General features: G+C 38.1%; 5 protein-coding genes, 2 long non-coding RNA genes and 1 pseudogene across 15 annotated transcripts in view; 5 read left to right on the forward strand and 3 right to left on the reverse strand.

Moving 5' to 3' along the window:
* LOC125218667 (ABC transporter C family member 5-like) overlaps positions 1–6976 on the forward strand; it is an 8180-nt gene extending 1204 nt beyond the window's left edge. For 2 of the 4 annotated variants that reach the window (XM_048120388.1, XM_048120396.1), the window contains exons 3-13: positions 1–1456; positions 1574–1894; positions 1981–2067; positions 2370–3056; positions 3137–3301; positions 3677–3971; positions 4364–4578; positions 5037–5342; positions 5487–5550; positions 5664–5903; positions 6380–6976. The exon at positions 1–1456 is cut by the window's left edge and continues 699 nt beyond it. In XM_048120388.1, coding sequence (XP_047976345.1) covers positions 1–1456; positions 1574–1894; positions 1981–2067; positions 2370–3056; positions 3137–3301; positions 3677–3971; positions 4364–4578; positions 5037–5342; positions 5487–5550; positions 5664–5903; positions 6380–6492 — 3949 coding nt within the window. In that variant the 3' untranslated portion in view covers positions 6493–6976. Of the gene's footprint in view, positions 1457–1573; positions 1895–1980; positions 2068–2369; positions 3057–3136; positions 3302–3676; positions 3972–4363; positions 4579–5036; positions 5343–5486; positions 5551–5663; positions 5904–6379 lie in introns of those variants that run through there. The other 2 variants (XR_007176001.1, XR_007176002.1) reach the window with 2 other exon arrangements.
* Positions 6977–13825: 6849 nt separating this feature from the next.
* LOC125197255 lies at positions 13826–32905 on the forward strand (annotated as a pseudogene).
* On the forward strand, positions 24962–26498 carry LOC125201209. Its single transcript, XR_007172853.1, has 2 exons — positions 24962–25028; positions 26281–26498. It is a non-coding gene; the product is annotated as an uncharacterized LOC125201209 (long non-coding RNA).
* LOC125201211 lies at positions 28948–30379 on the reverse strand. The gene is made up of 2 exons (XR_007172854.1): positions 29251–30379; positions 28948–29153 (listed from the first exon to the last, which is right to left on the reverse strand). It is a non-coding gene; the product is annotated as an uncharacterized LOC125201211 (long non-coding RNA).
* A 1378-nt stretch (positions 32906–34283) lies between the features above and the next one.
* LOC125201208 (subtilisin-like protease SBT1.2) lies at positions 34284–37161 on the forward strand. Its single transcript, XM_048099227.1, has one exon. It carries the CDS (start codon positions 34492–34494, stop codon positions 36796–36798), a length of 2307 nt encoding a protein of 768 aa, XP_047955184.1. The 5' UTR covers positions 34284–34491; the 3' UTR covers positions 36799–37161.
* A 1154-nt stretch (positions 37162–38315) lies between these two features.
* On the reverse strand, positions 38316–40731 carry LOC125205570 (auxin-responsive protein IAA11-like). Of its 2 annotated transcripts, none has more exons than XM_048104611.1 (5): positions 40442–40731; positions 39676–39980; positions 39078–39213; positions 38918–38979; positions 38316–38817 (listed from the first exon to the last, which is right to left on the reverse strand). In XM_048104611.1, exons 1-5 carry the CDS (start codon positions 40663–40665, stop codon positions 38768–38770), a joined length of 777 nt encoding a protein of 258 aa, XP_047960568.1. In that variant the 5' UTR covers positions 40666–40731; the 3' UTR covers positions 38316–38767. The 2 variants fall into 2 exon arrangements, with proteins under 2 accessions (XP_047960568.1, XP_047960560.1); XM_048104603.1 differs by having other exon boundaries at positions 39676–39983.
* Positions 40732–54840: 14109 nt separating this feature from the next.
* On the reverse strand, positions 54841–57090 carry LOC125205351 (mitochondrial import receptor subunit TOM9-2). Of its 3 annotated transcripts, none has more exons than XM_048104245.1 (2): positions 56749–57090; positions 54841–55136 (listed from the first exon to the last, which is right to left on the reverse strand). In XM_048104245.1, the coding sequence occupies exons 1-2, from the start codon at positions 57000–57002 to the stop codon at positions 55133–55135; spliced, it is 258 nt and encodes an 85-aa protein (XP_047960202.1). In that variant the 5' UTR covers positions 57003–57090; the 3' UTR covers positions 54841–55132. The 3 variants fall into 3 exon arrangements, with proteins under 3 accessions (XP_047960202.1, XP_047960185.1, XP_047960195.1); XM_048104228.1 differs by lacking the exon at positions 54841–55136 and adding an exon at positions 55372–55408; XM_048104238.1 differs by lacking the exon at positions 54841–55136 and adding an exon at positions 55802–55947.
* A 1788-nt stretch (positions 57091–58878) lies between these two features.
* Positions 58879–62412, forward strand: LOC125210076 (pantoate--beta-alanine ligase). Of its 3 annotated transcripts, XM_048109658.1 has the most exons (5): positions 58880–59027; positions 60415–61013; positions 61244–61357; positions 61772–61903; positions 62128–62412. In XM_048109658.1, the coding sequence occupies exons 2-5, from the start codon at positions 60435–60437 to the stop codon at positions 62242–62244; spliced, it is 942 nt and encodes a 313-aa protein (XP_047965615.1). In that variant the 5' UTR covers positions 58880–59027; positions 60415–60434; the 3' UTR covers positions 62245–62412. The 3 variants fall into 3 exon arrangements, with proteins under 3 accessions (XP_047965627.1, XP_047965615.1, XP_047965622.1); XM_048109670.1 differs by lacking the exon at positions 61772–61903 and having other exon boundaries at positions 58879–59027; XM_048109665.1 differs by lacking the exon at positions 58880–59027 and having other exon boundaries at positions 60397–61013.
* The last annotated feature ends 8289 nt before the right edge of the window (positions 62413–70701 follow it).

The following is a 70701-nucleotide window of genomic DNA, read 5'->3' on the forward strand; positions in this document are numbered from 1 at the left end:
TGTTGCTGCTGGGGGTGCTACTGGTATCCAAATCAGTAGTAACTCTGGTCTTCAAGAGCCATTGCTGCTCGAAGAAGAAGCAGGGTGTCTTAAGGTTACTCCTTACAGTGAAGCTGGGCTTTTCAGTTTGATCTCACTTTCATGGCTGGACCCACTTCTTTCAATTGGTGCAAAGAGGCCACTGGAGCTGAAGGATATCCCGTTGCTTGCACCAAAAGACCGTTCCAAGGCCAATTACAAGATATTGAACTCAAGTTGGGAGAAACTGAAAGCAGAGAATCCCCGGAAACCGCCTTCTCTAGCTTGGGCTATTCTCAAGTCTTTCTGGAAAGAAGCTTGGCGCAATGGAATATTTGCTGGGCTGAACACTTTGGTGTCTTATGTCGGACCATATATGATTAGTTACTTTGTGGACTACCTATGTGGAAAGCAGAGTTACCCAAATGAGGGTTATGTTCTTGCTGGAATTTTATTTGCTGCAAAGTTGGTGGAGACTATTACAACCCGACAGTGGTATCTTGGGGTTGATATTATGGGTATGCATGTTAGATCAGCCCTCACAGCAATGGTATACCGGAAAGGCCTAAGACTTTCTAGCTCAGCTAGGCAAAATCACACCAGTGGAGAGATCGTCAATTACATGGCTGTGGATGTTCAGAGAGTAGGGGATTTTGCTTGGTATCTGCATGACATATGGATGCTTCCTCTCCAGATTATCCTTGCTCTTGCAATTCTGTACAAGAATGTTGGAATTGCTTCACTTGCCACTCTCATTGCCACTGTTGTATCCATTATTGCAACTGTTCCAGTGGCAAGGATTCAGGAAAGCTATCAAGACAAGTTGATGGCAGCCAAGGACGATAGGATGAGAAAGACTTCAGAATGCCTCAGGAACATGAGGATTTTGAAATCGCAGGCTTGGGAGGATAGGTACCGTTTGATTCTAGAAGAAATGCGGACAGTGGAATTCAAGTATCTGCAGAAAGCCCTTTACTCTCAGGCTTTCATCACTTTTATATTCTGGAGCTCCCCTATATTTGTGTCAGCTATTACATTTGGGACGTGCATTTTGTTAGGAGGTCAGCTCACAGCTGGCAGTGTTCTTTCTGCTCTGGCTACTTTCCGGATCCTGCAAGAACCACTTAGAAATTTTCCTGACTTGGTATCTATGTTGGCACAGACTAAAGTCTCCCTAGATCGGATCTCTGGATTCTTGCAGGAGGAAGAGCTTCCTGAAGATGCAATCACTACTTTGCCAAGAGGCATTTCAAATGTGGCCATCGAAATAAAAAATGGGGACTTTTGTTGGGATCAGTCTTCGCCTACCTCTACCCTTTCCAATATACATATCAAGGTAGAGAAGGGAATGCGTGTTGCTGTTTGTGGTGTGGTTGGTTCAGGGAAGTCGAGCTTCCTTTCTTGCATCCTTGGTGAGATTCCAAAAATCTCTGGTGAAGTAAGTCTGATATTTTGGCTGCTACCTTCCTTTCCCTTGTGCCTATCCTTCATTCTTATTGTTCTAGTCAAGAAACTTGGTTAAATCTGACATCTCATCTCTGGCTTTATATGTTAGGTTCGAATTTGCGGATCTGCAGCCTATGTCTCTCAGTCTGCTTGGATTCAATCAGGCAACATAGAAGAAAATATCCTCTTCGGAAGTCCCATGGACAAGGCAAAGTACAAGAGTGTTATTCATGCATGTTCGTTGAAGAAAGACCTGGAGTTATTTTCGCATGGTGATCAAACCATTATTGGTGATAGAGGGATAAATCTTAGTGGTGGTCAGAAGCAACGTGTGCAACTTGCTAGGGCACTGTATCAAGATGCTGATATTTATTTGCTTGATGATCCCTTCAGTGCTGTTGATGCACATACAGGCTCAGAATTATTTAAGGTTTGGAAACCATTTCCTTATTTTATTTGCATTTTGCAGACCTAGAAATTTTTTATCTGGCTGACAATACTTTTCTGGAACTGCAGGAATATATACTCACGGCCCTAGCTGCAAAAACTGTTGTTTTTGTCACCCATCAAGTCGAGTTTTTGCCTGCCGCTGACTTGATTTTGGTATCGCCTTCATTGCATTTGATTTCGTTGTCATTTGCAGTAGAGTTAATTTGTGAAAATTATTAAGTTATGCACTAGCTGGACTCCAGATTTTGTGGTTGATTTTGTTATTGCTTTCCACATAGATCATACTCTGAATTTGAGAGATTTCTGCAAACAAATTTTAGAGCTAGTGCACATGCTGCAATCCCATTTTCATAAACTAGGAGTACAAGATAAATGATTCAGAGGAATTAAAGATAGTTGTTATCCTTTCATATTACCTTTTTCTGTTTTTTCAGCTCTTCTACCATAATGTGCAGGTTATGAAAGAAGGTCAGATTATTCAAGCTGGAATTTATGATGAACTCTTGCAAGCAGGGACGGATTTTAATACATTGGTAGAGGCTCATCATGAAGCAATTGAGGCGATGGATTTTTGCAACCTTGTTTCTGAAGAATCTGATGAAAATGATAATCTTAAGTCTCTTGTCACAGTTGAAATGCCCAATTCAGCTAGTATTACTGGCTTGGCAAAGGAAGTCCAAGAAGGTGTATCCTCATCAGAACAGAAAGCAATTAAAGAGAAAAAGAAAGCTAAACGTTCAAGGAAAAAGCAGCTCGTCCAGGATGAGGAGCGGGAGCGGGGAAGAGTCAGCATGAAAGTGTATTTGTCATATATGACAGCTGCATATAAGGGTTTATTGATTCCATTGATTATTCTTGCCCAAACAATGTTTCAGGTCCTTCAAATAGCTAGTAGTTGGTGGATGGCTTGGGCAAATCCACAGACTGTAGGGGATGAGCCCAAAACCGGTAGCATGATGCTTATTGGTGTTTATATGGCACTTGCCTTTGGAAGCTCATGGTTCATATTTATCAGGGCTGTTCTTGTTGCTACATTTGGTCTTGCAGCTGCACAAAAATTATTTCTGAAAATGCTCAGAACAGTATTTCGGGCACCAATGTCTTTCTTTGACTCTACTCCTTCTGGACGAATACTGAATCGTGTAAGCCAATGCCTTTCTGTTTTTACATTCAAAATCCTTAACATTAATTCACCTCTTATGGTGCTGCCTGTGATTACCAGGTGTCGATTGATCAAAGTGTTGTTGATCTCGATATTCCATTCAGACTTGGTGGCTTTGCTGCGACAACCATTCAACTTCTTGGTATTATTGGTGTAATGACACAAGTAACCTGGGTAGTTTTGCTTCTTGTTATCCCAATGGCAATTGCTTGCGTGTGGATGCAGGTATGTAATTATTCCAATAAATTCTTCCCTCTATGCAAGTTGGTGGTTCAGTTAATCTAAACCTAAGCAAATGCATCTACATGATAATTGGATGATTTTTATGTAAGGAGGTCCATAAATGTACCCAAAATGTATTAGCCTAAACAGCCATATAAGGCATGATCGGCATGTTTGTAATTTATTGTTTCTTATTTATTGAACCCATCCCGATTAACTAAATGTATAAGATTTATCTTTTGTCTCGTGTTGCTGTTTTTTTCCGAATAACTTCAATGACAAGCATTTTGAATCTCATTGTAGCATGCATTTGTTCAATTCTGTTATAGTGTTAATGTGTTAAACTTAATATGAAGTCTGTTTCTTTCACAAATGCAGAAGTACTACATGGCTTCATCCAGAGAACTTGTCCGCATAGTTAGTATCCAGAAGTCTCCAATAATTCATCTTTTTGCTGAATCTATTGCTGGAGCTGCTACAATCAGAGGGTTTGGGCAAGAAAAGAGATTCATGAAGAGGAATCTATATCTTCTTGATTGCTTTGCTCGTCCATTCTTTTGCAGTGTTGCAGCTATTGAATGGCTTTGTTTGCGCATGGAATTGTTGTCCACATTTGTGTTTGCCTTTTGTGTAGTCTTGCTTGTTAGCTTACCAGCTGGAAGTATAGATCCAAGTAAGTAAATGATGTAAATCACTCTTCTTTGTGTTGATTATTTCTGGTCTGTAGCTTATAGTTTAACTTTTAACTTTTACCTCAACTTGGATAAGTGTACCCTTTTTGTCATTTGTACACATTGGACAAAAGGGACGATGGCTTCTGTCTAAGTATATGTTAAACTATGCTAATTGCACAACACTTCAGATATGATTGAAGTTATATCATTTGTAAGCATTACACGAAAGGATTGGTGGTTTCTATCTACATAACAGATATATTAATCTATTTGTGAAACACTTACTCATTCATATATGAGCTGCTAATTGCATTCTTTGAGAAAAGAATGGATAAGATGGTGGACAATATGTCACTTTGTTATATTCTAATTTTAAAATCTTCCTCCTCAGGTATGGCCGGCCTTGCAGTGACATATGGCCTCAATATGAATAATCGCTTATCCCGATGGATACTCAGCTTTTGCAAGCTTGAAAACAAAATTATATCAATAGAAAGGATTCATCAATACTGTCATATACCTAACGAAGCACCTTCAGTTATTGAAGACTCACGACCCCCATCTTCATGGCCTGAAAATGGCACAATTCAACTAATTGATTTAAGGGTATTCCATTTTTTTTATTTGTTTACTTTCCAATTTATTTATTTTTACATGTCAAGTTCAAAGTTTAAACATACATATAACTGTATCCTTCTTATTGTATAGTACATTAAATTTTTAATTGAAATTTCTTATTGACGACTGGTACACCAAAATTTATCGGAAAGTATTTCAATCAAAGTGGGTCAAACAGCAATATGAGGTTAATCTGTTGTTCAAACAGCCTAATCACTTTGCACATAATGTTGCATTCTAGATGGCCAGCTTGGACGTCAATGATCGCATGCTATCCATCTCATAATATCATCTATGACAAGCATGTAGATCATTTATCCCTTGTACATGGTAGACAGAAAACTTGATGAATTATAAACAATAAAGAGAATTATTATCTCTAGTGTGAGAGAGAGTTGGGGGAGATGGATTTGAAGATTACTTACTGACTATCATGTTTTCTACAGATTCGTTACAAGGAGAGTCTTCCTGTCGTGCTCCATGGTGTCTCCTGCATATTTCCAGGTGGAAAGAAAATTGGAATTGTTGGGCGTACTGGAAGTGGTAAATCTACCATGATCCAGGCTCTGTTTAGGTTGATAGAGCCAGAAGGGGGTAGAATAATTATAGATAATATTGACATTTCAACAATCGGTCTTCATGACCTCAGGAACAGGCTGAGCATCATTCCCCAGGACCCAACATTATTTGAAGGAACTATCAGAGACAATCTAGACCCACTTGCGGAGCATCCAGATCAAGATATTTGGCAGGTAGATACTTTTTCGCCTTTCTCCATGCCGTCAATATACAGTCTGACCATTTGGACTCAAATGCAGAATGTTAAAGAGCTACGGATTTCTTAAGATAATACAAAACCATTCATGATTTTCATTCAATGCATCAAATTGCTGCAGGCACTTGATAAATCACAGCTAGGGGATGTTGTTCGTCAAAAAGAGCAAAAGCTTGACACGCCTGGTAAGCAACTATCCTAGTATTTAACTTGAATCAGGCTTCTTAAGTGGAAAATGAGCCCAATCGATGGAATTTTGAGCAACAAAGAAGTGATCTGTTGTATGTGATGTTCACAGTTCTAGAAAATGGAGACAACTGGAGTGTGGGCCAGCGACAGCTGGTATCACTCGGTAGAGCTTTACTCAAACAGGCGAGAATTCTGGTGCTTGATGAGGCAACAGCCTCAGTTGACTCTGCAACAGATAACCTAATCCAAAAGATAATAAGATCAGAATTTAAAGACTGCACTGTTTGTACAATTGCTCATCGTATCCCAACTGTAATTGACAGCGACATGGTTTTGGTCCTCAGTGATGGTGCGCTTCTATACCCTTGCAGTTCTTCACTTATACTAAAGTTGTCTATAAAAATGGTTGGAAAATTGAAAAGTAAAAGAAACTTTAGCTAAAGTATATTAATGTGTTGGTGTAAACCCCATCTTTCTGCACTTGCGATGATTGTGGAGTGCAATTCACATTTTTACTAGCTTCACATTTCCCTTTCATGCAGTTTCTCCAAGTTCTCTTCCTAGGTTATTCCCTTTCATCTCGTCTGTTACTCATGACACTAGGCACATGCATCTGCCAAGTTTCATTCTTGTTTTCACCTTCAAGACCATTTTATCTTCTTGTGCATTGTGATCTAGACCAACAGTTTGATGTTCTGTGTGTGATCTCATATTTGGCCTACTAACCTTGCAATTCGCCATAGTTAATCCTATACCTACAATAGAGTTGCAAGCACTAATGGAGCTACACTAATCCCTGTGGATATTTATACATATGTTTTGCAGGTCGGGTTGCAGAGTATGACACTCCAGCACGACTGTTAGAGGACAAATCGTCCATGTTCCTTAAGCTGGTGTCAGAATACTCATCACGGTCCAGTGGTGTTCCAGATTTCTGATACTAGTCATCCGCTCGATGTCCTGTCTATGAACATGCATTCTCCACTCCACGTGCTTTCTTTCACTCTCAGCTGCTACTGATGATCCAGCAGGCTGAAGAGCCGGTGGCAGGTGGCCTACCATCTGGCGAGTTTAGAAACGAATTGTAGTCGGACTCCAACGAGAACCGCAGCATTGTTGTTTCGGGACGCAGAAGGGGGTGGGTGGGGGTAAGTACCGCATTCGGAGGTTTTGGTAGGCTAAGGTGAATAGTGATGACCAAGTAAAAGAAGAGAGCATGATGACCAAGTAAAAGAAGAGAGCAGCTGCATATTTGTACTTAGCTAGAGCTAGTTTTTTTTTTTCTCCTTGTTGTTGAAGTGAAGGAACATTTGTGTAGGTGTAAGGAAGAAAATTGTGGTCATCTTATTTCATTATTGTGTCCTTGTTGATTGAATTAAGGTTACCCCACGAATGTGTATTTATGAATTTGATTGTGTGGTAGGAATAGGATCACGTGGATAGTTTATTTTATTTCCTTTTTTTTTATGATCCATTTTTATTTCCAATGTGGAACACTTTTTAAATCCAAACACTAAAAAACACTAAAAAGTTTAATTAAATTGACACACTGGAATAGTAGCTACTTTCGTCCTTTAATAACAGAAATTATTTCTGTTTTGGTTCATTCCTTAAAAGTAGAAATTTCTAATATTTTTATTCTAGGAAGTGAACTTCAACACCATCTACTAACATTATTGATTTATTTTCACTAATGTTTCTCTTCATCTCTCACTTTATTAATTCTTCTCTCTTTTTATCAATTGTGTATTAAAATTCGTGTCGTTTCAAAAAGTTCTATTTTTTTAGGAACGGAGGTAGTGTTAATTATCAGTAGTATGATATCAAATAGCACATGTATGTCGTCTTTTTGTTACAATAAATAATTTTGTTTTAAATTATTTTTTGTTTAGTTTTTCTTAAACACTTTTTATGCTTTATATACTCAAAGCTAATTATTTCATTTTAAGAATAATCTTTGATAGTATTGTACTTTCTTAATCTTTGATAGTATTGTACTTAGAAGTTAGAATACATAAATATTTCATTGAAAGGTTATTTTTTAGTGTTTATAGATAAAATATAAAAAGAGTTGTAAAAAAGAAAAGAAAGAGAGATAGTAAATCTGCAAGAATTAGTAGTATAAGTTTTCGTAGTGTTGTGACAGCCTCCTACAATAGTTAAATATATATGTATATAGTTAATAAAGTAGAGAGAGAAAATAAAATTAATACTCCATTCATTTCATAAAAGATGTTATACTTATAAGATGATACGAGATTTTAGAAGATTTTATTTTGTGTATTAGGTGAAAAGTGAAAATATAATATTTATATTAAATGGCGAGTTCTGAGGTGTTTTGAATAATCATTTGAATATAAGGGATATAAATATTTTGGTTTTTATCATTAGGCGAGTTTTGGGAGGTTAATTATATTATGTGGACATTAAATATTTCAAATTTTTAGGTATAAACTAATTAATTGAGTCGTTTAGCAAACTGATATTAATCACTTGCTATTAGTTGCCTCTAATAATAAGATTGTGTAGCTCCATTTTCATTTTATATATTGATCTCCTTGGATTAACTTTCAAACGTTAATATGTACCTTAAATTTTTTAATAACTGATCTATATCTAGGGGAATGTTATATTATAACTCAATACTTAATTGCTAACTATAAATAAATAATATTTAGATATTTAAATCAAGGGTCTAGATCATAAGCCCCGAAATATAAATACGGTAAACAAAAAATGTCAATATGAGTATTAATGTCAATTTAGAACAAATTAGTTGTAATTAACTTTTGAAAATATCTCATAACTTTAAAACGCATATAACTTTCTCGATTTAAATTCTTTTTTCGCACAACATATATCAAATTAAAGATAATTTCATAAGAATTCTAACGAGATCATGCTTGCATATATTCCGATATCAAAATTTGAAAAAAATTCAGAAATTTTCATAAATTTCGTTAACAACTTTATATCAATACACTGCACATAATATGTCAACAAAAATATATTCCAAAGTAAGTGGATGTAGAATATTTTTTGTCTATAATTTTATAAAATTATTTCACAAAATCAAATAAGTATTTAAAAAATAAAATGGGTCATGCATCTCACGGCGGGTGTGATACTAGTTATATCTAAAATGTAAGATATGAAAGAAAATGGTTGTAAGCGTTTTTTAAACGCTATTCTCACTAAATAATGGCGTTTTTAAATAATCAATGACACAATCATATTGAATATTTATTTCCGTAGATGAAAGTTATAAAAGGGGAAGTATCAATAGTATATTTCAAACTACCTTTTTCTGCCGTGAGTTTGTAGCTTTTTCATCAATTGTTGTTGCACAAAAAAAATGATGTAATCAACACATTATTTTGTTAAAGAACATCCATGGTATATCAGTCCTACTCTTTCTATGTTTAATTATCTTATAAGGGTTAGTTTATTAGGATTTCTTCTTTGCATGCACCATAGAGATGTTGTGTAAATGTTGTAAATACTAAAAACATGATACACAGTGAGAGAATGTCGTCAATTTTATAAAGTTTTGATGTATTGTGTTGGAGGATGTAGGGCAGTCAACCGTAGAGATTTATTTTGATGTTTCCTGTTTAAATTATTTATGTAGAAGATACGTAGAAATCTGAAGGGAAGATAAGGTGTTGGTGGCATCATTGTTGTCGGCAAATCTTTCTGGCAATTATCGTGCAGGTGTTGGGTTCTTCTATATTGACTTTCACTATAGGTTTGTTATTTTATGGTGATCCATTATGTATTTATAATTTTTTTTTTTGTATTAATGTATTAATGATAAGTCTAATAGTTCATTTTTATGCTCTACCTAATTTTGTATAGTTTGTATCGGAGTAAGTCAAAATATGATATGAAATTTTTGTCTGATAGTATTTTAATTTTAATTATTTTTTTTACTCATATTTATTTTATTTCTATAACATAATTTATTAATTACTCCCTCCGTCCACGAATAGGAGTCTCATTTCTATCCGGCACGAGTTTTAAGAAATGTAAAGAAAAGTGGGTGGAAGAAAGTTAGTAGAATAAGGGTCTCACTTTTATATATTAGTTATAAATGATATTGTGAGTGGAATGAGTTGATGGAATGTGGGGTCTCTTTATCATTTATGGTAATTATGAACCGGGACTCCTATTCATGGAAGGACCAAAATAGAAAAACGGGACTCCAATTCAGGGCCGGAGGGAGTATTCATTAACAATTTTGCGTTGCTTTTGTTGATTTCCTAATATATAACTTTTTACACATATATCCTATATTTTGTTCAGAAAAAAAATAAATTGTTGAAAATAGTTATGTTATTTAAGTATAAGAAAATATAAGACATCATAATTATAAAAGTAATATTTAAAAAAGTATATAATGGTGTAATCATGATAATTGTAGTGACTAAGATTTAAGTATAACTTTAGAAAATTTGTACTACTATTTATAAATTCATTATAGTGATAAAAGATTTATAAGTGTACTACTACGACATTTGTAGAATATTTTGAATTTGAGTAAAATTAATATTTAACTGCAAATTAATATTTTTAGTATATAATGTTTTATGCTTTTAGATTTCGCATGATTATATATGTATCATTTCGAAATTTATTTCACAGTGTAAATTAAGTATGAAAAAAATTGAATAGATCGTGCAACACACGGTTATAATACTAGTTATTTGATAAAGCTAATTTCATGCATCGGTCATATGGTGAAAAGCGTTATAATTTACTTGGTCTAACACGTTTCCTAAGCCAGGTGTGTGGAAAAAAATCGCTAGATCGAGGAAATGCTGAAGGAGATGGTCTAGCAAAGGAATAAAGTGAAGTGAACAGAATTCAAAAGAAAAGAAGGCGTGACGGAGGGAGTCAGTAGCTGAGGGCAACAAAGTTTGTTTATACCTCGCTGGGCCCCACTCCAACGCCTATATATAGAAGAGCTTGCAACGCACATCATATCACTTTTTCACTCCCTTTTAGCTCACACACATAGCACACACTTGGGAATGGGAGATCTGGGGTAGTTCGGGGTTACGAAGGGTTCATTTCTTTAGAAGTTCTCAGTTGCAACACCGTCCGCGTGTGGACGAAGATACAATCTCTTTTAATTTCAGTTGTTTTGCACTTTTGCGGTCGAACTTCATTTTCGGGAGTCGACTTGGCTATTGATGATACTCGTTATCTTTTCGCTTTTGTTGATTTGCGTTTAGTTGTGATATTTTGAGTTGATTTACGTAGATCTCGCTGCTGAGAGTTTATTTTAACAAGTATTATGTCGATCTCTGTTTTATTTTGATGTTGTGGTACTCGATCTGGGAATTCGGTGATAGATCTGTGGTTTATTGACTGATTGGAGGTTGTTGTTCAAATCTGAAGTGATGAAGTGTTTCTGTTGGTTGGAGTTTGTGTCGGACGCTTGGATCCGGAGTGGATTTAGCGTCTGAGGTTGGATCCGAAGTGAGAAAAGGAAGTTGTTAGATGGATTTGAGTTTTCTGCTTGTTTCCTGTTTTACTTATTCTAGCATCTATAGATCCGTTTAGTTCTTCGTTGTTATGCATCAATTTGATTTAGATTTAGTTTGCTCTGCTCTGATTTCGTTCATGTTGATTTTCTTATGAGTTTTTACGCAATTTGGTTGAAGAAGATGATGTCGCTGTTAGTTAGTACTCGAGTTAGTTATTCTGCCAGCTTTTCGTCCGTACTCTGCTTTTTCAGTCATGGTCCCCACAGTCAGTTTATTTCCTAGGTCTAGGTAATTAGAGTAGTTTTCTTAGATTTGGTGATTGAGCAGTTAATTTTCTTGCAACGTTCTCTTGTTATTTCGCCTAGGTCTAGCTATTAGCGTAGGAGTTTTAAGATTCCCAAGTCAAGTTTAATTTGTTTTCCTCAACCCAAGAAAAATGCGTGGCAGCAGCCAACACCAAAAACAAGTCCAAATCCTTGAACATGATTATTACGCATCCTTCTCTGTGGGATCGATCCCTACTTCCCTATACTAGGTTTAGTAAAGTGGTTGAGGGTTTTTTGAAAGAAGTGCTTTGTGTGTCCGACGACCAGGATTTCCTACGACCAACGAGTTCCTAGACCGCGTGATCTAGTGGATTTGCTGGACCGAGGGAACCTGTTTATTTCCTTCTGTGCGCACCGTGAACACACCTAACACAAAAAGTTACTTTCATTATTATAAGAGAGAACTTTTTCTGAAAATAAAAATGTGACATCTTTAATTAGATAAACTAAAAAGGAAAGCGAGTCCATAGCCTTTGTCCTAGTGATAAGGAACTTAGACATTATTGTATGAGGTGCCGAGTTCAAGCCCTCTTGATATCAGTTATAATTTCTCCTTCATATGGGAGTTTATTTGTAATTTTACCTATTTATAGGAATTTAGTTTTAAAAAAAAAAAACTCCCACGTGTTTTTATATGACGATAAAGAAAATAATAAAATGATAAATTTTATTTCCATTTCATTAATTGTTTGATATGTTGTCTCTTTCTTAGAAATCACCTAGGACTTAGATTTCGAGATCTGGGTCATTGTACATTGATTATGATTTTGAAATTGAGAGATCACAACAATTTAATGCTTACAACAATTGTTGGCCTAATAAGGAAAATAATGTAAATTTATGGATATTACTAAAATTTATTACAGTTTGCTAAAAGTATAATAGCAGGTCAGCAGCTTTGACTTTGAATTATAGTTTTAAAATGCCATGTTTTTTTGAAAGATTAGTATATTTTCATAGGAATAGGATATCAAATATAAATGATTTTAGAACTATATATCAACATGAAAACCGCACGTAATTGTAATTAAAGTAGTATAATGCTCCCTTCATTCCATAGTAATAGAGTCATTTTGTCATTTTGGTACGTTCCATAGTAATAGAGTCATTTCCCTTTTTAATAAAAGTCAACACATTTTTCCACACCTACTTAATTCTCTCTTACTGTTTTCTCTCTTCATCTCTCTACCTTTTTCATTTTCCACTTTAGAGCATCTCCAATAGCGGCTAGCCCACCGGCTAGCCGATTCGCGTCGCTAGCCGGTCGGCTAGCCGAACTATTGGAATCGGCCAGCGCAAAATCGGCGAGAGAATAGGCAAGCGCACGCCGATTTGCGAGCGCTGGCCGATGCGATCGCCGATGCGCTGGCCGCCATTGTGGCGTGCCGATCGGCGAGCGATCGGCCAGCGCTATTTTTTAATATTTTTTTTTATAATTTTTGAAAAACTATATAAACGCGATTCTAGACGACGGGCTAGGCCCAGTACAAAATTAAGACCTAAAACAAAAACATGTCATAGCGTCCGGCCCCCGGCCTCACCGCACCCCCGGACCGCCATGGCAAGGGGGCGTCGCCCCCCTTGACCCCCTGACTCGCTGACCGGGCAGCGAGACCCCCGTTCGGCTAGCGGCAAACTATAACGAATTCAAGGCATACTAACATTTTTTAATGTGTTTTTTAATAAATTAGTGAGGAGTAGAGTGGGGCGGTGGCTCGTGTGTGGAAGCCCGGATTTTTTTTATTATGTAATTTTTTTGATTCTTAGTTAATGTACTTTTTTTTATTTAAATAAAATTAACGAATTTTTCTTGTATATGTGTCGTAAATTTAATTCTGTATTTTGTGTTTAATTCCGTAAATGTAGATGTTTTTTGAATTATTTTTATTGCGGCTAGCCTGTGGCTGGCCTTAGGCTAGCCTATTTGAGTAAAATGATGATGTGGCGGGTAGAATTTTAGTGCTGATGACGTGGCAGGGAGAGAGAGTGGCTAGCCTGTGGCTAGCCTAAAGCCATTGGAGATGCTCTTATTCTCCATACTTAATTCAACTAACACAATTTTTCTTAATCTCCATACCGAAAAAAATGCATCCATTTCTATGGAACGGAGGAATTATGGAGTATAACTTATAACTGCTTTTTTCCTTTCTGATACTCAATCTTTTCTCTAACTTTTTGTGCTTACGTTCTTATTAAAAGTCATAGACTGTGATCAAATAGATTTTTTCCTTTCATCTTTTTTCCTTTTGGCTTCGTGATATTTCGCAGCTGATTCAGTTTTACTCGTCGATTGCTCAATTGTTTCACATCTTTTTATTCATTCTGGTTAGTTTGATTAATTTCTTCTGACTTCTTTTTTTTTCGATTATTGTTGGTGTACAAGTTTGCATCATCAATCTCAATTATTGCATTATTTCTATAGCTGCTTGCAAGTAAAGTTGCGCGTTGATCCGATGGAGAAGAAGCACGAAAAAATTCATCATTCGCGGCTTTGTTTGTTAGTCGCGTTGTCAGCATTCTTTTGGTTATGCCTGTTGTACTTTGATTTTATGGCGACTGGTAATGGTCGTGCTGAATCATTTTACACGCTGCCTGTTGATTCAAGTCCTTCTCCCGTTATCACAAATAACGCGATTATTCACACGCCTCAACAGGAGAAGCCGATGTATTCCTTTGTGAGGACATTGAGGACTGTTGAGAATAAGAGCGATCCGTGTGGGGGGAGGTATATTTACATCCATGACCTTCCTCCGAGGTTCAACGAGGATATGCTCAAGGAATATCGTAGCCTTAGCCTGTGGACCGACATGTGCAAGTTCACCACAAATGCCGGTCTAGGTCCTCCACTGGGGAACGTTGGGGGAGTTTTCTCGAGAACAGGCTGGTACGCGACTAATCAGTTTGCGTTAGACGTGATATTCAACAATCGGATGAAGCAATACGAATGCTTGACCAGTGACTCTTCTCTTGCTGCTGCTATTTTCGTGCCCTTCTACCCTGGATTTGACATTGCACAGTATCTTTGGGGGCACAATATATCAACGAGAGATGCTGTGTCTCTTGCTTTGGTCGATTGGCTCACGAAGACGCCAGAATGGCGCGTTATGGGAGGGAAGGACCACTTTCTCGCGGCGGGCAGGATAACTTGGGATTTCAGGCGACTAACTGACCGAGAATCGGATTGGGGTAGCAAGCTTCTTTTCTTGCCGGCTGCCAAGAACATGTCAATGCTTGTTGTCGAATCAAGTCCATGGAATGCGAACGATTACGGAATTCCATATCCAACGTATTTTCATCCTTCTACGGACGATGATGTGATTGTTTGGCAGGATAGGATGAGGATGATAGAGTTAAGATTAAAGAAGAGAAAATAAATATGCAACGTGGCGACGTTGCATAGCCTCTGTGAAGAGATCCTAACAGAATTGGGAATCTCTTGTGGTCCTTCATGGACGATTAGCATTGTTGTCACTTTCTAGATACTTCTTTCATCTTGTATAAATTCATAATGTATTGTTGAACAAAGTAGCAATGAAATATCTCTTCTGATAATATTTGTCTCTCTCTCTGCTTCCATTTATGGAGTCTATCTCTAAAGCTTTCATGGTATCAGAGCAGGTTTCCTAACCTGGCTCTATACCTATTTTTTTTTTCGACCAAAATTTCACCACACCTCAACAATCCCAGCCTCCAAGACACTATCATCAACCTATTGCTCACTCTAATTTCAACTCCAACCCAGTAGCTCATCTTGCTCAAGTTCGTGGCCCTCCCACCTATTCTCCTCCATCTTTTACCCCTCCATCTGATTTCAGTCTGGATTCTGAATCAGTCTCTTCATGGTACCCGGACTCAGGGGCAACCAATCATGTTTCTCATGATCTCTCTAACTTGCACTCAAGCTCAGAATACCATGGTGGTAAGCAGCTTCATCTTTGTAATGGCTCCAAAGTTAATATTACTCATATTGGTCATACTGTTCTTAATTCCTCTCAGTCTACCTCTCTGTCTAGACCTCTCATTCTTAAAGATCTATTACATGTTCCTTCCATCACTAAAAATCTTATTTTCGTATCTCGTTTTGCTAAGGATAATGGGGTATCTTTTGAATTTCACCCATCGTCTTGTTTTGTGAAGGATCTGTCCACCAACCAAGTCATCCTCAAGGGTTCCCTTGACCAAGGACTCTACCGCTTCTGTCTTCACAAACCACCCAAGCATCTCAACTCCATCTCAAAGCCTGCAGTCTCTCCTGCTTTCAATAATCACTCTAGTGGCTTACCCACTGTGTGTTCTGCTACAGTTTCCTTTGTTTCCAAGTCTGTTACTAGTTTAGAGTTATGGCATAGAAGGCTAGGCCATTGTGCTTATAATGTTGTGAAAAAGGCACTCAAAAACTGTAACATCTCTTTTCAAGTAATGAATTCAAGTCTTCTTTGTCATCCTTGTTGCATTGCTAAATCACATAGACTTCCTTACACTCCATCCTCCTCCACATGCACTGCACCCCTTTCTATTGTTCACAGGACCTCTGGGGTCCTCCCACCAAATCAAGAAATGGTTTTTCCTACTATGTGACTTTTATTGATGAGTACATCAGATTCACTTGGTTATATTTACTGAAGTCAAAAGCTGAGCTAAAGCACATTTCCCCTCAATTTTAAGCTATGGTTGAAAAACAATTATCACAGCCAATTAAGGTTCTGCAATCAGATTGGGGTGGGGAGTTTCAGTCCCTTACTGGTTTTCTTAAGGAGCATGGTATTCATCATCGAGTATCATGTCCCTACACACCTCAATAGAACAGTCTCGCTGAGAGGAAGCATAGGCACATTATTGAAATGGGACTTGCTATGCTCGGTCAAGCAGCTCTTCCTTCACGCTTTTGGGACGATGCTTTTGTCACTGTTGTGTTTCTTATCAATAGGATCTCCTCTAAGGTACTGCAATTTGTTTCTCCCTATCAGAAATTTTTAAATGTGAAACTTATCACATTCTAAAAGTCTTTGGATGTCTTTGTTGTTAGAGTTTGTATACTAGAAATCACGTTTCGAGTGATTGAATACTGTAAAACTCTTATTTTATTTTTCAAGGAATAAAACAGATTATTTTTGTCATAATGTTGTTATATTTTATTTTATGCATGTTTAAATGTATAAGTTAACTTAACAAAGTCTAAGTCTTTATTTTAGTAGACCGGTTGTGGGCGGCGTCCACTTTAAGGTAACACGGTCAGTCCTAAACAAAGAAAAAGAAGAATTTCACAACCTAGTTGGAATTAGACTATCCATCGAGAAAGGTTGCAATGTCAGTCCGCATATTTCTAAGCCTTACTGAAATAAGATGACATTGGTGTGGTATAGCACTAGACGGATCTAATAGCAAGACTTGTCCTTAGGCTATCTACTGAAAGGCAAGGTCTTGATAAATATTTGTTTCTTAATCAATGTAGGTTAGCATTGAACATACGGTATTGATTATGCATTACTTTGACTTATCAAATGGTGCGGGTTTTTCGTAACCCAATGATCCTGATATATTGGGTAGTGGTGATTAATATCTAGCGGTGCTAGGATTGCTATTATATTGAATCGTGCACGAGGTGAGTCTCGTTTGATAATGTCCGTAAGAGGAGCGCGAAACAAGGTTTTATTATTCGGAACCTAGCTAGTTGGAGTTTGATTACTCTATGAATAATAAATAAGCGTTTCATGCTAAGTCCACTCTTGGAATTAATAAGAAGTTAATTAATTAAGTTCATAACAGACATTAATTAATTAATGGACATTTTTATCTTAAACGCGGGAAATGAAAGTTAAAATGGAAACACGGATTACTTATAATTTCGGATTTGGATGGGGAGAGTTCAATATTACTTCTGTAGTGGCTGCTCGTAATATTCCAATTATATCTTATATTAAATTGTGGGTTCATTTTAATTAGTAAAAAGTAACTTGGATGAGCCCATATCCAAAACCTTCCACAGATCCTTGTCTGGGCCCAAAAGGAACTTAATATAAATAGGAGAATAAAGGAGACAGAAATCATAATTTTATATACTATAATTTTCGTCCCCCTCTGTCTAAGAGGAGCTCGAAATTTCTCCTATTCCAAAAGGGATTTCTTCTGTCTTCTTTATTTAAGTCCTAGTATTCTGGTGAGATCAGCCCACACTGATATCGGAGTATAGTTCGGGAACCAGAGAGAAGATTTGTGGTCTAGTATTCAAAGTGTCACGTGGAGAAGCTGCTAGCCATCTTCAATTCTTTGGAGAATTAATTAGGTATTATTTCTGCTCCTTAGAAAAGCATGTTTTAGGTTTCAATATTCTTAAAGCATGATTAATTCAAGTTATGAGCATGAAACATGTGAGAATTACGCGAATAGATTTTGTCTAAATAATCTGCTAAATAGATCTGATTATTATGTGATTTATTTGTGCGATTAATAATTGTTAAATTATGTTAATCCATCGCACCGCTTCCGCTGCCAGTTCCTTCATTTGTTACCCATTCCTTAGACCTTACAATAAGTACAAGCTGGAATATAGATGAGCTGCAAATTCCCTCTGAGAACTCATTCATCTCCTCCCATCATTGATACACACTCTTTTTTTCACTATCCTCTTTCCCCTTTAGTCACTCTTTCTCCACACTCTACCTCTCCAGCTGCTAGCTTTCCACATCAAAATCCTCTCACACCTCAAACTTCAGCTCAAAATTCATCTAACGATCATACACTCTCGGCTCAGAACTCACCTACTGATAATCCTCCCACTCAAATCCTACAACCTGATCTCATTCCTCCACAAACTGTTGTCATCCCTGATCCTCCAATTGAGCATCATGATCACCATTCTGATCCACCCTCCACTGCCAGTGATTCCCCGTCAGCTCAAGGCACATCTTCTATTCATCCCATGATTACCAGGGCAAAGGCCGGTGTCTTCAAGCCCAAGCTGTTGATTACTATCCTACCATCATCTCTACTTCCAAAATCTGCCTATATTGCTTTACTCATACCCGTTTGGAAGCGAGCAATGCTAGATGAATTTCTAGATTTGCTTAAAAATCATACATGGACTTTGACTGAGCTGCCACCTGGCAAAAATCTCAATGGATGTACATGGATTTTCAGAATCAAAAGGTTTTCTGATGGTACTATAGCTCGGCACAAGGCTCGATTGGTTGCTCAAGGGTTCTCCCAACAGCCGGGTTTTTACTACTTCGAGACATTCAGCCCCGTCGTCAAGCCAAACACCATCAGATTTATCTTAAGCTTGGCCACTTCTGCCAATTGGAGCATCACACACCTTGATGTAAATAATGCTTTTCTTCATGGTGATCTTGAGCAAGAAATTTACATGAAGCAGCCTCCGGGTTTCGAACAAGGCTCTCCCAACCTTGTTTGCAAATTAAACAAGTCACTCTATGGTTTGAAACAAGCTTCAAGAGCTTGGTTTTTCACAGTACACTCAGTTCTGATCTCTCTTGGCTTCTCACAATCTAAGGCAGATGCCTCCTTCTTTCACAGGTGTTCAAATGGCAAAGTGATCTACCTTTTAATATATGTTGATGATATATTAATCACTGGGAATTTTCCTTCATGCATACAAGATGTCATTGACAAAATGAGCTCTCATTTTTCTTTGAAGAATCTAGGCGAGGTGCAGACTTTCTTGGGAATTTAAGTGAGCAAAACTGATCAGGGGAACATATATAAAAGAGCTCTTGTCCAAAATCAAAATGCAAGATGCCAAAGGAATATCCACTCCCATGATTTCCTCTCCTCATCTCAGCAAGTCAATTGGCAATCCCATTCCCGACAGGAAACTCTACAGAAGCACAGTAGGCGCCCTGCAATATGTCACAATTTCTCGTCCTGAAATAAGTTATTATGTCAACAAAGTGAGCCTGTAATGCCCCGAAACCCACCTTAGACGGAAGAGTAAATTTCGTTGCTATAAATCGCTAGAATTAGGATTTTCAGCGAATAATTCGAATTAATTAACAACATAAATTTTGACAATTTGATAAATTATGGAATAATGAAATATAGTCTTAAATAAGTGTAAGAAAAGATATGCGAGCAAAGAATTGAGTTTTAAAGAGTTTTAGTACGTTCTTGAGAAAAGTCCTCGATTAGAGGTTTTCGATGATATAACGGTCTGAAAATTCGTAAATTTAAAATTAGTTAAATGCTATAGAAGTCTAGAATTAAATTAGAAGTACCAGTGAGTGAATTTTAGTGTGTCGGGTTGTTTGTAAAATAAAAAGATCTTAAATGTGTGTTTATATGAAATTTTAGACTTCAATACTTAAGTTGTAGGTATAGGATTTGTTTTTGAAATAGGATAAAAGAAAAATGAAATAAAGAATAAGAAAGATTATTTTTTTTTATAAAATGAGTTGAGGGAAGTGAATGGGATTTTTATTCCTATTCTCCCTTCTAGAACTTACGGGAGTCAACCCCCCCTCCCCCCTCACATTTCTACACCTTTACTGACACCCATGGAGAAACCTCCATTTTTCATACACACACACAATCAGCGACGCTGTCATCTCCCTCCGGCACTGCCCCGACGACTCTTCTTTCTTCTTTCTTCTTCTCTCTCTGGCTCAAGTCCGCTTCGCTGCTCAAACACACGACGGTTTCCCACCCTCTCTGAATCGCTGTTGCCCGGCAGATTCCGGCGTGTCATCGTCGTTTTTCTAACAGCTCTAGGCTAGACTTATCTCTCCTATATGTAAGCAAGTCTCTTACACCTCTTACTTGTATATCTTCTTCTTGAATTTAAAGCTAGGGTTCATAATTAAGTTTTCCCCCAATTTGAAGTTTGACCAAATCTGGCGAAACTCGGGATATTTCTTTTTTTATTCTAGAGGAAAACTTAAGTTCCATATTTATACTGAACTTTTACTAAAATCCGACTTTGGGAGAGACGCATCAAGGTCATGCGTCTCCGTTTAATGAAACGCACTAGCGTCATGCGTTTTAGGGTAAGACGCATAGAGATCATGCGTCTTTGAATTTTTTTGAATTTTTTTAATTTATTAGAAGACGCATAAGCGTCACGCGTCTTAGGGTAAGACGCATAAGCGTCATGCGTCTCTTCGTCGAATTAAAACAGACGCGAGCAGAGGCAGAAGCTTCTTTCTGCGCAAGAGAGGGAAAGGGCAGGCGATTTTCCGGCGATTCTCGGCGATTTCCAACATATTACAGTAAGTTTTCTTCAATCTTTCAATATTTATCCCTTAATTCGGTGTTTACTGCATATTTTGTGTAGATTTCTCCCAATTTTGTTAAATTAGGGTTATTACAAATTGTTCAATTTTGACTGATGTTTTGTTGTTTTGTTAATTATAACGGATTTTATTGGTGAAATTCATTCTATAGTATAGTTTTTGATATGTTTGAGATGCTTGGTGTTGTGATTTTGGTTGTGATATTGTGTAAACCATTTTGGTTATGATTATGTGACTTTGTTTTGCTTGTTTGGATCAAGTAGGATAATAGGCAATTCCTTATTTATAGATAAGAATCATGAGATACATTATTAATTAATTAATTTGAGTTCGCCGTAGCTTGTAGTTTAATTATGATGAAATAGAATATTTGCGCAAAAAGCTTGATCTACACATGATTTTTGGGAGATGATTTAAGTGTACGAGATTCTTATTGTTCTATATTCATGTCTCCCTCTTTTTAAATGTGAGCTTGTAACTTTTGTTTTGTTAATATGTCATTAGATTAGATGGCAACTTCAAGTTCTAGCGGACCGTTATTATATGGACCCGAAGATCCGTCAGTGCTATTTCTTCAGAGAAAACACATTTCAAATAAACTACTGAATGATGGCACAACACATGTTTTCAAAGTTCGACGAACGGGGTTAACCGACCTTCGGTGTGTTGTATTTCTGTTTTTCTATCTGCCCACCATTGCACTGCTCTCCAAAATGTCAGATCAACTAAAGCTCTAATCGGCAACTCTCTAACACCTTTCAACACTCTGTTGTAGCTCTCTGACATGTTTGTTGAGGTCACCCCCCATCTCAGTTCATCATCGTAACAAAGAGACCAATTTTCTTTTTTGGCTTTATTGAGCTCTTGTGTCGCAACAATACTTTCCTCCCGTAGTGCACGTCGCCTTCGGATGTATTTACGTACTTGAGTTGTGATACCCAATCCCCATATCTTGCCTTTCACATTAATGCCCTTACATTTCGCCATGATATTTTTCCTCAAATGAACCAAACACCATTTGTGGTGACATATCAGCGGCTTTTTCCATTCATCAGAACGCATAGCCTTAACGATTCCTTTATGCCTATCCGATATGATGCACACCTCCCTTTGGTATTTCACCACATGAATTCTTATATGATCCAAAAACCACTGCCAACTATCGCCAGTTTCTTCATCAACAACAGCATATGCAATCGGCAGAGTCTTCTTGTTAGCATCAACACCACAAGCAACAAGCAACTTACCTTTAAATCTTCCTCGAAGGTGAGTCCCGCCTATTGTTAAAACTGGCTGACACTCTTGGAAAGCATGTATAGCAGGCCCAAGAGCCCAGAAAACATAATAGAAGACTTTATTACGTCCCTGGCTCAACAACTCATTGTGCTTCCACTCAACAATTGTGCCTGGATTCCTTGACTGCAGTTCAAGAATGTAGCTTGGCAACTGTATAAATGACTCCTCCCACCCACCAAATACAATCTCTATAGCCCTTCTCCGCGCATACCATGCCTTCTTATAACTGATTACCACATGAAATTTGTCATGAACAAAATTTCTTACGGCTGCGGCTTTGTACTCAGCATTTTTTAGCAATTGATGCCGAATACACAAAGCAATCATTGATGATGAAAAGTTAGCATGTCCTCTATCATTACGATGGCCTTCACAACTATGGCGTTCCACCCACTTCCTAATTTCCCACATATCATCATGGGCCCGTTGTGTCACAGAAACTTCCCAAGAACATTCATTCGCTTTTTCAGCATCGGTCTCGCTGATAATAGCTACCCCATCTTCAGTCCTCCCCGCTGGATATTTGCATTTAGCATGCCACCTTCTTAATTTGCTCTCCACCACCCTAAATTGTCGATGTTGCCTCAAACTCCACATAGTGATAGCAGTCTTCACATGCAACTTGCTATCAAATTTTGTTCCAGCATTAATCCGATACGGATGTTCCTCATCCCAGTACATAGTGTTGTGTTCGTTACCAACATCAGGTACTCCAAAAGGACCACTCGGTAATTTGCGAAAATATTTCAACCCACTGTGAACGTATTCTGGAAGTGGTTGCTCACCTTGCACGACGGGTTTATATATTACCTCCTCATCATTGGAAATATCAGCTTGAGAATCATCACTTAAAATAGTGTCAGATGATGACGACGACAATGGTGGATCACGGTCTCTTCGTACAACATCAACATCAACATTATCCTGAACATTCACTTGATTATTCATTCCAACATCAGTAGCATCAGCAACATCTGCTTGCTCATTCATACCACAATCAAAGCTCATATATTCAACCCTCGTAGATGATCCAACACCGTAATCAACAATTGGTGGGATTTCTACATTTCTTAAAGGCGAATACTCAAGAAATAATTCAATATGACGAGTAGAATTTTGAGCCTCATTGAACATAAACATCACACTTTCATCACTGTCAACCCCAGTACATATGTAACTCATACCGGTACCATAGAGACAATGCCTCCATGATATTTCAATGGAATGTTGATTCATATCTATTCTTATCTTAGCACATATCATTGCAACTAATTCAGAGAATGAGACACATGAATTCAATACGATAGAGCCTCTCGCACGAGGTGGATCATAACCACCTTGCACGACGGGTTTATATATTACCTCCTCATCATTGGAAATATCAGCTTGAGAATCATCACTTAAAATAGTGTCAGATGATGACGACGACAATGGTGGATCACGGTCTCTTCGTACAACATCAACATCAACATTATCCTGAACATTCACTTGATTATTCATTCCAACATCAGTAGCATCAGCAACATCTGCTTGCTCATTCATACCACAATCAAAGCTCATATATTCAACCCTCGTAGATGATCCAACACCGTAATCAACAATTGGTGGGATTTCTACATTTCTTAAAGGCGAATACTCAAGAAATAATTCAATATGACGAGTAGAATTTTGAGCCTCATTGAACATAAACATCACACTGTTATCACTGTCAACCCCAGTACATATGTAACTCATACCGGTACCATAGAGACAATGCCTCCATGATATTTCAATGGAATGTTGATTCATATCTATTCTTATCTTAGCACATATCATTGCAACTAATTCAGAGAATGAGACACATGAATTCAATACGATAGAGCCTCTCGCACGAGGTGGATCATAACCAATACCCACTTCAGGAAGTTGAACTATTCTACCACCCCAATACAAACTCACAAATACTGGCATCATTTCTGCATAAAAAATATACAACATAATAACAATTAGAGACAATTTTTTTCTATAAACCCTAATTTAGTAAATTTGACAAGTTTGGCATTAGAAACCCTAATGTTATGCAATAAACAACGAATAAGTGAGAAATGTTGAAAGATTGAACAAAACTTACCGAAAGATAAGAGGAAATGGCCGAAAATTGGCGAGAATCGCCGGAAATCGACCAACAAATCGCCTGCCCCTTTCTCTCTTGCGCAGAATGAAGCTTCTGCCTCTGCTCGCGTCTGTTTTAATTCGACGAAGAGACGCATGACGCTTATGCATCTTCTAATAAAATAAAATAAAATTCAAAAAAATTCAAAGATGCATGATCTCTATGCGTCTTACCCTAAAACGCATGACGCTCGTGCGTTTCATTAAAAGGAGACGCATGACCTTAATGCGTCTCTCCCAAAGTCGGATTTTAAAAAAAGTGCAGTACAAATATGGAACCTAAGTTTTACTCTAGAAGTAAAAAAGAAATACCCCGGCAAAACTCTAAGCTTTTTATAGCTAATTTCTGCCTAAAATAGTTAGAGAGATGAAAATGGAAGTTTATCTTAATGTGTGAATGTAGGGGAAGCTTAGGATTATTCTTTTTAGCTTGTAATATTTGTTATGCTACTTGGATTAATTTTAGAATTTATCTTATAACTATGATTTACACCTTAGTGAAGGGAAATTATTATTCTTTGCATGATGAAGTTTGGGACAGTGTATAGCTAAGTGTGAAACTTGATAATGCCGGTATATTTTCGGTTAAAGATGTTCATGATAAGTGAGATATGCAAATTTAGAAATATTTATTATAAGCTTAATTCTAAGTTGGTGAAAAATAGTGAATCTGTGTGCTATCTTATGTAAATTAGTCTCTAAGAACTCAAGTTTCTAATGTTTTAGCTATAATTTGGTCACAAGATATAGGTTTGGAATTTTGAGCGTGGATAATATTTTGAATAAGCTAGGCATGTAAATGGTTAAAAGAAACTAAAAAGAGAATATGATTCATATTTAAAGTATTTTGTAATGATGATTGATACATGAAATTTATGTGCACATATGTGTGAAAAGGTAAGGTAACACGAGCAAGGAGGAGCAGGAATCTAGGATTTCGATGTCAAGACTCTTTGTGCTCGAGGTAGTATACTCTTCATTGGATTTTAATTCCTGAATTAAGTCTACGTAATTGCATATATAATAGTGTATTCTACATTAGGTCTTTAATTCCTGAATTAAGTTTACTTGATTGCATATAGAATATTGTGTGCTAATCGGTGATGCATTATGTGATTTGTATATGTTGCTTATGACTGGAAATATGTGATATGATATGATAGGGTATGCAAATAGTTGTTGAGGTGTTCTGTTAGAGATACTTTTTAATATAAGTATTGAGATGAAATTGAGTATACTTGACTCTGTGTACGTGTACGCCCTGTGCTTGAGTGCTTTCTGTGGGTACAATTGGCTTTATCTGTGATCACTCGTCTTCTGGATCACCGAAGCGAGGATCGTGATTATCTGAATATTTGTCTGCACCTTAAGTGGTGGTCTCTGATCTGGCTCTGGCTCTGATATCTCTGTCTCTGATCTGCACCCTCATGGGTGGTCTAAATTATCTGTCTGCACCCTAAATGGGTGGTCGGAGCGGAGTCCTCTCGAGGACTAAATCCGCATCTGCATCTGACTCTCTGTTTCTGATCTAGCTCGCGTACCCCAGTCTGTCACGAAGCACTTAAGGGGCTATATTTGTTCGTATATGTGAAAATGTCAGTGATATGTTATCCGTATATGCGCTGATATTTGAATAAGATTGTAACGTATTCTTTGAGTTTAATTGAATGACTGGTGTAATTATCTGGAATTAGCTAGCTTATTTTTATTTTGAACTTTGTCTTATATATTTTATGAATGGATATGTGATTACTAATTATGTGGTATATTTTGAGATCAATGGCGAATATATGAATGTGGAATTTAAATGGTTGTTGGTTTTGGTAAAGAATAAATATGTATAGATTTGGTAAGTGTACTTGTGTTAAAACTATATGAGTGATGACATGTATATTATCACTGTATAGTTCTGGATATATCAGTGAAGTATTATATGATTATGACTTCTGTAAGTCCCAGAAAATCAAGAAAGGAGGATATAAAGGTCAATCAAGAAAGGAAGATATAAATGTCAGATGTATTGTTGTTTACCTTTAAAAAAAAAGTAAGCATATGTATACCGATATAAGGATATTGATTCTAGATAGAAGAATTCATGGTAATAAATTTTATAAATATATAGATTGCCTAACGTTTACTTAACTCCGGAAATTAAGCTCTAATGTGGGTATACTACTGGGCTTGTTGAAGCTCACTCTTTTCTTTTCCCCCTGCAGATTAGGTGATCGAATTAGCTCTTTTTCTTCACAGTTGCTCAAGTCAGGTCTCCAGTCAACGCTTTTCCATTGGTAATTCTTTTGAATATGTTAGACGTGGCATGTCTAGAAAGTGAAATGTTTATTTTACTTCCAAAAATTTTGTTAGACATTCATATTTGTAAATAGTTACGAGTTAGCAAGGTTGTTTAGTGTATATATATACTTTTTTCTGTTGAGTCAGGATTTGTACCAAAATGTGACATCATTTATTCGATTATTAAAATTATCGGGTAAGGGGTGTTACAGAGCCAATACATGGCCTCTCCTCTTGACACTCATTGGAAGGCTGTGAAATGCATTCTCTGCTATCTGGCTGGCACAACTGACTTCGGCCTTCACATTCGTCGCTCAAATAACATGGTTAGTGCCTTTTGTGACTCAGATTGGGCGGATCTTGATGACAGGAAGTCAGTCACTGGATATTGCACTTTTCTTGGGTCTAATCTTATTTCTTGGTGCTCAAAGAAACAATCTATCATATCTCGCTCGAGCACTGAAGCTGAATATCGCAGCCTCACTCTCACTGCATCTGAGGTCACTTGGATCATGTCTCTACTTTCTGAAATTAACATGCTGCCACCCAAGCCACCCACCATTTGGGTCGACAATTTGAGTACTATTTCCTTCGCATCCAATCCCGTCCTTCATGCACGCACCAAACACATCGAATTGGATGTGCATTTCATCCGAGACAGGGTCCTAGCTAAGCAACTTGACCTACGTCATGTCCCTTCAATCGACCAAGTGGCGGACATACTCACAAAGCCTCTTAGTCTCCAATTCTTCGCTAGATTACGAAACAAACTCGGCATTTGTTCGCTATCTACGCTCGAATTGCGGGGGCGTGATAGAGTTAAGATTAAAGAAGAGAAAACAAATATGCAACGTGGCGACGTTGCATAGCCTCTGTGAAGAGATCCTAACAGGATTGGGAATCTCTTGTGGTCCTTCATGGACGATTAGCATTGTTGTCACTTTCTAGATACTTCTTTCATCTTGTATAAATTCCTAATGTATTGTTGAACAAAGTAGCAATGAGATATCTCTTCTGATAATATTTGTCTCTTTCTCTGCTTCCATTTATGGAGTCTATCTCTAAAGCTTTCAGAGGAGACTAGCGCGGAAGTATCTGTTCTGTTTTGCTGGAGCCCCACGTCCAGCCAGGCAATGCCAAGTCGATCCGGGGGCAGATCATTGAGCAATGCAAGGATTCGTCGTTGTGCAAGTTGTTGGAGTGCGGAGTTGGGGAGAGCAAGTGCAATTCTCCGAGTAGTGTAATGCGGATGTTTCAGAGCTCGGTTTTCTGCATGCAGCCTCAAGGCGATTCGTACACGAGAAGATCAGCGTTTGACTCCATGCTCGCTGGCTGCATACCCGTGTTCACCCATCCAGCGTCCGCCTACACGCAGTACACATGGCATTTACCGAAGAACTATTCAGTGTACTCTGTGTTCCTTTCCGAGGATGACATTCGCGGGAACGTTAACATAGAGGAAAGGCTGAGAGAAATCCCCGCGGAGAGGGTGAAGGAGATGAGGGAGGCGGTTATATATGCTGACCCTCGCGCGAAGATGAAGACGTTTAGAGACGCCTTTGATGTGGCGGTTAGCGCGGTCGTTGACAAGGTGACGAAGCTGAGGAAGGACATGATTGAGGGGCGTAGAGATGATGGTTTTGTTGAGGAGCTAAGCTGGAAATATGATTTGTTGGATGAAGGTGAAGTGGTAGGGCCTCATGAATGGGATCCATATTTTTCAAAACCTAAAGGCTGATCCATCCCAACACTACATCAGCAGAAGCAGCTATATATTAGCAAAGACAACAATGATGAGTTATATGATATGATACAAATACATAAATCTAGCTAGAATTATTGTCATGGCCGCATTTTCTAAGGATAGAAAACACGGTTGATCGTGACTAGGGGATGGTTAAAGAAGCGGAGAAGAAAAGGGGAACAACGAGATATACTCTACCAAAGCTTGATGTAATAAGAAATAGCTCGAATAAAAAAATTCAGAGTATCACTTCAATAATCAACAACTCGGAATGAATATTATTTCAACAATACTTGAACTCAAAGAAATACTGTTTAGCGGAAACATTCGAGTAGAATAATATCATGTATGAAGACACAACATATTCTGAACATTTGATAAACATCTTCATGCTCAACACCCACCGCGCTCGTCACAGCTCAACTTGCACATAGGAAAACACATGCAGGGCTGAGTACTTGATGCACTCAGTGAACTCATGCCAAAATATTTTCATAAAATAAAGTCATGCCATGCCATCTTTAAGTGCACTCGGGTTTTACTTTAAAATCTGCTGAGAAACACTAAAATTCTTTCAACTTTAGAAAATGGTGATCGACCGATCTACTATCATCATCATCAACTGTCACATACCAAATCTGAACCATCATGTGAAATGAGAATGTGGCCACAAACTCGATCACTGGACCGGCCGACCCGAAAGACGGCTCACGATCCCTATCCGTGAACACTAGCCTGAGTAAGGGCTCACCCCCTAGTCAGACCCGAATTCGTTAACTATCAAAGTCTAGGGAATCAACCCAGTAGACAATCAGATTGGCAGCTCCATCAAAACTAAAATATGGCAAGACATAATGCATTTTGCAAAGTAGATACATCATTCATCATTTGGCAAAATAATTCAAAATATTTCAAAAGAAAGCCCACCTCATTTGTTAAAGCCTTAACTTGTTCCTCAAAAAGCGTGTGTGATGTCACCCATTGATTTAATGTACTCCGGCCGAACTTCTATTTTATTAATTTGGCCAAACCAAATTAACTCCAATTCATCTCCTTAATTAAAACAAAGGCCCAAAACTTTAAAATAAAATTCGCACAGCACAAAACATTTAAATGTAACAAGGCCTAAAACATCTTCAACTTTTCTCACCTTATGTGATAGTGAACTTCCAAAATGGGCTTTGAAGTCCTATACTTCTCATTGAAACACTTCTGTCATCTTTCTCTCTCACCCATATCTCTCTCTCCAGCCGTCTCTCTTCGCATCTCCTAAAATCAGTCGCCTCCGATGACCCGCCATCGTGCTACTGCTCGATCGTGGTGTAAGACTGAAGTCCCCGCCGTCTAAAATCCGGATTAATGAGACCACCGAAGATTCCTGTCAGCCAATGCTGTCTCTCCCTCGGTCCAAGCCCACTGTCATCCTCTCTCAGTCTCGTTCTCTCTTTCTACCGTCATACATCACCATCTCCCTTCCTCAGTTCGCAACTCCTCCGTCGGTCAGAGCGCAGTGTCGTTGCTGTCACGGTGCAGTTCAAGCCTCCGGCCTCGCCGTTCCGCTTTTCTCTCTCGCACTGTAGTACCGTCGTGAGTCGCGGCTGCTATTGCAGACAGCCCGTCGACACTGCTGGGGTCGTCGCCGCTGCACTCTCGGAGTTTCATCAGCCCGCTGCTGCTGTCCGTCATGAGCAGCCGCGACTGCTGCTGCTGAGAACAGCCGCTGCTGCAATCCGTCACAATTCGGCCAGTCGCTATCGCTCCATTCAATTCACCATCGCGCTGATGCTGTCCGTTGCGCAGGTGCGTGTCGCTGCCGAGCAGCCGCTGTTCGGAGGAAACTGTCGATGTTGTTCGCTGAGGCAGCCTTCACAGCGTAGCTGCTGTCGCCCAGATATCGCCTTCCGTCGCTGCTGCCGTGCGTCTCCAGCTCTCACCGTTTCTATCTTCAGCAGTTGACGGCTGATGCCGCTGCTGTTCTCTCGGTTCAGCCGCTGCTGCTGCACCAATGTTACCGCGCGCCCAGCCCTCGATTCTACCTCTCCCTCACCGTCGTTGTAGTTCGAACAGCGACTTCTTCTCGGTCAGGCAGCGCCCAACCTCTTATGCAAAGAATCAAGGTATGGGCTGGAAATTATGAGGCCCCTTTTTTTATATCTCCTGTCCCTTCTACTTTCTCACTTGAAAGTTGGATGCTTTCTCTTCTTCTTAGTTCGTGTTCCCTTTGATGCTTGAGAGGAAGAAAATAAAAATGGTGTACAGAGAAAGTATGATTGGGAAGAATAGAGAAAGTAAAGAGTTTGGTGTATTAAACTCATGTGACCTTTGATTGCTGAGAAGAGTCATACCTGGAGAAGAAAAGGCGCCACTTCTTGGGGAGAAAGAAGTTTGGGCTCAACAAGTTTATTTGAATAATTGGGTTCAAAATTATTCTTGGGTTCACATAAAATATAAAATATAAGTAAGTTGTTGTAGTTCAATTGGGCTCAAATAAATGGCTTCCTCAATAAAAGAATTTCTAGAGAAAATAAAATAATTTTGATCATTTGATTTGGACAAGCCCAAGCACGAAAGAACTTCCTCTTGCTCGTCAATAAACATTTTAGTTGTCGAAAAGAATCAAGGATTTAACAAGAATAAAAAAAACCAGCTTCAAAACTGACATCATTTTTAGAACAACTAAAAGATAGCAAAAAATCGGGGTGTTACAATTATTGAGCTTATATTTTTTGAGCATGTATACTAAGTTTTTTTTATTTCATCAGTTACATCATATGATTAGTTTGACATCTTATCTGAGACGATCACATAAATATACTTACGAGGTGGTGTGTTGTATTGCTAACTTTATAAAGTTGTTAGCTCATTAACACAGTATATTAAAAATGTAAACACAATGACATTAAATGTCAACACATAATGTCAACACGGTACATTGAAATGTCAACAAAATTATGTGTTGGCATGTTTACATTTTTAATAGACCGCATTGATGAGTTAGCAGAGTTAGAAACTTAACAAAGTTAGCAACTGATCACACCTCATAATATTATATGGGAACACAATGTTTTGTCGGAACCATAATATAATGTGTGTTAATCTAAGTGAATTCTCCAAAGATGACTCGATCAGATAACGGTATCATCTTCAGTCGTCCACTATTAAGACTATTTTTTATAAATAGAAATAGATGCATTGATTTGCTAATTATTTTAGTACGTCGTAGAATTGAAAATTTATGATATCAAAAGTGCGTAAAGAGACAAAATTCCAACAGTCGGTGGTAATAGTGATTATTACTGCATGAACGCTAAAATGAGTAAACAAAGATTCGCTTAGAGCGTCTCCAATGGCGGACGTCGCGGTAGGACGTCGCCGACGTCCGACCGGACGTTCGCCATAGTGAAGGGCAAGGGCGCCCACGCCCGTCCCATATGCCCGTCGGATGGCCTCGCCCGTCACCCCCACGTCCCACTCGGACGTCCGTCACTGTGGCGACGGTCGGACGTCCAAATATGGCGGGGATGGGTAGGATGATGCCATGGGCAGCGGGGATGGACGGTATGCCGCCAAATATGGCGGGGGTGGGTGGGATGATGCCCGGGGCAGTGGGGATGGGCGGTACGCCGCCAAATATGGCGGTGGGTAGGTCGATGCAGCACAGGAGCCCGAGGACGCCTAGGGAATCTGTCTATCGCCCATATATAGATTTGTTGGCCGATGATTCCCCTAGTACTGTTTCGGAGACTCAGTACGCCGGCATCGAGACTTTCTCTTTTGAGGAGCTGGGAGCGGAGTTAGGGCTATCGCTGATCCGTGAGACTCCCGAAGAGGCGGAGCCTGCTGCAAGGGGCAGGAGCAAAGGCAAGGGCAAGGCCAGGGGCGGGGGTAGGGGCAAGGCTAAAGTCCCGAGCTCTTCTTCGCACACGGGGGCAGAGGAGGAGGAGGGTGAGGATGAGCCGGAGAGGAGGGCGATCTGGACCGTGTGGGAAAATGTCGCACTTGCGAAGGCCCGGTTCAGTGTAGTAGAGGATCCCTATGTCGGGCCGAACCAGTATGTTGACCGATTGTGGCTTCGCATTAGTGAGGCCTACCTCATATGCAAACCGTCTGGGGCGAAGCCTCACACTTCCGAGCAATGCCGGAAACAGTGGCTTCGGTTGAGGCCTAAGCTCAGTCGTTTTGCCGACCTCTACCAAAACAACATGCGCATGGCAACCAGCGGCATGTCTGAGGATGATGTGAAGAAACGAGCCTTGGCCCAGTACCCCGACAAAGAATTGAAGTTCAAAGATTTTGACCAATGGGAGGCCTTTCTCGTGGTCAGGGATTCGCAAAAGTTTGTTGTGGGTGTCCACTCGGGCTGGAAGCGGACAAAGATCAACTCTTCCGGTGAGTACAGCAGCAGTGCTGGTTCGCACGAGCTCCCCGAAGCCGAGGAAGTGGCCCCGCTACCACGATCAGACTCTCGCCGTCGTCGTCGCCCGATGGGGCAAAAGGCTGCGCAGCGGATGGCGAGGGGAAGCGGCAGCGGCAGCGGGTCCTACGAGGTCGAATCGGAGGCCCCAGAAGGCCCAGGTAACGACCGTCTCGCCCGCGCGCAGCTAACGAAGACCCTGATGCAGAGCACGAGTAGGTGGTTTAGCACGCACGATCATGTGTACAAAAGGTTGTGCAAGGATGTGGTCGATGCATGTTGGCGCGATTTAGGAATGCCACCCATTGATGATTATAGCGTCGAGATTGGGGGCGAGGACGTCGGAGGCGGCAGCGGCACGGGCGACGGGGACGAGGACGAGGAGGAGTGAGAGCCGAGGGTTGTATTTCTCGACTTTTTATGATTATGTAATTTTAGGTATTATGTAATTTTATTTTTAAATTATGTAAATTTTTTTAAAATTATGTAATTTTTTTTTAATTATGTAATTTATTTTTTTAAGTATGATGTAATTTTTTTAATGAAGTATTCGAATTTTCTCGTATTCCGTGTCGATATTTTAATTCCGTAAATTTTAAGTCCGTAAATTGAATAATTGCGGGAAGTTCTAGTGCATGGGAAGTCCTAGTGATGTGGCAGTAAAATGGGAAGGGCTAGTGATAACGTGGCAAGAAATTTTTGTGAGAAGTCCTAGTGGAAGTCCTAGTGAGAAGGGCGCCACCGGAGACGCTCTTAATTTAACAAAAGTAAAATTCAAACTATTGAAAGGACAATTATAAGCATTCAAAAGGTAAAAATCAGAATAGAGCGCAGGTGCACAAGCAGCACGTGCCTAAGAGCCAGCGCCATCCCAATAAATGCGCCATTCTACACACTAATATTTGGACTCTTTCTTTCAATGCGTGAATTTCAATTTTGTATTTGGAATATTTCTCTTCTAATTCTTTACATAACTTAGACATGATTTTGTACATTTCAACCTAAATTAGCATGAACACGTCAAGCTTTGTATTCGTGAGTACTCACTACTCAAATAAAGAGCCATACAATTTGTGGTTAGGATGTTTCCTCAAAAACAACATTGTTACGAACTTCTTCCAAATAAGTGTTCTATTTTGAAAAAATTAAGTCGGCGAAATAGACAACCTATCTCATAATCCTATGTAAAAATAGTTGTCAAACTTACCCTCTTCCTTCCAAAAAAAAAAATAGTCTACTAATCATCATTTCATCATTTTCAAAAATTTATCCACATTCATTTTTAAATAAATTTTCAACTCAAGAGATATGGTCAAGTGACATGTGACTTGTCCATCTATTTAACTAAACGATACAGGATCGATCCCCAAAAAGGTTTTTCATTCTAATAATGGACCAAAATCTCCACTTATAATACTTAAGTTAAATTTATTTAGATTCTCATACTTTACTAATTTCGTATTAAAATTTATGTTGTTCTTAAATTTTTTATTTTTATGAGACTAATGGAGTATCAATTAATTTTATGGTTAAACTGTATAATGAAATGGAAAATAAAAGAGAAAAATGAAATGTATGATTGATTGGCAAGAGGTGAATGCTATTTGTTGCTATGTTTCATTGGGACAAGGGCCAAATTCCTTGAGAACTAGGCAACTCCAATGGACAAACGTTGTCCAACTACAAAGATTTCAAGAATCCCACATCATAAATAACATGCAACATAGATACGTTGACATAAAATATACTTTGTGGAGTAAAAGAAAAGAAATTCAAATAAAAAGTGCAATAAATTGAAGCAACAGTTACTCGTGAAAAATCCTCAAATAAAACCAAAGGCTCTCTCTCTACTCCCTCACTCTCCAAACTCGTGAGCCAAAGAGCTCCTTCAATTGCACGAGCCTCTCAGACCTCCTTCCCCCCTTCAAATACCCCTTCCCTTCCCTTCAACATGACCCATCACTTTACACATCCACCATGGAACTCAAATCTCCACTCTTCTTCGTCTTCGTCTTTCTTCTGTCTCTGTCTCATGCACACGACGATATCCAGACCTACATCGTGCAGCTCCACCCCGACGGCCCTTCCCGTTCATACTTCCCCTCTAAGCTCCATTGGCACCTCTCCTTCCTCGATAAATCCGTTTCGACGGATGAGGATTCGTCGTCGCGCCTCTTGTATTCCTATGGCCTCGCCATGGAAGGCTTTGCTGCTCGCCTCTCGCCTTCCGAGGTCGAGATGCTGAAGAGATCGCATGAGGTTGTGGCAGTGCGGCCGGACAGAAAGCTCGAGATTCACACTACTTATTCGTACACCTTCTTGGGGCTGAGCCCTGCGAGAGAAGGTGGCGTGTGGGCTGAGTCCCGCTTCGGCCGGGGCTCGATCATAGGCGTGCTCGACACCGGAGTCTGGCCGGAGAGCCCGAGCTTCGATGACCGGGGTATGCCGCCAGTTCCTCCGAGGTGGAAAGGAATATGCCAACAAGGGCAGGAATTCAATGCTTCAAACTGTAATAGAAAGATCATCGGCGCGAGATACTTCAGCAAAGGCCACCGTGTCGCCTCGCTGACGTCCTCACCCGACGTTGTAGCAGAATATGTGTCGCCCCGCGACTCCCATGGCCACGGCACCCACACGGCCTCCACCGCCGGCGGAACTACTGTCTCGATGGCGAGCGTGCTCGGAGGTGGAGGCGGTACGGCTCGAGGAATGGCCCCAGCTGCGCACATTGCGGTGTATAAAGTGTGCTGGTTCAGTGGCTGCTACAGCTCAGACATTCTTGCAGCCATGGATGAAGCCATCAGAGATGGAGTGGACGTGCTTTCCCTCTCGTTGGGAGGCTTCCCGGTGCCCCTCTACGAGGACACTATAGCCATCGGTAGCTTCCGAGCTATGGAACATGGCATATCAGTGATATGTGCTGCAGGAAACAATGGTCCAATTCAGAATTCTGTTGCAAATGAGGCTCCTTGGATTGCAACCATCGGGGCAAGCACCCTCGACAGAAGGTTCCCGGCCGTGGTTCGACTAGGTAACCGGAAGCTTCTATACGGAGAATCCATGTACCCGGGGAAAGGAATCGCAGCGGCTCAGAAAGAGCTCGAGCTGGTATACATCACAGGCGACAATAAAGGCAGTAACTTCTGCTTGAGAGGGTCTCTTCCGAGGGCAAAGGTACGAGGCAAGATGGTCGTCTGCGACCGCGGTGTTAACGGGAGGGCCGAGAAGGGTCAGATTGTAAAGGAAGCCGGTGGTGCTGCCATGATCCTAACCAACACCGAGATAAACTTGGAAGAAGATTCAGTGGATGTCCATGTCCTCCCAGCAACACAGATCGGTTCTGACGAAGCATTTCACCTCAGAAGCTACATAAACTCGACGAAACTGCCTAAAGCAAGAATCATCTTTGGAGGAACGGTCGTAGGGAAGTCCAGAGCACCTGCAGTTGCGCAGTTTTCATCGAGAGGGCCAAGTTACACTGACCCTTCAGTTCTGAAGCCAGACATAATCGCCCCGGGGGTCAACATCATTGCTGCGTGGCCTCAAAACCTCGGCCCCAGCGCCCTTCCAGAAGATTCTAGAAGAGTGAACTTCACTGTCATGTCAGGAACATCCATGGCATGCCCCCATGTCAGTGGTATCGCAGCTCTGCTTCATTCGGCTCATCCAAAATGGACGCCTGCCGCCATCAAATCTGCACTCATGACGACCGCAGATAGGCACGATCATCAAGGAAAACCAATAATGGACGGAGATAAGCCTGCTGACCTCTTTGCAACTGGAGCAGGGCAAGTGAATCCCGGAAGAGCAATCAATCCGGGATTGATATACGACATCCGACCAGACGACCACATTACTCATCTATGCACACTCGGATACAGAAGATCAGAGATATTCAGCATCACTCAGAGGAACGTGAGCTGCCACGACCTCTTGCGGAAGAACAAGGGTTTCAGCCTCAATTACCCCACGTTTTCCGTCATCTTCAAAAACGGAGATACAACAAAGACGATAAAAAGACAAGTAACAAACGTGGGCAGCCCCAATTCCATCTACTCGCTGGAACTGAAGGCACCCAAGGGAGTCACAGTGAGAGTTAGACCACGTCGCCTGACATTCAGACATGCGAACCAAACTCTGAGTTACCGAGTTCGGTTTATATCAAAGAAAAGAATCAAGACAAAGGATACGAGGTTCGCAGAAGGGCACCTGACATGGGTGAATACGAGAAGCTATAACCGGGTTCGCAGCCCAGTTTCAGTGACATGGTCATCAACAAAGTGACATAACATCATTCTAATAAAGAATGCATTTTACAGTATCATACCTAGTTTCATTTCCAACTTCGAGAGTTAGGATCGAATATGAGATATCCATCCACCCATGTATTCAAAAGGTAGACTATTTCTCTGTTAGGACAGAAGATAGTTCACAATACACAATTTGAGAATGCAAGCTTTCCCATTGCTACACAACTTTGCTCAAGCAGTTCAGTCTATCAAGTCCTACTTAATCAACTGAGTTAAAACAAACAAACTGATATGCAAGACAAAGGAACCAAGTAGCAAAGCCCTTCATACCTTGAGGGGTATCTTATCAAATGACATTTACCTTCTCAGTATGTCCCAAATGTAGTAGATTTCCAACCTAATTACACCATTTGAATGAAGATAAACAGAAATGTTATTCCTATCAAAGATCGATTTATATCTTTTTAATTTGAAAAGAAAACCTATGTAGAAATCCCCAACATCAAGTATATTTCAAAGTTGCTTCTTTATTATTGGAACAAAATGCATTGAAAACAACTGAGTATCCAAGTTTGTAACTTTGGATAGGAAACAAAATGCACAAAAGGGTAGTTTAATAATTGCTTCATCTTACTGAGCAACGCAACGAGCTTCAATTGCTACTAACATTTCTAATTTTAAAAAAAAAAAAAAAAAAAAAAAAAAAAAAAAGGACATTGAAACTCAATTAGCCGAATACCTATCCACATATACCTAACAAACAAACGGCTGGAGAGAGAGAGAGATATGAAGGGGGCACCTGGAGCACTGAGAGATAGGAGAAGACAAAGCCAGAGACTGCAGAGCTGCCATATTGGTCTCACAAAAACGAGAGAAGATTAACAGAAAAGGGAGGTATCTTGAAGAATTTAAAAATAAAAAAATGCATAATTGAAATCCTGAAATTACATTTTATTAGAAATGGTAAAATACATTATACCCAAACTTTTTTCCAAATATGTTCGAATAGTCCATATTCCACTTTTACCACAATCGGGCAATTTTTTATTGGGAAAAACTTCACAACAATCCAACAAAAAGAATAAATGTGATTTAACCACGCATATGACATCATCTCAGTGACAAACCACTTCTCAAAATTATCGATCATTAAGAATCTATGGTGGCAAGCTAGTTCTATTGCTCCTTGCATGTAGTATAATATGAATTGACATCAAAATCTTGATATTCTGTGTTGATATTATGTTTACTTTGTATCGACAAAGTGTTGAAAAGTTTAGAATTTATACAATAAATGAGTTTGTATTTTATCACTGCCCGATTAATAATTATATGATTTCTATGCTAACTCCAATTAGTCCACAAATTGATTTTACATCAAACTTCGAACTAAAGTTCATTAATGAATGGTTTTTCAATTGCAATTCTATTTCTGGAGGTGAAATTCAATAGTTGAATCTAATAACACTTGATGTGATGTGATGTTCTGATAAATGTTTCTATGTAATTTTAACGATTAATTAACTAACTTTATAGCTCTAAACAAATTCATAATCAAGACATATCAATAACATTATGATCATCGTGTATAGTGACGCAATGTCTACACATTGTACAAATTCTCCATCCAGCATTTCACACAGCTCAACGAAATACACGAAAAACAGGAGATATAAATTAGGGAATAAAGCATTAACAAAGGCATTCCTTCTTTAAACCAGGAAGGAATGTAGCAAACTTGCCATTTCCATACTTACAGTGTATCAAATGGCAATGCTAGGTATGCTTTACCTACAAACAGAAAAGAGGGACGGGGCATCTGCGTTGTGCAGATGCAGATGGCATCCTGGCTCGAGGGTATATGATGTGTCGGAATATTATTAGTTATAAGATGTAAAAGTGACCAAAATTAAACCAAACGCGATGCTGCCTTGATATATTTTGTTGGTAACAGATGGCATCAATGAATTCACAACTTCAAGCTTCTAGATAAGGTGTGTTCTCTATAAGGGAGTAATTGGTCGTCTCCCATTCCTTTCTTGAGATCCCGGAGCTGCAATAATGATGAAATATGAACAATATATTTACACACACATACAAATATATAGTGGCCTCTGAGAATCTGTAATATGACAAGATCAAGATGTGCATACCAAGCCCTTTGGCATCGGTTGTCCTCATGATCCGGAGCCTCCTCACAGAATTCAGAAATATCCTAACAGAAAAGAATAATAATTGATCACATTTCAGTTCGATGTTGATGCATGAGTATTGCACAAGATAATGCAAATACACAAGTAGTTAAGAACATACTCCCAAGGAACGTCTCCCACAAGCATCCAATCTCCATCCTTGTCTTCGTAGGTGAGAACAAAGTCAGATGAACCATCCAGGAATCTAACATGTTGTCTTTTACCAGCAACAGAAGCATGCTCTTCCATATTTGATCCTTCAAAATAGGCAGCAGCATCTGTTAGTCAAACAGGCTACTCGAAATAGCTAGGATAGCGATGGAACTCGAAGGAATACATTCAGTATTAGAAAAGCTAGAACTTCATTATCCTATCTCTTAGATCAGATTCCAATCTTAAATAAGAGTACTAACAAACAACTCAACAAGGAGCATGAGGTGGAAAACCATCACAGGATTTGGGATTGGTTATTATTATACAACTTCAATAAGTTGCATATGATTTTTCTCCATTCCATGTCTTTGAGTTTCAAATTACAAGAAAAAACTGTACGCGAGCACTACTCTAGGGTGGTTAGGTAACAAGATCAAATAACAAATATAGAATGTTCTAGAATACTCTCCCACCTGATGGCATCAAAACAAGGTAGAATCATATATATACACGCAAGAAAGATTGGTTCTTATTGAATTGAATCAATCATGAAAAAAGAATATTACCTCTGGCCCCAACTGAAGCACTCGGAATAAACATGGCATCCAATGCAGAAGCTAAAGTCTCATAGCAGCTATGAGCATTCAGATCAACCTTTCTACCAATTGCAACCCCATCCATCTTAGCCTTTACAAACAGAGATGTCTTCACAAATCCTTTTTCCTTTGAATTATTGTTATTTGAATTATCAGTACACTTGCCATCACATTTATCAGAAATGGAGAAAAGTTCTTCCGTGACGGGTGATTTTGCATGGTTCGACAAGCTGTTCAGTCTATAAGTTCGGACGGGAGGCCATCCAACAACCTGGCTGCTTCAGTAAATAACACAATAGAATGTTTAAACCCACTGGTACAGAGATATAACATTTGATTAGGCATTAAGCATCTATAGTAGCTTAATTCAAAAAATATTTCCACAATATCTCATCATAGTTCAAGAGAGGTCAGCTTTGAATGGAACCAATCAAACAATACTATCAAAATCGACATTCTTCTACCTAAACCAGTAGGAACTGATTTCTCTGATTACAAGGAAAATGGCATATTTTTTCAAGACAGTGAATAGGAGTAACGACAGAAGTAACTCGAATCAATCAAACAGAGATGATTCAATACACATTAAATCACCCAAATATGAAAAAAGCAAAGGAAAAACAGATATCAACAGCTCCAATCTCCTAACCGATGATTAAAAATCCAATCTTGCAAAGCTTAAAACTCAAAGAATAGATTATTTAGAGTGAGAATTGCTGCGGGAATCGGAAATGACCTAATTGCAGAACGGGCAGGCGGGGAACAGGGGAAATCAGCAGTTCTCTTGGTGCCGGTAGGATTGAGCTTAGTAATGGAAGAAGAAGAGGAGGATGAGGAGGAGGATGGCGCCGGTTGGTTGGGCTTAGTATTTGCACCTCCAAGGCTGAGGCCGAGCCCCAATTCCAGCTCCGACTCATCATAAGACTCCTTCGACGACATGTTGTAAAGATCAATTTGCATCAAAATTCAGAAGCAGGAACTTTGGGGTTTTGGGTAAAAGAGGGAAATTTGGTAGGGGTGGGTGGTGGGTCCTCCCTTGTCGGCTTTGTGCGCTCAACAGAATTATAGATATATCTCTAAAGTGGGTCCCACTTTGCTTTGCTGTTATTGTAGCAAACATAGGCGATGCTTTCATTTTGGTCCAAACTCAACTCTTTTTGGTATTTTTCTTTTTTCTTTATATTCCTCTCTTCCAAATAAAAAAAATTTCTTCAAGCACATGGTACTTCCTCCGTTTAAATTAAGTCGAGTCAAATTTTTTGGATATAGATATTAAAAATATTGTGTTGAAAAGTACTTCATTCGTTCTGTAGCAGTTGAGGTATTTTTTTTCGAAACGCGATTTAAAAAAAACCGTGCTAGTGAATTAAGTAGAAGAAGAATAAAGTAGGAAATAAAAAAGGTAGAGATATGAAGAAAGAATAAAGTAAGAAAGAATAAAATAAGTGAGAAAAAATGTCTTGGCTTTTACTGAAAAGGAAAATGACTATTGTTATAGAACGCTAAAATGGCAAAATGACTCCACTACTATGAAATAGAGGGAGTAGAAGAGAAAAATAAAGTAGTAAAAAAAAAAAGAATAAAGTATGTAATAAAATAAAATAAGAATAATTAAATAATTATTTTTTTAGAAAAAAAATAATTCAGCTTAATTGGAATATCCTTAAAAAGAATAAGACTCACCCCAAACAGAGGAGAGAGTAGTAGTATTTTTTTTATTTTTGGAGAAACCACGCATACGTAATTCATCATGTTAGAGCACTCCCAAAGGTTTGGGGATAAACTCCCTTATTTCTCCCTAACTCCTGCCACATCAGCGCCACATCAGCACCAAAATTTATCCCCAGTGCCAACTTTTAACCAACCTCTGCAATGGTTTCTCCCTTATTTCTCCCTTATTTCTCCCTAACTCAACATTTCATTTTTACATCATCACTAATATAATTGTTTTATTTTTATATATAATAAAGCTAGCTTATTTAATTTATAAGATAAAACAAATAATAGTAATAAAGTTCGTTGTATTAAACACGGGTACACATTACAACGAAGAAAATTAAAAAAAAAAAAGTACAAAAATGCAAAAAAAAAAATCAAAAAAAAAATTCAAAGAAAAAAAAGTATGCGGCGGGAGATATAGTTGTTGATTGGGTTGTTGGCGAAACCCGCTACATCCCATCCGGTGGGAGCGGAAGGTACCTCTTCTTCGGAAGAAGAATGTGATATTTCCTCGTCGGACTGAGCACGAGACGATGAATCAGAACTCATTTAATAAAGATGGAGAGAAAAAAGATTGAAAATTTGTGTGAATGAAGTTTGTGGGTGATGAATGGAGGAAGAGGATGAAATATTTATAGGGGTGGAAATTAGAATATGACCGTTGAGGAAAAAAAAAAAAAAAAAATGATCATCGCCGGATTATCGCCGAACAGCTCCCCACAGTGGCCGGCGATGATCCGGCGATAGCCCGGCGTTAAAACGCCGCTTGGCGTAATTTCGGTAGGAATTTCGCCGGATTATCGCCGAACTCCTCCCAATGGCCGGCGATAAGTCGGCGATATCCGGCGAAAAATCGTCGGATTTTCGCCGTCGCCATTGGGAGTGCTCTTAGCTTATTTGGGAGGAGAGAGTAGTATTTTTCTGTTTTTGGAGAAACCACACATACGTAATTCATGTTAGCTTGTCTGTGTTTAAAATATGCTTTCTGTTATTTTTAGTGACGAAATGGAAAGTTTTTCATTCTGTGGTTAAGTTGGTGATTTATAGCTATTGAAACTGAACGGCATGTTTTGGTTGGCCAGGATTTTGTAAAATAATTTGGAATTTTAATAAGAGTAAAGGCCAAAATTGGTTCCTGAACATATGTTCATTTTATCATTTTAGTCTTAAACTTATCTTTTAAATTTTTTGATCCCGTATATTTCAAATCGGATCATAATTGGTCCTCCGTTAACAATTCCGTTAATACTTAACAGTCAACAATTTTAATCACAATTTTGACCAACTTAAGCCATTTTTAATAGAATTACCAACTCCTAATCATAATCTTAATTATTTTAAGAATATGTCATTTAAATTACCAAAATAAGAATATTAAAAAGAGAAAATAAAGAGGAAGAAATAATTTTGAAAAAAAACGAAAGTTCACATCTTCTCCGGCGCCATTGTTCTCTGAGGGGCGAGCGGCGGGACCAATCGAGCGGCCGTTTTTGTTCTCGATATTTTCTAAGCTGAGCGGAGGAGGGAGAAGATTCGGTGAAATTGGAGGAATTTATCTATCCAGGCAGTGTGCCCATTTTGGTTGGGGCATTGCCCAGTTTTGTAAACTTTGGCGAATCCTGATTCTAGGTTTTGTAGTTCATTTCATGAAGGAGTAAGATGGTATTTATAATTTGTACTGCTGCTAATTTCACCAGATCTTCTTCCTCTTCTCTCTGCGCCACCGCCACCTCCGCCACCCCAGTCTCTGAGACCGCCTTCGCTGTCGCGCCGCTCAGCTTAGAAAATATCGAGAACAAAAACGGCTCGATTGGTCCCGCCACCCGCCGCTCGGGCCGCCATCGAAGGAGGAAGATGTGAACTTTCGTTTTTTTCAAAATTATTTCTTCCTCTTTATTTTCTTTTTTTAACATTCTTATTTTGGTATTTTAAATGATATATCCTTAAAATAATTAAGATTATGATTATAAGTTGGTAATCCTATTAAAAATTGCTTAAGTTGGTCAAAATTGTGATTAAAATTGTTGACTGTTAAGTATTAACGGAAATTGTTAACGGAGGACCAATTGTGATTCGATTTGAAATGTACAGGACCAAAAAATTCAAAAGATTAAGTTTAGGACCAAAATGATGAAATGGGCATATGTTCAGGACCAATTTTGGCTTTTACTCTTTTAATAATACAAATGTATGTAGTAATCATTAATCTTTTAGCATTCACGATGGGGCGCCCTATCCTTCGCCACATTAGCATTTTATCCTCGAACTCATTCACCTGAATAGGACACCCTATAGCGCGCCCTATAATTTTAACTCCTATTTTTGTATTTGTTTTTTATTTTTTATGTTTACAAATATATCAATTAGCAAGAATAAAATTATAAAAACACCACAAATTAAAGGCATATCCTATTGTCAGTATTTATTTTTTATATTTTATGCTTGCAAATATGAAAAACGTCAGAATTCACTATTATATTTAGAGAGAAATTGAGATGGGGAAGAGAGTGGAGTGAAATGTGTCAAATAAAGTAAAAAAATTAGTGATATATATAAAAGAAAATTAAAAAAAAAATAAAATGAAAAATGTGTGCATAGTCCAGACTATCCTTCTTACTCCATTGTGGGACGGAGGGAGTAACATATTTGCAAACATAAAATAAAAATTAATACAAATAGTAGTTAATATCTTAGTGCGGACTATAGAGCGTTCCACTTCAAATGAATGGAACAAAGTATAAAGTGATGATGTAGCAAAGATAGACTAGGCTATAGGGCACCATTATGGAGGCTCTGATTAGTAAAAAGTGATACACAGAGTAGTATTTTTAATCATATTCCCTATCAGGGAAGTCTTTTCAATTTCATCTTTTTTTAATTAAAATATAAACTACAGCTTGTACTCTGTTTAGTTATAATTTGTTTTTTGTGTTGCATATTATTATTACTGTTGTTGTTATCGTAATTATTATTGTTATTGCAGTTTTTATTTAAATAATTCATTTAAGAAAGTTTAATTTGATATTTGGAATTAAATTTATATGTATGAATTCTATAAGTGATTAGTTTCTTTTTATAGAAAAAAATTACATCTTTACTTTTTTTTCATTTTATTCTCTTTGTAATTTTATTTTATTTTCTTAAATGTCGTAACAAAAATTAATCATTTAAGATGGGATGAAGGGAGTAATAAACTTGAAATATCAAAATGATTGAGAATTTTGAGGTTCATAATCGAGATTAAGAGCATTTGCCTAAGAGGTTGGGAGTGGGAGCTACGACGGGCGTCCCCCTCTGTTGCATTATACGACAGTCTCCACACCTAGAGAGGAGCATTGTGGGAGTCGTGATACGATCGGAGTCACAGTGGGCGTCAAACTCCGCTGCTCGTGACGCTTGTTGTGGAGGAGGAGGAGGAGGCCACGATGGGGGTTGGGTGGGGAGTTTCAAATTTTTTATTAAATCCAAAAATTTTATAAATATATCCTCATTTTCATTTCTTCCTCATTTCTTTACTTCATATTTCTTTCGATCCATATCCTTCTCACATTCTAAAGTTGAATGGTCCGCATGATTTCTTAACAAACTCCATTGGCGCAAGGAGATGGTAAACAATTTCACCTCCTACAAAAACTGGGTCAAGAGTAGTCCGAACTGGGATTAGTAATTAAAAGAGTAAAATTTGTAACTTTTTAATTATTAGAATTTGTAATTACTCCCTTCGTCCCAAGAAAGATGACTCATTCCTTGGACGACACGAAATTTTATGCAGTTTTATTTTATATTTTAGGTGGAGAGAGTAGAGTAAGATAGAGAGAATAAAATAGAGATAAATGGTTTCCAATTTTAGTAAAGTAGAGATAAGGGATTTCCAATTTTAGTAATGAGTCATCTTGGATGTGACAAACTAAAAAGGAAAGTGAGTCATCTTCAATGGGACAGAGAGTTATGATTTGTAATCTTAATTATTATGAAGTAAATTTGTGTTATATACTACTCCCTCCGCCTCCAAAAATTCGTCATCATTTGATCCAGCACGGATTTTAAGAAAGGTAATAGAAAGTGAGTTGAAAAAATTAGTTGCACGTGAGTCCTACTTTTATATATTAGTTTTAAAATAAAATGTGAATGAGAATGAGTTAGTGGAATGTGAAGTCCATTATCATCAATGGTAAAATGGAAGATGACAAATTCTTAAGGACGGACAAAAAAAGAAATATGTGACAAATTTTTAGAGACGAGGGAATATCATATACTGGTATTTTAATTTTGAAATAAAATTAATATGAGAGGTAAATTGCGCATGTTTTAATATTTATCGTTGCCATCCATTTCGTGTAAACCAAAAAATTTCAACTAGTCTACTCTTTTATTGGTCAGTTTTCCGAATGGAAATTGAAGAAGTCGTCATGGAATCGTAATATATGCCTCGAAGCAGGGAGGTGACTTTACACCAAAAGACAAGCCGACAACATGTGGGGTCCACCAAACCTCATACGGCTCAACACACTCTTGTCCCTTGTGGACCCCACTCCTCAGGTGGGCAGAGGATTTTTTCACATTTTCGCAATCACTAGTCATTTTATTTATTTGAGTAAAAACCAATAAGCATTTATCCTGTCTCTCATTTAAGATGAGAGTATCCGCAACGCTGATTCGATGCGGGCTCGGTCTCGTCTCGACGAGACGAGACATCTCGTCGCGCGACGCGACTCGGCAAGGCTGGCCTCGAGCTGGCGAGACGACGCGCGCGCCACGTGGAGCATTGCGTGACGCCCTCTCGCCGGCCCGCGAGTGGGCGTCGTAATTATGACGTAATAATTTTTTTTTTATAAATTCGAAAAATTCGAATTTAATTAAAAAAAATTCAAACGGTCAAATGACCGTTGGGAACAAAACGGTCAAATTTTTAAATTTTTTTTTTCCCTTTTATTCTTCTATAAATATACTCCATACTCCATTCACAATTTTACACACAAACACTACTCTCAGTCCTCTTCCATTTTACACACAAACACTACTCTCAAATTGTTGAAAAAATATCCGGCGATGGAAACTCCAGCGGCGGCGGCTCCAGCAGGCGGCGCTCCGGCGGGTTCGACTTGAACTCGTTCGACGATTGGGCGAGCATGTACAACTGTTTGGGTACTCTCGGTTCGTCGCCGGGCACCCAAGGCTCGACCACCCCGCCGGCGTACCAAACACCACATTTTGATGTGGATGCATACTATCGTCCCTCCTCCCCCCAGAGGTACGGGCAATCGCCGGGATTATCCCAAATTCCGGAAAATTTGTTGGCGCCTGAACGCAGTTTGCCCGACTGGCCAATTGGTGGAGGCTCCGGCTCCGGCTCCGGCAGGATCAACCTCAGGCTCGACGTCAATGCCGAAGAGGAAGATGAGGAAGCGGAGGCAGAGGCTGTGGTGGAGACGGCACCCGTCATCCATACAGCCAAGCCGAGACGTTGGCTCTGTACGACGCTTGGGTCGGCGTCTCGTACGATCCTGTCGTCGGGAATCAACAAACCCACAAGTGTTTTTGGCTAAAAGTCACCGAAGTTTACAACGCACGAAGGCCGAAGAATACCGTTCCCCGCAACGTGAAGATGCTCCGCAGTCATTGGGACCGATGCGACAGAGATGTCAAAAATTTTTGCGCGATATACAGGGGAGAAGAGGCGAATTATCAGAGCGGAGCCAGTGGAGCCGACATTCTGAAAGCGGCGTTGCGGGTCTTCAAAGACGACGTCGGCAAAGATTTCAAGCTTGTCGATGTTTGGTCGCAAGTCCACCACCTTGAAAGGTGGGCTGGCGGTGTCGAGTCGGGCTCGAAACGCACGAAGCGCACGGCGCGTGGCCACTACTCGTCTAGTGATGGCGTCGAAGGCAACATCTCACGTGAGGGCATGCCAACCGATGATGCAGGGGGGTCTTCTTCCGGTGCACGACGTCGGCCGCAAGGGACCAAGGCGGCGAAGTCGGCTAGAGCGAGGGGGAGAGCGAGAGGGATAGGGAGGGGCAAGCCAGGCGGGCTCGGGCTCGGGCTCCGGCACGGGCACGGGCTCGCACACCCTAATGTCCATGTACCTGGTCGCCACGATGGCGGACCTTTCAAAAATGACTCCTGGCCAAGTTTCAGCCCATATGGCCGGAATTGAGTATATGAGAGCTCAACTTGGTATAGGTGCACCGCCGACTTCGGGGGATGATGATTCGCCGGCGGAGTAGTTTTTATAGTTTCATTTAGAGTATTTTAATTATGTATTTTTTTTATTTTTTAAGATTTTAAATTATGTATTTTTTTTATTTTTTAGGATTTTAAATTATGTATTTTTTTTTATTTTTTAGGCTTTTAAATTGTAATATTTATTTTATTGTAATGAAGTGTGTTTTTATTAAAATTGAATTTGTTGGAATTAAAAATAAAAAATGAAATTGAATGAATAGTTAAGAGATGGTTAAGAGATGGAGGGATGCATGTGTTGTCTCTTAGTTAAGAGATGAGCTGAAAAGTACAGTGGGGCTCATGAATAGTGAAGAGATGAGACGGTTAAGAGACGGATAAGAGACAGCGTTGCGGATGGCCTGATCATCCTTTCTTTTCTTTGTTCCAATTAAGATACCACATTTTAATTTTAGAAATAACATCCTCTCTCTTCTCTTTACTCATTAAAATATTTAACTGGAGTATTTTTTTTCCTCTCTACTTTATTCCACTTAACAACACTTCCTAAAATCGCGTGTCACTCAAGAATGTAGCTAGGCCTGCTTATTCGGCCGGTTCAAACTGGACCGGTTAACCGATTTTAAATTATCATAAATCCTAAAATCGGAACCGGAACCGGAATCGATTGGTTCCGGGTTGAAACTGGCCGGTTAAGAACCGGTCGATTCTGGTTTCGAACCGGAACCGATGTGTAATTTTAATCCGAATTTATTTATAATTTTAAATAGTTAAATACAAAAATAATAATAATCCAATATCTAGAAAGTATAACAAATAATATCAAAAAATTCAAATAAATACAAAAAAAATACAAACCAACAATAAAATAATATTCATATATGGATAAGAGTGATGCCAAGTGTAGTAGGTAGGACTAGTTTATGTTAGCAATTTTTTAATTAAAAAATAGGAGTTCTAAACTTTAGCCATTTTTTTAAAAGATAAGTTTAAAAATTGAATTCCAATTTCTCTTTTTTGCTAAATAAATATTCCTTGGAATTTCTAGTACTAATTGATCTTGTTGTGACTTTTTGGATTATAACGGTACAGTTAATAAATTATTCACAAACATGTTAAAATCGTATGTTAAATGAATTGTTACATAAATTTGTTATAAAGTTAAATTTCTATCATATGAAATGATATTGTATTTGTATAAGTTATTTTGGAAATTAAAAACAAACTTATGATGTCCTACTCATTGTAGTTAGTTCATAAAAAATGGATTGGGGAAGTAATTGTAGATTTAGAGTATCACGGTTTAAACATTTTAAATACTTCAGAAACAGAGCTCGCAAATCTAACACTAAAATCTAAAAATCACTCAATGTTTCTAATTATTTTACTTTAGTTCAAAATTAATTCAATTAAATTAGATTTATTAGTACATTAAATTATAAAAAAATAAAATTGAATTATAATTTGGTTTCCAGTTAGGAACCGGTCGATTTTGGTTCCGAACTGGAACCGGTTTTATTTAAAATGTTGGAACCAGTATCGAAAAAATCCAATTTCGGTCCCCCAATTAACCGACCAGTTCCGGTTTCGGTTTCGGTTCCGGTTCCGATTAATCGAGAAGCGGAGAACCGTTTAAGCACCCCTAAATGTGGCCATCTTGAGTGGGACGGAGGGAGTACTTTATTTCATTCTTATTTTCTAGGATTATTTTATTAGATCTTCTACAATAGATTAAATAGCAGTGAGATATAATACTATAGGATGGAGTAAGATGGGCTTTGTGACTTTGTCTAGTACTCCCTCCGTTTCTTCATAGTTGAGGCGGAACTTTTCGGCATGAAGTTTTAGAATTGAATGTTGGGTGTGCTACGTAAATAGATAAAAAAAGTAAGAGAGAGGAAAATATAGAAAGAATTAAGTATAAAGTGAATAAAATAGAGAGAATAAAGTAAGAGAGAGTAAAGTAAGAAAGAGAAAAAAGTTACCATATATGGAAATGACTCAACTATAAAGAAACTTCCCGAAATGGAAAAATGACTCAACTATGAAGAAACGGAGGGAGTACTAATTAATATTGAAATTTATGTTGTGTTTGGTTTACAAGTTTATGTCCAAGATAATTTTAGTTATTTTTCATATCCAATATAAGATGTTGGATTGACAAGGTTAATTATATTTATCTCACAAAAATAAAAAAGATTTAAATCAATTAATCTTAATTATGAACGTGCGACCAAAATATTACACTATTCTATCAATTAATTTTATTTTTGTGTTTTTACCATTTCGATTAAACTTCATCAATATTAATTACATGTAAAATTGATAACCACTAGACCTTTTTTTACGAAGTTTATCTTCATTTTTTAATATTAAAAATTGAATAATAACTGAAATTTAGGCAAATTGCCAAATTGAAACTATGCTCTTCAATTAACAATAACAAATCGTTAGCACCATCCACATATTCCACACACCAAAAATTCCCCAACCCCAAATGCAAAAACCAAAATTTCCCAACCCTAAGAACAAATTGTCGACACCATCCACATCCACAATGGCGTTAGCAAAGGTAGGAGTGGGGGAGAGATGGACAATCGTGAGATTAAGGTGAAATATGCAACACCAAGACGGGCAAGACAAAGGAGACGCGGGTCGACGGGCCGGCAAAGTGTGACAATAATGGCAACCGAACAACATAATGTCCAAGATAAGGTATTTAGTGATACTTTGACGGGGCAACCGAACTGGGCCTTAAATTCATTCTTTTACTATTTATTTATTTTATTGTCATTTATAATTCATTCTTATTCAATTTAATTCGTCAAATATTTATTCTTTTTTGTTCTAATAAGATAGAGAGTAAGTGGAAAGCGGTGAGAAATATAAAGAAAAGTGGATAAGAAATATAGTGAAATGTGGAGTCAATTTTTATATAAGTACATATTTGTACGTACATAACCAAACTTTTATTAATATTTTACATTGAAAATCGTTTTATAAACATTAATTGATTTAAAATAAATTTCATACTAATCATTTTGCAACACTTCGAAAAAAAAATTAAATTTTTACTTAAATATTTGTATATTTAAGCAAAAAAATATTTTCTTAGTAAATATTGTATAATTAATTCAAATCAAGCTCGAAATCATGTTACAATTCGACATAAAATTTCTATATCACTTCTTTCTTATTGCTGCATATAATACAATAAATAACAAAACAATTTTTAATTAAATTCACTTAAATTTAAGGATATTATGTACATGAACAATTTATATACATTTATCTTTTCTCTTTTTATATAGTATTAGTTTTATATTAGAATGAACAATTTATATACATTTATCTTTTCTCTTTTTATATAGTATTAGTTTTATATTAGAATGTGAGTGTAATAAACTACTAGTATAAAGCGAGTTGTATGTGCTATTTATAATAAAAGTGAATCGAGACTCCTAATGACGGACGAACTAAATAATGGCTGACGAAGAGAATAAAATTTAATTTAATTTTGATTTGTCCTTAATTTAAAGTTAGTTTTAAAAATTATAAAACTTGTATATAATCAAAACTAGTCCATAGCTAAAAAATAATTTACTGAAATTTTATTATATGATGATGATACGTAAGTGAGTTAAATGATTTAATCTATTCATAAAGAAATAGCGTGTAAGTTGTTGAAAATTTTCAGATATATATCACATATGTGACCAATTTTTTATTGTGCAATATTCACAAACAAATCTCAACTTTATAATTTTTAGCGGGAAAATAGCAAATTAAATTGTAAAATTTTATCATATTGTGGCATGTCCATAAATTTTGGAAATGGCAATATTAAATCAGAAAATTTCAAATTTTTTTAATTGTATTGACATGCACAAAATATTATATTTGAAAAATATTAAAACGACATGATTCATTTAAATAAGTACTTATAGGCATAGAAAAAGATAAAATGAATTGGAATTTATGATGATGCGCAGGCTAACCTCCGTCGCCAAAACCCACAACCTAAACCCAAACACCGCGGCGGCGGTGGGCGTCCGCCCTCTCTCGACCGAATCTGGCGAGGAAGAGTGGAATGACGCGTCGGAAACTGCCTGGCTTCTAGACGATCTCTCGGGCAAATCTCTCCCCTTCGCCGGCGAAAATCACCAAATTGAAGAAATTGAGACCGAGACCAAGGCGAACGATAATTGGGAGCAGCGGAAGGGAAAATCGGCCGAGAAAGCAGAAAATCCACGCCGGCCTGTGGCAAAGGAGATTGAGAAACTGGATGAGGCTAGGTTGAGGAATTTCTCCAACGATAGCGCCTCATTTTATTAGAAATCGAGTGCGACATTGAAATCAGAATCGTCACAGTATTTCGATCTGGATTTTCAGATTGAAAGTTTCATAAAAACACACATATGACTATGAGGATGGAAATACATGATCCAAGTTATACAAACAAAATAACTCAGGTAAAAATGAATTATATTTCCATAAAATAAATTAAGAAATCATTGCTTTATAACTAGGAGTAATCCCATGCCGACGCAAGGGCCGTGCAATGCATGTCTTGTGCGGTGCGAGTGCGATGTTATTGGATCATCCGTGCATCATTGTGGTTGGGGTGTAGGTCGTGCGCCTAACCATAGCCCAGACTTCGCCACAACTTGAATATGTTTGGCCATTTCTCTCCATAGAAATATAATGTATCGGCCTTCTATCTGTTTATTGGAGTACTTGTTATTTTAATTCTTATGGCTTTTTAATTTTTGTCCTTTGTTTAAGACTACATGCTTGGTCTATATATTAGATCTATGTATATGAAAACTAGGGTATATTGTCCCTTTTTCATTATATTGTGAGTCTTAATACATGGATTTGTAATGCCCCCATCCCTAACGAACGAGTAACGCTACTATATATATATAACTAAAATACTAATTTCGTTTATCTTAAAATTTTGAAAACATAATGTGAATAAAAAGGAACGTGAAAATGGTTTAATAAATTGAAAAGAAACATCATTGACATTTTTTCATATAGAATATTGACTCCATGGAAATATATATAAACTTCGAATAGTAAAATATTTTTTCCATCAACAAATATATCTATATATCTATATACTTCGTCTAATAAGTTGATCAAAAAAAATATTTTACATATTCAAGCCACAGGTTTGTGTTAAAATGACAACATATCTTAAAGTGATACCGTGACACCACATATCCAACAATATTATAAACGCTACACAACAATCTATAGATTGTTGTATAGCGTGTTGGATATTGTTGGCTGAGAAAAAATTATTGTATATAGTGTTGTATATTGCTGACCGAGATTTTTACACTTGAGCATTTTTTTTATTGTCACATGACAGCTTATTATTTGTCCACGTGTATAAATGATTGGCTAGGAATTGTGGTATGATGTTATTTTAAGAGGCGTTGTCATTTTAACGCACCCATCAGGCCACATACCCTAAATACATCTAATGTTATCATTAGATATATCTCCGGGCCGCGGCCAACACAAAATCACCATTATTGACCAGAAAATTTTAAAATATAATAATATTAAAACTATTCATATATTAAAAAAATAAGAAAATGGATACTAGTCAAATAATGGGTTGGGAGATTGTGGAGTATGGACCACGTTGATTGCTGGCTCATCACCGACTCCTTGATTTGAAAAATCAAAATAATGAGCTGCGAGTATGCAAGCATACTCAGTGTGATATTACGCTACAAGCAGCTATAACCAATTGCGTAATGCATCATAACATAATGAATCACTTCAACTTAGCTTATGTCTATTTGAGACTAGTCTCGTCCCTCGTGGACTTGACCCCTTGTGGGCTATTAACTCATACGATCCCTCGTGGATCTGACTTCTCGTGGGCCACATAAGATCGATAAATTAACTCCGATTTATTATATTGTGGCTAACTCGGTCGAGTCTTTCTCACTATGGATACACAACGTTGAAATTTGAAATGAGTCAATGAGAACGAATTTTAGTTGCCAACATTGAATTGCAAAAGAGAAAAGGCATGTTTGATACCTATATGCAAAATGCATACACCTAATATTTAACAAGCAGTATAATACACGTCGATGTATTTTTAGTTACTCCCTCCACCCAAACAATAGTCTCATTTGTCATTTTGATTCGTCCCACAAAATTCGTTTGCTTCTATTTTTGGTAAGTTTTTCTTATATGAAGTAGTGGGCTCATTCTAGATTATGGCGGAGGTGTGAGTCTAGGTGCTATTGCGGTTGGGCCCTAGGAAACAACATTGCTAGGCACGGACTAGGCACGGAACCACGCCGCAACCTAATTTTTTAGGTATTTATTTAAAAATCATTTTTTTTATATATTTTTGATATCCCATCCATATATAAAACAATAAAACATCAAATAATACCAAACAATAAATCGCATTGAAACACATTTTAAGGTGCGTTGCCTTAATTTCGGAAGTTTTAAATTGACATGCTTCACTATTGGAAGAACAATCACATGGCGACCTTGAAGAAAATTGGCTGCTAAATTGAAATTTATTTTATCTTTTTTAGTGTAATTTTAGAATTTAAAATTAGTATAATTCAATATTTATTTAATAATTTTTTAGTTATTTAATCATATAATGAGATATTATATGATTACTTTAGTTCATGAGAATCTCACATGACTTCCCAGATGGATAGACATTTAATAATTAATTATAATTAACCCTTTCATACTAAATGATCTCATAACTTAATGTTAGACTATCTTGTTATCCCTTCCTACTAAATAATCTTACAATTTAATCTTAAATTTTATCTTGTTATCATTTTATTTAAGAAACCAAATACCACCATATAGTAGTATAATTCAAGGTTTAAAATGAAACTAAATTACTTATGGCCTAACATATTATAGCTGCACAACAAACTCGGATATTCTCTTCAAAATAAAGTACATCTCCTATTTTATGTTTTTAATCTACCTAGAAATAGTTCGAAGTACATTAGTGTGGATGGTGAAAATTTAATGTAGTACACATGTTTTTTCATTCGAAACAGAACTGGATTCGGCCATTTATTTTACTCGGCGAAATCAAAATACGTATTTCACAAAAAAAATACTCCATCCATCTACCATCAATTGTCTTGATAGAGGACAGACACAAAATTTGACCCAAACATTGAAAAATATGAGAGAGAAAAAAAAGTGATTGAAGAATTGAAAATGAAAGATAAAGCCAACCTCATTATAGATAGTAGAAAATTTACCAAATATAAAAGGCAATAACTTTTATAAATAGACGAAAATTATAAAAACATAACTACTATTAATTATGAACGAAGGAAATATAGAATAGCCGCTCTTATCAAAATATCTTTTTCAATTGGTTTGCATAACCCCAATCGCACGCCGCTCATATCGTGTGTTCTGTATTGTTGTTGCAAACTTGCAGATGAAGTTGAGGTTAAGGTGGTGCATAATTTCATTAGCAGCAACTATCCATCAATGGTTAACTGGTTAAGAATTGAATTAAAAAGGCATCAAAAGTCAGTATAGAGTTTTTGGATAGGATCCTGCATATTCATGATACTCAAAATTTCATTGCCACGATTCAGAACACCATTATGTAAGAAATAACACCATACGTATAAGCAAATTTGTTACACGTAACTAATACGGGCACAGAAGGTAAAGAGTTAAAGATTCAAGCTTCTCATGCCATGATTGGTTAAGGTGCAACAATCTATCAAGAGCAGAGTCTTCTTATTTATTGTTCTCACACCACCTTTGAAGAGACAGAACCCACAAGAAAAGATAAAACTCCAAAATCAACTCAAATAATTTATGATGTACACAATTAAAAAAGAACAATGCTTCTAAGATCGCCCACACTTGCATCTAATTCAGCTTACAAACAAAGAAATATCATTTGTAATTTCTCACAAGAAGTTAGAATTATATTTAAAACAATTCCAAATTGCTCAGCATTTTATCTCCTTGCACTTGGTTGCACTTATTCTTAGAGATCTTGAAGACTCTTTATAGTGAAAAACAATTCACTTGGCTAGTTGCCAAGCAAAGCACAGCCACCCCAATCTAATCTTATCTAGTAAACTACCAATTTCATTCCAGATAAGCTAGTGACAGTATTATGATATTTTTAACTATCCATAATAAATTTAGATTCTAAAAGAGTAATGGTATTTAGTAGTATTAGAATAACATAAAAATGAAAAGGAAAAAAAGTACTAATATGGGTTATGGAGGTATATGGGAGTGTAGCAGAACCTCTATTCAGTGCCTATGCACCAACACTAGCAATTTCTGCAACATCAGAAGACAATATTACAAATGCATAACAGCCTTTTTCCCATGAAGAGAAACAAACAAATCAAGTTCCAATAAACTTATTATAATGTGGTCTCTAAAAATAAAATCTACTCATTTGCTCGCACCAAAATCTTACATATGTTATGCAAGCATTCAAGACTCTGTAGCTAAAAATCCCAAGAAATATAACAAGATTTACTTGCAAATGACAAAAGAAGACATTACACTACTGAAACTAGGCCAAGAATTGCACTCAACCTGCCCACAACCATAAGTTTTAAGGCAGGCCACATGAATATAAAGAGGCTGTTAGTACTACAAACATAACATAATTTTCTGCCTGGAAGAAATTACTTTCCTCAACTTTATCACCAAAAAATCAGCAATGAAACCATTGATCAGATATAGGAATATTAGCCAAAACTAGACATTATGTTGTGCTTTTGGTGTGAGACAGTTACACACAACTCAACTGATCCTCACCAGACAGAGAGCACTTGAATTTAGCCAACAACTTTATAGTAAACACCAGCTATAATATGGAAAAAAACTCGTGTGCATCATCTAGTCCAATTAGAGTTCCTCAAGCCATGATTGATTAATCACCATTACTAGAACTAAATTAAAACAGATGCAATGGAGTTCACCTCTTAATTGAAATTGAATCGAGAGATGAGTAACATAAAAAAAGAAAACTTCCAAACAAAACGATTGAATAACTCTGTAATTATTAAGAATTTCCGCCACAGAAATTGAAATTGAAATTGAAATTGAGGAATTAGGGCATAGTATTACTTAGGGGAACCAAGCAAGCTAGCCTGCTGCAGCTCGAGCTCGTTGAACTGAGCCTCACGGTCCATTTCAATAATGAGGGGGACGACGAGGACGAGGAAGGTGGTGCCGACGATCCAAGCGGCTTTTCCGGTGCTCTTGAGGAGTTTGGAGGCGACAAAGGCGGTGTCGGAGGCCGCCTTCTTGCCTTTGTAGACGATAGGAGACTCCGAGACGGAGGAGGAGACGCGCGAGAGGATTCCGGCGTCGGATGACATTCTGGTGAGAGGCTTCTAGGGTTTGGTTTGGATAATCCAATTTGAAAGGGGATGCATCAATTTGTTTTCTGTTCTATTTATGTGGTGTTCGAATTTTATGTATCCTTATATAACAATATGTTTTACATAAAACCTAAAATGGGATAACCAATTAGCTCCAATGATATTCCAAATCAATTTCAATTTTAGTTTTTTGAGTAAAAGTTATTCCGTATTTTTAAATTTATACTAAAATAAAATCTGAAAAAAAAATTCAAATTTTATGAATAGAAAAAGAATAATATAGTTAGAGTAAAATCATGTGAAGATTGGTGTTAATAGTTTAGAGAATTTTGGAAGAAGAAAAATTGTTTATAATGCGAAGAAGCTGGATTCCTCCTCGAGAAGCTTATGAACTCCCACTTTATTTTATTTTTACTAAGTTTCTAAATTATATTTGAAAGAATTATTGTATATTTTCTTTGATCGAAATATTTGGTCTTGATGAATTCACTCCTTTGGTCTTGATGAACCTATTGTAAGTGAGTATTTTTACCCTAACAAAAAATCACCCAAAAGTTATTCAAAAAGGAAAGAATAGAAGTTGTACCAATCGAGAGATTTCTTGGTTAAACTTCAAATATAACTATATAATACTATTTGGTTGCTATAAATTCATTCTGCACCAAATTTTTGGTTAAATTTTGTGAGAACAAAAATTCTGCACCAAATTTTTGGCAAAACTTTGTGAGAAACAAAAATGATAGGTGATTATTGCACCTAGTAATCCTTAGACAAGTCGGATGAAAGCTTCAAATTATTAAACGATTCAATGCTTGTTAAGACATAGATAACACACCAACTTGCATGTTTGATAAGTTAGTAATACCAAGATAGCGAATTATATATTGACATTTCTTATTGTTTGATATCATAGTTAAGCTTAACTCAAAGCCCAATATAAGACCAGGGCCCTATCTAATCTTACCAAAATTATAACATTAACCTTGTTTATGTATCTCACCAATTTGTCAAGTTAAGCCATGTTATTTAATATACAATACAAATTTAGATAATTTCTTTTCTATCAAACAACAACGGAAAAAAATCATATCTTTGCATATCTTGACATGAAGCCCGTATTTCTTATCTTGTTTTACATATCTTCTCATATCCCATCTTTTGTATCAAACGAGTAAACATGTTAAGCAATTATTAACTCTTGGTTTAACGATTCAAATGATCAACTCTTGGTTATCTTGGGTAGCTACACACTTATCCTAAAGCTAACTTTCACTAATTTAAACTCATACAGATGCGTGAGAAACTAAAACCAATTACTATACGTTTCATTTCAATTAATTCATCATTAAACTATTGTATAAACAAGTCAAGTAAGATAATTCGTCATCCATGTCGTCTAATCCTAAGTTAAAGAGACATTAGAAAAGATTATATCAACTATCATCAAATGTGCAGTCAAAATGAAAATTAAAAGCGATCAAAACCGAAGTTATGACAAAGACAGAGAAAATATCATAATAATACAAGGCAATCCATCTATTCATATGTATAATTACATGTTAGGAGCAACAATGGAAGATCTTGTCCAGAAACATAATCGAAAGCATAAAGAAAATTGTAGTAATCACTGTCACACTCTTGTAAACTGGGACGATGGCAAAATTTTTGGGTTGACGGAATTTTAACTTGAATTGGCTTCAAACTCCTTCCTCTATTTTTTTTCGTGTGTTGTTCTTTCTTCTTCTTCTTTTTTTTTTTTTTTTTTTTTTTTTTTTTAATCTGAAATGTGATGCTCAAAATTTGAGAAAGAATAAATAATAGTAATATTTATGTATTTTGCTTGGAAAATTATTGGAGTACAAAAAATTAAAAGTTAGAAAGGTTTTTAAGAAAGAGAAGAACGAGGATTAATTGGGAAAGCTTATTTAAAGAATTAAAGTTATTGCCGTTCTCCATCTTCCTCCTCTTCCAATATAAAGCTTAGAGTTCAACACCCCCAATCTCAAAGCTCGTGAAATTAAGGTAACAGCTGATTCTAACTCACTTATGCTATCCTCTATGCTTGAATTTCTGAATTAAAATGGATGAATCCCAACTGTTGTGAAATGAATGAATAGGACGAGTACTTGCCCTTTTCTTGCATTGGTGAATTTGTTCTAATTGCTTGGATTGGGCATTAATTTAGTGTCTAACCTATTAATTGTAGATGTACTGAAAATAAAACTACAACTTTGGAGATGAATCTAAAACCTTGGGAGCAAACAGAGAACTTAGTTCTATGTATTTAATTGAGTTTGGAATTACGCTAATTGATTGGTGTAAATATGATTTTGGTTAGAAAGAAGAATTTGAAGCTTATGTTATAGGGTTGTAAGAACCATGGAGAAGATGATATTGATCTAAATTTTGGAAGAATGCCGTGAGTTAGGAAAAGAGAAAAAGGGAAATCAGCCTTGTTTGGTCCATAGTATACACAAAAATGTTGTCTTGCTGTTGAGCATGAAGTGTTTGAGGGAATTACTCAATGACGCGCGAATATGAAGCAACATGTATACTTAGTATTGTTCTTGCCCTCCTGTACTAGTCAGATTCAGCAACCCCAAAGTGTTGGGAATCCTATTATAAATTTTTCTTTAGATATTATTATGTCTTAGGAAGGCTCCTTCACAATTTCAACTCAGTTCATCAACGTTTGCTATTTTTAAAAATTCCTGCAAAGCAGTTGCCGGAATCTGTCACTAACTGACAAGATGTAATAAAATGGTATAACTCCCTAATCCCTTGGAGTTGTTGGAAATACCTTTTTTTGTAAATTAAACTAGATATCAAGAGGTTTCTTGTGGTATAGGGCTCGACTCTGTGATGCTCCGAGCAAAAGCAGTTTCTTAATTAAAGATAGTGTAATGTGGTCAATTTAAAAACGCAAAAAGTTGAAAGGAAAAGTAAAGGTATGCTAGCTAAGTAAGATATGTTTTGGAGAAATTGTTTGATTTTGTAGTTCAAATTTACGTGTATGTGTAAGTCAAGATAAATACCTTAGACTTTCTAAAGAATTTACCTATCGTGATTCCCTTTTCCGATGTGACACTGCTTAATCAATTTACTCAATTTTTTTGGTAATCAAGTATGGGTGTATTACATGGAAGAATGATCAAAACTGCTCTAAAAGTGGGCATAAAACTAGCAATTCCGCTGGAAATGACTGTCACTCGGCTGAGTGGAATTTCGGCCCAAAATCCACTCGGCCAAGTAGAATTCCAGCAGCTTCATTTTCATATTTTGCACGTACATGCTTTTATCTATTCATGTGCTAAAATAACAAGAAAAGTACTGATCTGCCTTCAGCATGTTTAGGTTCATCATCGTCTATGTTACTGCTCACCAAATCAAAACTTCTGTTGATTCTTAGGATTAATAAAAGCTGACGGCATGGAAAATAAAGAGCCATTGATAATAACAGACAAAGATGATATGAGACGATGGTCAAGGTCCGCGAGGGCCCAAGGCAAGATTGTTGGCTTTATCCCCACTATGGGTTATCTCCATGAAGGCCATCTTTCTCTCGTCCAAGAATGCAAGCAACACTCCAACCTCACGGTTGTCTCAATCTATGTAAATCCAGGGCAATTCTCCCCCAATGAGGACCTCTCCACTTACCCTTCAGATTTTATAGGCGATATTAACAAATTGAAGAACAAAGCTGATGGTGTCGATGTTGTTTTCCACCCAAAAGATTTGTACGATTATGGGAAACATGATGGTGTTGTGAATGCAAGGAGAAATGATCTAGAAGAGGGAAAGGTGGTGTCTTGCGTGGAAAACAGTGGACAGGGTCACGAGACATGGGTCCGAGTTGAAAGATTGGAGAAGGGGTTGTGTGGGAGTAGTAGACCTGTTTTCTTTAGAGGGGTTGCAACTATTGTAACCAAGTTGTTCAATATAGTTGAACCTGATGTTGCTGTATTTGGGAAGAAGGATTATCAGCAATGGAGGATTATAGAAAGGATGGTGAGAACACTTCTTTTTTCACTGCATTTAGATTTACAATTCTTTACTTGTGAATCCTTTTGATTTCACCGTTGTTATATAGTTTCATCTTATTCAGCTAAATTCTCCGTATGTTAACTTTCAGATGCATTTGGTTCCAATGTTTGCAAGATTTGTGTTTTTTCCTTCTCTTGTCTAAATTTGTTGAGGTAAATTATCTGCTTATTACTTCTATAAATGCTCTGTTTCAGGTACGAGATCTTGATTTCGGCATTAAAATTATTGGCGCAGAGCTATTGCGTGACCCTGATGGCCTTGCAAAGAGTTCACGTAATGTGCACCTTTCACCGGAACAGAGGAAGAAGGTATACTTTATCGTTAGACATTCTATCTCTTTTTATGAGATATTGGTTAATTAGACATTGTTATCTAGTTGTGATTTCACCAAAGAACAAGAAGATAAGCTCACTTTCTTTCATCCTTCTTCGATTCTTGCTAGAGTCTGAACATGCCTCAAAGTTGCAAATTAATGGTGGACTACCCTAATCTGAACTTTGTCAACGTTGATTAGACTAGGTTTGTGCTTCACAAACATGGTTAATGGAACTGAATCTTCAGGTGGATCTTGAAGAACAAAATGCTTAATTTAGATTAGAAGGAAATTGACAGAAATTTTGAAGGCCATGTCACGGTCTACCCGTCTTTCTATAACAATGAAAAGGGGGGCAAAGACCACAAGTGACATTAATTTTCTTTAAGCCAAATTTTATTTTCTGCAGGCAACATCAATTAGTGAGTCACTGTTCCATGCTAAAACTGCTGCACAGAAGGGCCAAGTAGTTTGCATAGAATTGAAGGATTTAGTTATCAAGACCATACATGAAGCTGGTGGAAAAGTTGATTATGCTGAGGTTAGGCACATACGAGTTCCATATACTTCGTAATTTGAGCCTCCGTAATCTTTTTCTTCTTAGCAAATGTGTGGTCTATTGACTGATTGAAATGAGACATGTTTTCGATCGCACTTAAACCAGTCGACCATCCTACTTTCCACGTATTGATATGATGTTTCTACTTTAGCTCAAATATTATTACGAGAGTATGAAAATGTTACTTCATCTTTTTGCCAAGACAGATTGTAGACCAAGAAAGTTTGGAAGTGCTGGAAGAGATCAAGAGCCCTGCAGTGTTTTGTATTGCTGCGTGGTTTGGAAATGTCAGGCTCCTCGACAACATGGAGATCGTCGTCTAGTAAGCAGTTTACACCAGGTCATTTTGTTGGAAGATAATCTTAGTACTCGATGTATTCTGTAGTTTATCTTAATTGATCGTGTATCGTAATTTGGCTTGGTGTATCAATTTTGGAAATTGTGAATAAATGTGGACTCACCTCCAGTTATACTCCATCCGTTTCCTTATACTTGAGCCGGTATTTTTCGACACGGAGTTTTAAGAAAATAATGTTAATATGTTAAGTAGATAGATAAAAAAAGTAAGAAAGAAGAGAAAAATAGAGAGGATAGAGTAGAAGGTGAATAAGGTAGAAAGAATAAAATATAAGTGAGAAAATGTGTTAATAATTACTACTTCCTTGGTCTCACTTTAGGAGTCACAGTCACTTTTCTGAGAGAGAATAATGTTGAAAAGAGTTTTATATATATTTGCATCTTAATTTGAGAGCTTATAGTTAAAAATATTTTATAGTTGTACTCTCTCTATCCCTTGCTAAATGATTCTTATTCCTTTTTAGGGCGTCCGAAGAGTTATTTCCTTTTTTTGGCATTTACGCTCTTATTTTCTTCATTTCTACTTTACGCTCGCTTTTATTTTATTCATTCTCCATTGTATTAACAAAACTCCATTTTCTTAAATCACGCGCCTGAAAGGAAATGTCTCTCATAGCAAGAGACGAGTGAGTACAACATATGGTAGAACATCAACAACTCATAAGATAACTGCGAACTGCCAATACAAATTTTTTATTGTCCCTACATCGACTATACCAACTACAAATAATTATTCATATGACTGAAGTAGAAAATATCATAATTATATCACAAGAATAAAATAGAAAATTGGTAGCTTTACTAAGTGGTATTATAGATTGGATGGGTGTGCTTTACTTGGCAACTAGCTAGCAGGATTGTTTTTCACTATAATCTACTCAGTTTTCATGATTTCTAAGAAAAAATGCAACCAAGTGCACGGAGATAGAATACTAAAAGCATAAATCATTGTCACTATTTTGTGAGAATTTACAAATGATATTTCTTTGTTGGGCGAACTTAGAAGCAATGTTCTTTCATTAAATACATGTACTCGTAGTACTAAGATATTTGAGTTGATTTTGGAGTTTTATCTTAATTTTTGTGGATTTTGTCTAGGGGTGGCAAATCGTGCGTGTCGGGTCATTATCGTGTCGACACGGTAACAACACGAACACGACCCGCTACCCTCAGACACGAACACGACACGAACTCATTAACGACACGAACCACTTCGGGTCAACACGACACGATAACAACACGTATTGGAAAGTGATTAAATATTTAAATGATTTAAACGAGATATGACCGTACAAGACTATAAGAGCCAATTTAATAAGTATTGAAAAATGAAAATAATAAGAATTAATAATATTACAATATTATTTGTTAACGGATAATATGAACCTGACACGAACACGTATTTGTTAACGGATAACACGAACCCAATATGAACACGTATTGTTATCGTGTCGTGTCAAAAATTGTCAGCCCTAGTTCTATCTCTTTGATGGTGTTGTGAGAACAATAAATTATCCTATAAACTCGCCTAGCCATACAAACTTGGAAATCTGTTTAAAATTTGTTGGAAAATGATTATTATGAACTCTGCACTCTTTGATAGATTGTTGCACCTTGACCATACATGGCCTAATAAGCTTGAATCATCAACTCTTTACCTTCTGTTAATATCGGGCAACAAATTTGCTTATGTATGGTGTTGATTTCTTACATAATGTTGATATGAATCGCGATTAGTAGCGGACTGATAAAGCTAATTTCATGCATCGGTTATATGGTGAAAAACGTTACATTTTGCTGGGTCTAACACGGTTTCTAAGCCAGGTGTGTGACAAAATCGCTAGATCAAGGAGATGCTGAAGGAAACAGTCTAGCGAAGGAATGAAGTAAAAATGAGCAGAATCTAAGGAAAAAGAAGGCTTGAAGAAGGGAGTCAGTAGCTGAGGGCAACAAAGTCCATCTATACCTCGCTGGGCCCCACTCCAACGCCTATAAATAGAAGAGCATGCAACACACAAAGAGGACTCTTTTTCGCCCACTCTTAGCTCACACACAACACACACTTGGGAATGGGAGATCTGGGGTAGTTTCGGTTCCGAAGGGGTTTTATTCTTCAGAAATTTCAGTCGTAACACCGTCCGCGTGAGGGCGAAGATACAATCTCTTTATTTTCAGTTTGTTTTTGCACTTTTACGGTCGAACTTCACTTTTGGGAGTCGATTTAGTTGTTGATGTTACTGATTGTCTATTCACTTCTGTTAGTTTGCGATTATCTGTGATATTTCAAGTTGATTCACGTAGATCCTGCTGTTGAGAGTTTATTTTAACGAGTTATATGTCGATCTCTGTTTTTGCTGCTATGGTGCTCGATCTGGGAATTTTGTGATAGATCTGTGGTTTGTTGATTGATTGGAGGTTGTTGTTTAAATCTGAAGTTATGAAATGTTTCTTTTGGCTGGAGTTTGTGTCGGACGCTTGGATCCGGAGTGGATTTAGCGTCTGAGGTTGGATCTGAAGGGAGGAGGTCGAGTTGTGCATGGATTTTGAGTTTTCCGCTTGCTTTCTGTTTTACTTCGTCTAGCATCTGTAGATCTGTTTAGTTCTTTATTGTTACTCATCAAAATGGTTTAGATTCAGTCTGCTCTGTTCCGATTTCGCTCATGCTGTTTTTCTTCTGAGTTTTTACGCAAATTGGTTGAAGAAGATGATGTCGCTGTTAGTTAGTACCAGAGTTAGTTGTTTTTCCAGCTTTTCGTCCGTACTCTGCCTTTTCAGTTATGGTCCCCACAGTCAGTTTGTTACCCAGATCTAGGTGATTAGAGTAGTTTATTAGATCTAGTGATTGTTCGGTTTAATTTTCGTGCATGCTTTTGCTGTTTCGCCTAGGTCTAGCTGTTAGCGTAGCATTTTAAATTCCCAAGTTAAGTTTATTTTCCTCAACCCGAAAAATGCGTGGCAGCAGCCAACCCCAAAAACAAGTCCAAATCCTTGAACATGATTGTTACGCATCCATCTCTGTGGGATCGATCCCTACTTCCCTATGCTAGGTTTAGTAAAGTGGTTGAGGGTTTTTGAAAGAGTGCTCTGTGTGTCCGACGACCAGGATTTTCCGACGACCAACGAGTTCCTAGACCGCGTGATCTAGTGGATTTGCTGGACCAAGGAACCCTGTTATATTCTTTCTGTGCACACAGCGTGTTAACCAACATACCGGTCATTTCAAATGGCGCCGTTGCCGGGGAAGGATGGCGTTTATTGTTATTGCGTTTAAGGATTTGGTGTAAATATTTTAATTTCTGTTATTTTCTTTCTCCTTGACAGTTTATGAACGCAAGCTTCCATTCTGGAAGTTGGGCGAGCTCATCTGGGTTAGGGAGTAGCCAATTCAAGTGGCGAGTCAAGGAATCTACGTCTACCATCACCATCAGGTCAGGTTTAAGGACGAGAGACTGAAAACGAGGTGGATCTCAGTGTGCGCACAGAAGAAATTTACCAGGTTCCCTTGGTCCAGCAAATCCTCTAGATCACGCGGTCTAGGAACTTGTTGGTCGTCGGAAAATCCTGGCTGTGGAACACACAGAGCACTCTTTCAAAAAAAGCCCTCAACCACTTTACTAAACCTAGTATAGGGAAGCAGGGATCGATCCCACGGAGATGGATGCGTAATAATCATGTTCAAGGATTTGGACTTGTTTTTTTTCGGGGTTGGCTGCTGCCACGCATTTTTTTCTTGGGTTGAGGAAAATAAACTTAACTTGGGAATTTAAAAAAAACTGCTACGCTAACAGCTAGATCTAGGCGAAACAACGAAGCATGCACGAAAACTACCCGATCTACCACTAGATCTAAGAAACTACTCTAATTACGTAGACCTGGGAAACAAACTGACCGTGGGGACCATGACTGAAAAAGCAGAGTACGGACGAAAAGCTGGCAAAACAACTAACTCTGCTAACGAACAACGACATCATCTTCTTCAACCAAATTGCGTAAAAAACTCAGAATAAAATCACATGAACCAAATCGGAACAGAGCAGACTGAATCTAAACCATTTAAATGAGTAACAATGAAGAACTAAACAGATCTACAGATGCTAGACGAAGTAAAACAGAAAGCAAGCGGAAAACTCAAAATCCATGCACAACTCAACCTCCTCGCTTCGGATCCAACCTCAGACGCTAAATCCACTCCGGATCCAAGCGCCTGACACAAACTCCAACGTTTCACAACTTCAAATTTAAACAACAACCTCCAATCAATCAACAAACCACAGATCTATCACCAAATTCTCAGATCGAGTATTACCGCAACAAAAACAGAGATCGACATATAACTTGTCAAAATGAACTCTCAACAGCAGGATCTATGTAAATCAACTTGAACAGATCACAGATAAACGCAAACAAACAGAGTAATTAGATAATCAGAAGCATCGACAACCGAATCGACTCCCAAAAGTGAAGTTCGACCGTAAAAGTGCAAACAAACTGAGATTTAAAGAGATTGTATCTTCGCCCACACGCGGACGGTGTTGCAACTGAAACTTTCTAAAGAAATGAACCCCTCCGTAACCCAAACTACCCCAGATCTCCCATTACCAAGTGTGTTATGTGTGTGAGCCAAGAGTGAGCGAAAAAAAGTGATATTTTGTGTGTTGCACGCTCTTCTATTTATAGGCGTTGGAGTGGGGCCCAGCGAGGTATAGATAGACTTTGTTGCCCTCGGCTACTGACTTCCTCCGTCACGCCTTCTTTTCCTTTGAATTCTGCTCATTTCACTTCATTCCTTCGCTAGATTGTTCCCTTCAGCATTCCCTCGATCTAGCGATTCTATCACACACCTGGCTTAGGAAACGTGTTAGACCCAGCAAAATGTAACGCTTTTCACCATATAACCGATGCATGAAATTAGCCTTATCAGAGACCCATTTCCGTTCGAATCAGAAAGTGAGAAGGAGTGTAATTCATCGGGAGAAGAGGACCCGAAGTCTTTGATAAGGCTCGTTTCATGCATTGGTTTAGGGTTAAAATTCTGTGCATTTGGGGCGCTAATGTGCGTTTATGAGTTCAGTGCGTAGTAAATCTGTCGGACCCAGGAGTTGCTGTTACCTGACCTGGCAGATGCAAAAGAGATGAAATTGAAGCAAAAATCAGAAGTCGTCGTTCGGACCTGGGAGAATCAAAAGTTGGCGACAGGAGCAGAATGGAGCGAGAGCAAATTATTTTAAAGAATCTTACTCAAGGGCAAGAGCGTAAAATCACCAGAGGGGATACCCTAGGGATCAGAGGCTCACATATATAAAGAGTTCAACCTTGAAGAACAAGAGAGACCGTGAACAGCCACTTCTACACTCTCCTAGCTCTAGTTCTAGTTCCAGACTTCAATTTTTCATTTTCGACTGCTGCGCACTTGGACATGGAGGATCCTGGCCACCGTGGTTCTCATCGTCATCGTTGTTATTTTGCTGTGTAACACCGCCTTGTGAAGGCGAAGAAACAATCTTATTTGCTTTCGTTTAGAGTACTTTGTTGGTTTTAAGTTTCATAACTCTAGTTTCTTACTTTGATCTACTGGATTCAGACCCATTTCTAGTTATTATGGAAATTTATTTTTGCTTTTGGTTGGATATCTCTGAGTTTATGTTTATCTCTTGCTTTTAGCTTTCGTTCTTTGTTTGTTATTGGTTGTTTGGAGCTGAGATCTGTTGGTTTTGTTGTTGGAGGTTGGGGATTTGCATATGGAGATGTTTGGATTTGTTGAATCTTGGTGTTTCGGAGTTGAAGTTTCGTACATTTGGTGCTTGATGTTTACGTTGTGCATGAGTGTGGCTATTTACTTTATGTTTTGCATCCTTTAGGTCCAGTAGCGTAGATCTGTTAGTTTAGGCTTTAATTTCTCGTTTTAAGTCTAGATCTAAAGTTTGTTCTGTTTTCATGGTGTTTAAAACTCTGTTTTCTCTGCTATTCTCGTTTGATTCCCAAAGAAGATGAAGTTGTTGGTAGTTAGAACCAGATCTGCTTTATGTCAAGACTTTTCAGCATGTACTTTGCTTTTTCTGCATGTCCCCTAGAACTGTCAGTACGATCCACTTTGCCTCTTTTACTTTTCTGCATGCTTTTCCAGTACGCCTCTGTAGTTTAAGGAAACTTGTCTTGCTTTTTGCTTTATGCTTGTCCGTCCAAATTAGGAAAGCCTTTCTAGTTAAGTTTACTTCAACTGTTTTAGAACTTTAAAATATCTCAGTTTCTCTAAGGCATGTATGTTCCGTACGCTTTCAGTTTCTTAGACCCAGTAGGTAGAGTAAAGTTCTTCTGATCTATTAGACCCAGTAGGTAGAGTAAAGTTCTTCTGATCTATTAGACCCAATAGGTAGAGTAAAGTTTTGCTTATCTCTCAGACCCAGTAGTTTTAAGTTCTCGACCCACAAAATTGCGTGGCAGCAGCCAACCCCTTTTCCCAAAACATTCTCAAATGCAGTTTCGTAGCACCTTCGTCCTCCTGGGATCGATCCTTTACTTCCCTGTGTACTAAGTTGTAGTATAGTGGGTTGAGGTTTTTGAAGGACATAGAGTGCACCCAACGACCCCTTTCTGATAAGTTTCATGATCTTCTAGCCTCTGAAATCTAGTCGAATCCTCTGGACTCCGTTAGATCGAGTGACACATATCACACCGCACATGCACTGCACTCTAGAGCTCTCTCAATCATCAACAGAAACGAGCATTCCGAGACCGAGGAGGAGGAAGACCCGAATATGGCTCATCTAGTAGACCCTGATCCGGAGATAGGGTCACTCACCGCACATCTCGACGGTGAACCCGCCCATGCTATAGTCTCAAACCCGCGCGGAGGTCGATCGATATCAAAACGAGTGTACTCGGAGTTCTACCCACGCTCTGGACGAAGGAACGAATGCTCTTATGAATTTTTGAACGAGTTCAGTAAACTATGCAGCATTCAAAAGCGACCCAACGAGGCGACGGAGGAGGACTACCGTCTTCGAGCAATCCCGTTTGCTCTCAAAGGGGAGGCGAATACTTGGCTGCAAAGGCTCTCACCGGACTCGATCAACACATGGAAGGACTTTAAACTAGAGTTTTTGGATTACTTTTTCCCGTCCAACAAGACCGAATGCCTTGAAGAAGGAGATTCAGGAGTGCAAGCAGGAATACGATGAGTCTCACGAGTTCTTATTGGTCCCCGGTTCAAGTGTCAGCTGGATGCTTGTCCGAACCACAGGATGATGAAGCGGAGACCTACTATCTGTTCTACGAAGAGTGCAAATCCTGAATCAAAGGACTTGATGAATTCCTCGAGCGGGGAAAATTTTACCAAGAATAAAGCAAGTGAAGTTAGAGAAACTTTGGGAAGGCTGATCGAGGCAAAGAAGTGCCTATGATAACCCGCGAAGCATATTGAAGAGAGGATCAGCCAATGCAATAATGGAACAAGATGACAAGATGGTGGAAGATAGGATCGACTAGTCAACTGGAGAAAGCTTTTCTTGAATGCGAATTGAAAATACAATCCGCATGCTCCAAAGTGGAAATTGAGAAACCCCCTGGTCCGCCAGAGGAAAGGCAACTTCTCAGCCAGTATTACGGTCAGCCCTGCGAAGGGGAGTGTCAAGCTCAGGCAAATTCGATGGGAAGTTGGAATCCCGACGGAAGTTGGAACCAAGGAAGACAGAGGGATGCTCCATGGAGAACTCACCCAAACTTTAGGTGGACTGATCATGATCACGGCCAGCCACCCCCACTTCAGCTCACGAATTATGCATACCCTCCGGAGAAGCAATCCAACTGGTCAGGGAAAGGTCAAGAGGGGCAATTGCAGCTGGGGTACAGGAATCAGGACTATACTAATTGGGGAAATAGGAATCAGAATAACCCAGGGAGCTCCTATGTGCTATGATAACCCGCGAAGCATATTGAGGAGAGGGTCAGCCAATGCAGTAATGGAACAAGATGACAAGAAGGTGGAAGATAGGATCGATAAACTGGAGAAAGCTTTGCTGAATGCAATTGAGAAATACAATCCGCATGCTCCAGTGGAAATTGAGAAACCCCCTGGTCCGGAGGAAAGGCAACTTCAACCGTATTACAGTCAGCCCTGCGAAGGGGAGTGTCAAGCTCGGGAAAATTCGATGGGGAGTTGGAATCCCGACGGAAGTTGGAACCAAGGAAGACAGAGGGATGCTCCATGGAGGACTCACCCAAACTTTAGGTGGACTGATCATGATCAAGGTCAGCCACCCCCACTTCGGCTCACAAATTATGCACATCCTCGGGAGAGGCAATCCAACTGGTCGGGGAAAGGTCAAGAGGGGCAATTGCAAGCTGGGGTACAGGAATCAGGACCATACTAATTGGGGAAATAGGAATCAGAACAATCCAGGGAGCTCCTATGTGCCACCTCATCA

Source organism: Salvia hispanica, chromosome 1, assembly GCF_023119035.1.
Source record: "Salvia hispanica cultivar TCC Black 2014 chromosome 1, UniMelb_Shisp_WGS_1.0, whole genome shotgun sequence".
Taxonomy (NCBI): domain Eukaryota; kingdom Viridiplantae; phylum Streptophyta; class Magnoliopsida; order Lamiales; family Lamiaceae; genus Salvia; species Salvia hispanica.

Excerpts from the sequence above, each read along its gene's own strand:
- LOC125201208 (XM_048099227.1), top strand. The coding sequence starts at position 34,492 with ATGGAACTCAAATCTCCACTCTTCTTCGTCTTCGTCTTTCTTCTGTCT.
- LOC125205570 (XM_048104603.1), bottom strand. The coding sequence starts at position 40,665 with ATGCAAATTGATCTTTACAACATGTCGTCGAAGGAGTCTTATGATGAG. Across the intron at positions 38,980-39,077 it reads GTGGGAGACGTTCCTTGGGA|GATATTTCTGAATTCTGTGA; the intron begins GTATGTTCTTAA and ends CTTTTCTGTTAG. Across the intron at positions 38,818-38,917 it reads AACCGATGCCAAAGGGCTTG|CTCCGGGATCTCAAGAAAGG; the intron begins GTATGCACATCT and ends TCATTATTGCAG.
- LOC125205351 (XM_048104228.1), bottom strand. The coding sequence starts at position 57,002 with ATGTCATCCGACGCCGGAATCCTCTCGCGCGTCTCCTCCTCCGTCTCG. Across the intron at positions 55,409-56,748 it reads AGCTTGCTTGGTTCCCCTAA|GTGGTGTGAGAACAATAAAT; the intron begins GTAATACTATGC and ends GTCTCTTCAAAG.
- LOC125210076 (XM_048109658.1), top strand. The coding sequence starts at position 60,435 with ATGGAAAATAAAGAGCCATTGATAATAACAGACAAAGATGATATGAGA. Across the intron at positions 61,358-61,771 it reads CACCGGAACAGAGGAAGAAG|GCAACATCAATTAGTGAGTC; the intron begins GTATACTTTATC and ends TATTTTCTGCAG. Across the intron at positions 61,904-62,127 it reads GAAAAGTTGATTATGCTGAG|ATTGTAGACCAAGAAAGTTT; the intron begins GTTAGGCACATA and ends TTGCCAAGACAG.